This window comes from Phragmites australis, chromosome 22, assembly GCF_958298935.1.
Source record: "Phragmites australis chromosome 22, lpPhrAust1.1, whole genome shotgun sequence".
Classification (NCBI taxonomy): Eukaryota; Viridiplantae; Streptophyta; class Magnoliopsida; order Poales; family Poaceae; genus Phragmites; species Phragmites australis.
This window is the reverse complement of record NC_084942.1, coordinates 498,811-559,758: the sequence shown is the minus strand read 5'-3', so window position 1 is coordinate 559,758 and position 60,948 is coordinate 498,811. Positions and strand designations below refer to the sequence as shown.

At 43.4% G+C, this 60,948-nt stretch overlaps 5 protein-coding genes, 1 non-coding gene and 2 pseudogenes across 13 annotated transcripts; 5 read left to right on the top strand and 3 right to left on the bottom strand.

The window, feature by feature from the left end:
* Nucleotides 1-3,498: 3,498 nt before the first annotated feature.
* On the bottom strand, nucleotides 3,499-8,260 carry LOC133905333 (LOB domain-containing protein 12-like). Its single transcript, XM_062347102.1, has 2 exons — nucleotides 7,868-8,260; nucleotides 3,499-3,957 (listed from the first exon to the last, which is right to left on the bottom strand). Exons 1-2 carry the CDS (start codon nucleotides 8,036-8,038, stop codon nucleotides 3,499-3,501), a joined length of 630 nt encoding a protein of 209 aa, XP_062203086.1. The 5' UTR covers nucleotides 8,039-8,260.
* Nucleotides 8,261-12,872: 4,612 nt separating this feature from the next.
* LOC133905332 (protein DOUBLE-STRAND BREAK FORMATION-like) lies at nucleotides 12,873-16,741 on the bottom strand. Its single transcript, XM_062347101.1, has 3 exons — nucleotides 16,564-16,741; nucleotides 16,241-16,480; nucleotides 12,873-12,885 (listed from the first exon to the last, which is right to left on the bottom strand). Exons 1-3 carry the CDS (start codon nucleotides 16,635-16,637, stop codon nucleotides 12,873-12,875), a joined length of 327 nt encoding a protein of 108 aa, XP_062203085.1. The 5' UTR covers nucleotides 16,638-16,741.
* Nucleotides 16,742-18,139: 1,398 nt separating this feature from the next.
* LOC133905134 (ferritin-1, chloroplastic-like) lies at nucleotides 18,140-22,114 on the top strand (annotated as a pseudogene).
* Nucleotides 22,115-23,746: 1,632 nt separating this feature from the next.
* On the top strand, nucleotides 23,747-30,020 carry LOC133904370 (ubiquitin-activating enzyme E1 2-like). The gene is made up of 6 exons (XM_062345837.1): nucleotides 23,747-24,209; nucleotides 25,454-25,671; nucleotides 26,631-27,425; nucleotides 27,515-28,383; nucleotides 28,636-29,068; nucleotides 29,202-30,020. The coding sequence occupies exons 1-6, from the start codon at nucleotides 23,972-23,974 to the stop codon at nucleotides 29,796-29,798; spliced, it is 3,150 nt and encodes a 1,049-aa protein (XP_062201821.1). The 5' UTR covers nucleotides 23,747-23,971; the 3' UTR covers nucleotides 29,799-30,020.
* A 427-nt stretch (nucleotides 30,021-30,447) lies between these two features.
* Nucleotides 30,448-30,519, bottom strand: TRNAP-CGG (transfer RNA proline (anticodon CGG)). The gene has a single exon. It is a non-coding gene; the product is annotated as a tRNA-Pro (tRNA).
* Nucleotides 30,520-32,674: 2,155 nt separating this feature from the next.
* On the top strand, nucleotides 32,675-36,580 carry LOC133905437 (protein MALE DISCOVERER 2-like). 6 transcript variants are annotated; one of them, XM_062347211.1, is made up of 9 exons: nucleotides 32,675-32,757; nucleotides 33,166-33,322; nucleotides 33,408-33,545; nucleotides 33,775-33,826; nucleotides 34,618-34,734; nucleotides 34,836-35,143; nucleotides 35,271-35,461; nucleotides 35,559-35,691; nucleotides 35,902-36,580. In XM_062347211.1, exons 3-9 carry the CDS (start codon nucleotides 33,452-33,454, stop codon nucleotides 36,477-36,479), a joined length of 1,473 nt encoding a protein of 490 aa, XP_062203195.1. In that variant the 5' UTR covers nucleotides 32,675-32,757; nucleotides 33,166-33,322; nucleotides 33,408-33,451; the 3' UTR covers nucleotides 36,480-36,580. The 6 variants fall into 6 exon arrangements, with proteins under 6 accessions (XP_062203195.1, XP_062203193.1, XP_062203196.1 ...); XM_062347209.1 differs by lacking the exon at nucleotides 32,675-32,757 and adding an exon at nucleotides 32,793-32,985; XM_062347212.1 differs by lacking the exon at nucleotides 32,675-32,757 and adding an exon at nucleotides 32,793-32,985 and having other exon boundaries at nucleotides 33,132-33,322.
* Nucleotides 36,581-37,404: 824 nt separating this feature from the next.
* On the top strand, nucleotides 37,405-41,407 carry LOC133904981 (SAM50-like protein SPAC17C9.06). 3 transcript variants are annotated; one of them, XM_062346658.1, is made up of 6 exons: nucleotides 37,405-37,527; nucleotides 37,614-38,205; nucleotides 39,100-39,582; nucleotides 40,100-40,609; nucleotides 40,711-40,829; nucleotides 40,959-41,407. In XM_062346658.1, the coding sequence occupies exons 2-5, from the start codon at nucleotides 37,714-37,716 to the stop codon at nucleotides 40,789-40,791; spliced, it is 1,566 nt and encodes a 521-aa protein (XP_062202642.1). In that variant the 5' UTR covers nucleotides 37,405-37,527; nucleotides 37,614-37,713; the 3' UTR covers nucleotides 40,792-40,829; nucleotides 40,959-41,407. The 3 variants fall into 3 exon arrangements, with proteins under 3 accessions (XP_062202642.1, XP_062202640.1, XP_062202641.1); XM_062346656.1 differs by having other exon boundaries at nucleotides 40,711-41,407; XM_062346657.1 differs by lacking the exon at nucleotides 37,405-37,527 and having other exon boundaries at nucleotides 37,600-38,205; nucleotides 40,711-41,407.
* Nucleotides 41,408-48,287: 6,880 nt separating this feature from the next.
* Nucleotides 48,288-50,193, top strand: LOC133904928 (transcription factor LUX-like; annotated as a pseudogene).
* Nucleotides 50,194-60,948: the final 10,755 nt, after the last annotated feature.

The following is a 60,948-nucleotide window of genomic DNA, read 5'->3' as shown; positions in this document are numbered from 1 at the left end:
TTGGACACAAGGCCATGTAAAGGTGTAAGATTGACCAACTAATGAAGTCCCGAATAACAACAGGGAGGCCATGTAAAGGTGTAAGATTGAAGCATGGTTGAGCTAGCATTTTAAGGCACGTATTAGGTGGACGGTTTGCGTTACAATTGCCATGTTACCGACAAATGCACTGAATGCTAGCATAAACAGAAAGAGACCTTGATTTTGATCCTCTACCAAAGTAATTAGCCTGGCACAGCATAGTGGTAATGTAGCTAGCGTACCGGTAGGATCATAGCTAGGTTGGTGACTGATGGGTCTTTGCCTATTAATTCTCTCTGTAGTCACTCCCAGATACAAGCCCGTTACTGCTTGCTACAAATTACAATCACCACTTCTTTGTGAATCTTGCATCGTACTGAAGGTTCTGGAATGACATTGCCTGCATCATTATTCACATGGAATAAAGCTACATATTATTGATGTGTCAAATGATGATGCAGAACAGAGTTGGGAGACGGGTAACCTGTAGTTTTGGACAGTGTGATGAACATTCACTGCAATTGACATGGCACACAAATATACTTTCAGGGTTAACCTGTGTGGAACTCTGCATGAGTTGAGGTGCGCAAAATTGGCATCAGATGAGATGCACCATGCATGCATATTCCTTTCCACGCTTGAGCTTGACTGGGCAGTCGGCAGTGTACAAGGATAGAAACACTAGCAATTGGCTGGTGCAAAAAAGGAACTCAGTTCATCAGCAAGCTGGAAGAGCAACGTCTAGCTACAGTGAGCATGTTGCAGAACACTGTTTCTGTCGCCTAACTACATACTCCATTCTAGGGTACTGCACCCAAGTCCACCGCCAAGAGCCTACCACCCTACTACCTACTAACTCCGTTTCCGTTTCCGTTTAATTGCCAAAAATGATTTACTGTAGTAATTTTAATCTTATATTTTTTTTCAACGCAAAGTTTATATATATCTAAAACCTTCATATGATTAGTTTCGTCGTGAAATGTATTTTATTAGTATTGTATACTTTTAAATATTTATAAATTTTTTTGTAAAAATATTCGCATGATCAAAAAAGGTACTCCCATCCCCTGTCTGCCTCAACCACCTCACCAACCATGTTATTCAGTCCTAATAGCAAACTAAATTGTCAGACTAAGAAACATTATGTAGCATCGAATGTTTTTAATCCCACGATATGTGCTTCAAACATTGATCGATGGATGTTTTTCCCACTCGTTACATTCTGAGCATTTGTTCACTGTTTGAGATTACACATATGATTAGGGGTACTTTTCTGCTATGCTTCTTTTTAAGGAAAACAGTAGGAAAACCCTCACTGTAGTAAATATATTATTTAACGAAAGAAAAAAGAGATCAAGGAATGTACAGGTAGACCTAGACTATGCAGAAGAGGAACTATGCAAGCGAGAAGAGCCAAGAGGAGACAAAGGCTCATCGACCCTATTCAACTGTAAGTAAGCTTCAAAAATAAAACAATCTTTCTAGCCACGGATGGTAGGTCTGATGTTTTTTTTAAACAAAAATTGTTTTGCTTATTCAGTTCAGTTGCTTCTAATCTTGTAAATTCTAATTGGGTCACCCTGCTCTGTATTCTTAGCCTTTATAAGGTCGTTGTGTAATCGTTTACGCTTTATCCCTTAATTCAAATATACGTAGGTCTCCTGTGTATTTTTTAAAAAAAAGTCCAAGGATGCTAATTTTGCCAGGAAGCCATGGGTTAATGGATACCGACCAATCCAGAACAACCAGGCGTTAATTGCAGTATTAGATCGCATGGCTTCAAAGTCCAGTGTAGCGATTAATTGGCTTAAATCGTGGTCCATTAGCTAGTGATGATCCCATTCGCTGGGTTTCTTTTCTGCAGGGGAATGCAAGAAAGGAACGGCAAGTGCAGCTGGGGGTCAAGTAACTGCTGGACTAAAAGAAGAATACCAGGGACCTGAATCCAGGACCATTTCTGGAGGATCAGCTAGTCAGAGGAGAGGAGAGGAGAGGAGCATTTTGCAGGGTTGCAGTTTGATGCCTCCCATCCAATTCGTACGCACCCTGGTTTCTTCAGAATAACAAGGGGCGCTTCAGCTCAGATGCCATTTTCAGTTGGTCTCAAGTCTCAACCCTTGGAGATGATGGCACTTGCACTTGGAGAACAAGAGTGTAAGGTTGGGGCCTGATTTGATTGAGGGAGGGCCGGGGTTGTTGCTTGATCTATTTATTCTTAACCATTCATCGATTGATCTTGCAGGCTAAAGATTACTATACTGGAACGGTTGGCTCTTGGTTGGAGCAAATGCTATCTGTCACATTCTATACTTAAGTACTGTAGTATGAGACACGTCGTCACAGTGCAGACAAGTGTTCAAAGGGCCCAACAAATCCACTGACTGCAGAGGCTTAACAGCTATACTTCCTTCAGTGAAAGACACAAAGAAAGAGAAAGAAAAGCCTAACAACTGCAGGCTTATCTGATTCTAATTGTACATGGTACCAAACAAATTATGATTGATCCTTCATTCATCTTCTGTTGCCTATATAAGACTGCACATCACTAAGTGCTTATTTATTCACAATATTATTCTTGTTAATATGTGGTCAACACAACTAGTACTAAAAGCTTTGGTAACGAAAAAAAAAGAGGCAACAACTCTACCCAAGGCAAAGGTGTATTCATTTATAGGCAGCATACTTTTTAAAAAAAAGAGAGAGATAGGCAACACACGTGTGGGGGCCACAAGTGATACTTTTTTGTTTGTCCTAGATTTACCTCCTCATGCATGCCATGCACCTTGACAATATCATAAGTTCACAACCAAGCCAATCATTACGAAATATGTACAAATAGTGAAAGAGCTTAGTCTCCACTGATCATTTCTAACAGATCTATCAGAGCAGTGTCCTTATAACTCATTCTTTTTTGAACAAAGAAAGAAATTAGGTTTGTCTTTGTTGGTTTATTGATGACACGAAGCGCTCAAGTATATATATTTTAAGATGAAGATATTCTACTGCCTTGGCATTTATCAAGTGCCTATAGTAGGTAGAAGAATATTAGTGAAGCCAGGTAAGCCCTGGTTGAACAACACCCAGGTAGCACATCAAGGACACACGTCTTGTGCAGAGAGATTAGGAATCGAATCTAGTAGGTCGGGTCTTCAATTTGGAATCGACCTGTCCATGAACAAACTATAAGGATCCTGCTATGCTGTGCACACCATGTGAATCCAAATGTTCACATCGCTGGCTCTCGCCAATAGCTAGCAAACGTCTGGACTTGCCATGCAACCTTGGACAACAAACTTGTCCTTCTGAGTCTCCATCAGTTTCGTCTTCACTCTTAGTGTTAATTTCAGTATAATTTTAAATGGAGAGGATATGGATTTATGGTGCTCATGTGACCCAACTATAATCAGCTCTTCTCTTAATTACCTATCTTTTCGGAAAATTATTACAGAAGCTGGCAGAAATATATAGAGACAATTCTTATCGACAAATGGAAGTACAAATTTCATGCCCATAGGGACTCTTTGTCTCTTTCTTGAAGCACGCCTCCTGCAGCATCATTGCAGTTGCAGTGCTTCCCCCGGCACCCAACAACTGCTGCTGCTGCTGATGATGATGATGATGAGCGGCAGTGCTGTTCATGAGGCCATTTTGCATGAGCAGGCTACCATAAGCCTCGGCATCCATCTGTTGCTGCTGCTCAAGTTGTTGCTTCGCCGATGCTGGCGCGGCAGCAGGTGACTGTGCATGGCTGTCGTGGTGCATCTGGACGCAGAGGATCTCGGCCTGCGCGAGGGCGAGCTGCACCTGGAGCTGGGAGACCTGCTGCTGGAGGTAGGAGATGGCGCCGACGCAGCCATAGACGGGGTCCCTCATGCGCGCGTTGGCCTCGTACACCAGGCTGCTCACCGCGTCCGCTCTCTGCTGGGCAGGCAGCTCCTGTAATCGATCGATGATCCATGCATGCATGAAGGGATGGGTACGAACTTTTCAGTTGAATATCTATCTATCTATCTATCTATATATATGTATAGCAAGTCTATTATGCGTACGAGCAGAACAGACTTGTGTTATGCCATTGCGGCCGATCAAGCCAGTTGAGTCTACCGTAAGAGAGTCAATCCGCTGATATCACATATACATCAAACTTCACCTAACAGAGATTCTTTTTATTGATTTGAATCGTTAAAATACAATATCTTTAGAACTACATATCTGATTTTGATCCGTTTGAAGCATATTGTTAAAAAAAATATTTAACAAAATAAGATCCATAAAGACTATGTTTTGATGAAATTTTAGGATTGCTGTATAGTTACAACATGGTACTGCTTTGGTAGTAATTAACATATTTTATAGATCGCAACTATGGTGCTTTTGACGTAACTATACTGTTTTTGATCGTAATTGACACCAAAAGCAGTATAGTTATGATTATATATATTTATAGTAACTGATATATCTTGTAGATCGTAACTATACTGTTTTTAGAATCATAACTGAGAGTGGACGCAGAGATGAATAAGTTATAATCACATGACAAAAATCATATAATTATGACTATAGAAGATACTAAGTTACGAACATATATATTTATAGTAACTGATATATCTTGTAGATCACAACTATATTATTTTTAAAATCATAACTAAAAGATAACACAACAGTAAAATATCTATTCTGCACCCAGCTCAATCCGCCTCTAACCCAACTCGCCCCCACCAGTGCGTGCTCCCCGCCTGGGCCACGCTCACGACGCCAGTCCCACGTGGGCAAGCCGTGGGCCTGTCTCTGCCTCTGAGCCAAGCCGTGCGTCTGTCCCTGCCTCTGAGCCAAGCCACTGCATACTGCACCAACAGTACCCAGGGTCGGACTCCCAACAGCTGCTGGGCCACACCAACAGCACAGTTCATCACAAGACCGAGTTTTCAAAATCAGCACAATACACACACATGCTTAAAAAAGCAAAAAATATTGAATATTGATACTAGTATTATCGGTGACATAGAAATCAGGGATCCCTGAGTCCCGAGAATCGAGAAGAGCCAATTCCGGAAGGGGTGCTCGAGGCCATGTACAGTGGTCCCCGAGTACCCAGAGTTCCCCGAGGACCCGAGAAGAGCCAGTTCCGGGAGAGGGCGCTCGGGGCTATGAACAGTGGTCCCTGAGTACCCAGAGTTCCCCGAGGACCCGAGAAGAGTCAGTTCCAGGAGAGGGCGCTTGAGGCCATGAACAGTGCCCTCCGAGTACCCGAGTTCCCCGAGGATCCGAGAAGAGACATATCCGGGAGAGGGCGCTCGGGGCTATGAACAGTAGTCCCCGAGCACCCAGAGTTCCTCGAGGACCTGAGAAGCCCCTTGCCGATGGACCCCACAAGGGCTCAGCGGTGAGGTGTCAATTAGTGAGAGGCTCGATGCTGCATTTAAGAGGGAGCGTGACCTGTCACTTCTAACTACTCCCCCCCACGCCTGTCGTACTGAGCACGTCAGTCCCTGCCACCGCCTGACAGGAAGGCGTGAGAACATTTAATACGATGGGTCCCATCGCACGTCACCCTGCAGGGCCCATAAGGAAACGGTTTGGAGATATCGTCGCTGGGCTCGAGGCGTATCGCCTGCCCCCCTGCTGTGTCAGACCTGCTCTGACCGAGCGGGCATGCGGGGTTGTTCGGTGACTGCCCGGTGGGCCCCCTGCACCTGCTAAAGTTGGCGTAATGAGCGACAGGACCTGCCGAGGGCGCATTTTCAACCCCTGTAACATCAAACTGTAGCCCCATAATAGTTGTTTTTCATTTATAGCTCATGGGAACTCGTGCCCTTCTTTCTGGGCACGCCAAGCCTCCCCCAACAGGATAAAAGGGGGGTGCACTTTGGAGAAGAACAAATTTTGAGGAGTCGAAAAGGCCAGGACAAGTCTGAAGCCCGACGAACAAGTCTCAGCTCACAGCTGAAGGTCGGAGAGATCGGCACTTGAAGACCGAAGCTCTAGACTTAGACAAAAAAAACTTGTAACATAAGAGATCCAGAGAGAGGCATTCCAAGAGCATTAATAGTATACACACAGGAGTAGGGTATTACGCTCCGTGCGTCCCGAACCTATCTAAAATCCCTTGAGCATTTACTCCCATTAGCCGACGATCATCCGTCCCGCCTACATCTCACATATTCGCATTAAATACACGTACGAGATAGATCCAGAATCAGCCCCCCGGCCGAATCTCAAAGGGGGTCCCTCAGGATCCCCACTTACGGTGTTCACCCACCGACAAGCATGATACTACTAAATACTGACACTATCATCACGCTACTTAACAAACCTACTAATCAATAACTACTAGCGCTACTGAACAACTACTGATATTACTGACAACTACTAATCACTGAAGACATGAAACAGCTACTGACAATTGTTGAAACAAACTAGTGAATAAAAACTACTAATACTACTAAACAACTACTGATACTACTAATAAATATTGACACTACTAACACAAACTACTGAATAATTTTACTAATAATACTATTGACAACAATTGACAACTTACTAACACTACTGAACAATTTTTACGAATTGAGCTACTGAATACTAAACTACTGATGACTATTGGAACATTACTGAATGATAACTACTGGATAACTACTGAATACTAAACTATTGACGACTACTGACAACTATTTAGCTACTGAATACTACACTACTGACGACTATTGAAGAATTATTGGATTAGAACTACTAGATAACTACTAAGAAAGTATTGGACGAGAGGTACTAAACAACTACTGAAGCGGGTGTCACACGATGAGCGACGCGTGTCGGGCGTGTGGGCACGTGCAGGCTATTGACACTACTAAACAATTTTTTTATGATTTGAAACTACTGGACAGCTGATGATATAACTGCTAAACAAAACTACTGTAACCGGTGAGAAGGGGTTGGCCCTGTTGCTACAGTACCCCCGGCGCGTGCTGTGGTGGGCTGCTGCTACAGTACCAGTGGAATGTTTTTTGGGCTTGCTGCTACAGTGTCAAACGAGTGGTTCAGCCTAATGCTACAGTACCAGAGGGAGTGGGTTGGATTGGTTTGTTGGGTTAGACTAGATTGTTAGTTGAGTTGAGTGTTGGGCTCTAGGGTGTAGAACTATTCTACATCATATGTGTAGTATTTTTTCGAAATAATAGCAAAAGCATTACCGATTTTCTTAAAGAAGAAGAGAATTAATCTAGTTTATAAGAAAAATCGGACCTAAAAACCTCATAACTGCATGGTTCAACGGAACCGGTAGACAACCTGAGATGATAATATGATATCGAAACAGAACGGCGCCTATACCAAAGACGCAAACCCGGTAACAGACATCTCCAACCCAACTCAACTCGCGCGCTAAACCAACCCAACGACTGTCTCATCCAACTCGGTCGACGAAGCCCTGCTCCCAACGTCACCAACCACCTAGCTGACAGAACCCTGCTCTCACACCGCACCTCTCTATCACCACAAGTCAATAGATGCCGCCAACCACCCGGCTGACGGAACCCTGCTCCCATGCCGTACCTCTCTATCACCACAAGTCGATAGACGTCGCTTCGGAGGAGCACGTATTGGAAGAAATCTTTGTCACAAAGCGCCAATCCAGAATGGAGAACTACCGAGAAATGAGGATGTAAGGATTAATCTACAGAAGAAGCCGACGGTTCACACTAAACCCGACAAAGCCGACGACCACCTTCATCTCCATCTCCACAAAGACGTAGGGGACTAGGGGTTAACCCCTCTCTCTCTATATATACACACACACTTCATCTCTATCTCCATCTCCATGGATGCGCAGGCAGGGAATTGATGAGTGTACCTGCAGCATCTTGCTGACATTACTGGCGCCGAAGACCTTGTGGACGATGGCGAACTTATGGGGGTCCTCAGGAGGGAAGTAGGGCGCGAACACGCACTCCTGCGTGCACCGCCGCCGCAGCAGCTTGCACGACGCGCACGGCGAGCTCCCGCCACTCCCGCTTCCGGCCATAGCTAGTGAGCAATCAAGATATTGATCCAGGTTGCAAAGGGAAGGGGGAGACTGCCGGGTGCAGAACCTCCTCTTTTATAGAGCCAGAGCCAGAGCCAGAAGAACAAGGCGAGCCTGCTAGGCCTGGAGACGGTAGAGATATACAGTTCAAGCTCTGCTAGCCGGTCACGACAAACTTGATAGATTATAGATTTGTCTTGTAGTATTCCATTGTCATGCTAATTAGTGAGCTTACTTAACTTGGTGCTGGATGGCAACATCTTAATCATGGTGCTACTGCTAGCAGACTGTGTACTCCACTGGGTTCATTGTTTGTTTATCTGTACGTATTTAGCAGCAATGAGAAGGAAGCTATAAGATTGGTTGGTCTGGTCGCAATATAATACAACTGAAAAAAAGAGAAAGTCTTAATTATTAGCTAGAACCATCACAGCTAAACATGGTGCAAGCTGGTCTGCGCGTTCATGGCATATTCTTCCAATTAATGTGCCCTGGAAATTCTGCCACCTAATTAAGCTCTAGCTTACTAGATCTGCTTCTAATTAGACAGAAATGTGAAGTGCATGTAATTAAGCATGGATCGTTGCAAACTAGATCTGACAAACCACGACTACAGTTAATGTTTTACATTTTTCAACCGGCCTTAGATTCTTCTTACGGCGGTAATTAAATCATATCTGTTGACAAATGAGTTGACCACCGGCAATGGCATTGGCAGCTGATCAAACACGCATATAAAGGTAGGCTCTAGAGCAGGTTTATTTGACCATTTGTGTAGGACTTTTAGCCCTCTTGCACGATCGGAGTTCGTTGACCTTCGGGATGAAAATTTTAAAATGGATAAATGTAAATTTGTCACTGTTTTGAACTGTTATTGTAAACTTATTATTAAAAAATTACAAAAATACCATCAGAACTGTCATTCGAGTGACATTCTTAAAAAAAATAAAAAAACAGTGGCAAATTTGCAAAAGCCCCAAATTAAAACTACTCAGATCACTCTCTTACATATGTATGCTACGTACGTACTGTAGAAACTTAATTTGCTTGGTTAGCACTGCGTTTTTGAGATCACAATTGCTGGGTTACATATGTATGTATTTTTGAGATCGCAATTGCTTCTCATTTCATTTCTTTTGTTTTGTTTTGAGAGGAAACGATGAGACAAGTTAAGCATCTATCAGTCATGTCCTAGGAGAGTGGGCGTCCACTTGTTGTGGGCTACAAGTATGGGGGTGACACATGTAGCATGGTCGATCTGGCACGCACCAACCAGCGGATGCAATTGCGTTCGATGCAGACTCTTCAACAACCTAGTATATATTTTACCCAGATTTGTATCCGGTTAGGACGACAGAATAAACTTGCGTTGGAGCTGAGCAACACTAGAAAATGAGACCATATCAATCCAGGAGCTGAGCATGACAATTATGTTGATCTTCTAACAAGACGTCTTTTCCCAAGATTTGTCTGCTATGGATCAGTTTTCTCGCCGCCTGAGAAAACAGCAAAAAGTCCAAAAGAGGCAGGATTTCTAAAGCCATCTCTAATAGACATTCTAAAAATTTGTTCATTCTTATAATATTATTATAGTATTTTTTATTTTTTTAATCTTCAGCAACTATTTTATTTTTTAACTTTCATTACTTGCTATCTCTCGTCGAGCTCACAACCTTATATGAACAATGGTGCAGACAGTAGAGAAAAGACCTTAAATATGGAGTACCTAGCCACCAGCCGTATCACTGTAGCAGTGGATATGGAGTCCGTTGAAGACCTTTTGCAGGACAAAATAGAATGGCATTTGCACTATAGCAGTGGATATGGAGTCAGCTAGACGCCTAATGAAAGTTGCTGCGATGCGTGGGTGCACATGCGATTGCTATCAAAAGGCTTCCCAAGCAATGCATGTTAATTTGAAGCCTAGTATGCCAGTCAAGCACAACGGCGGCGGCCAGGCCCTCACCGTCGATAAGCTGCCGACAGTGTTTGTTTCACCGGGAACTCCATACACAAAACTAGGCGAAGTGAGGTGATTCTTTTAGGAGGGGATAGTGAGATTGCTTCTTCTTATGCTGATCTTTTTCATTACCAAATTGGCCCTTTTCTAATCAAATATTTGGTTGTTCCAGTGAAGACTTCTTATCTCTGATTGGGTTCATGTGAAGGAAATAATTTTAAAAAATGGATAACTGGCAGAGTAGTCTGTTATCTGATGGGGAGCAGACTCACTTTGATTAATGCTACTTTATCCAATGTTTCTATTTTACCAGATGCCGTGCCCAAATCTGTTTTTAAAAAAATGACCTTGCCAGAAGAACTGGAAGGGAGGGGGCACTAAAAAGAAGCACCATCTTGTTAAATGGGCCAAGATTTGTAAACCCAAGAAAAAAAAAAGGGAGTTTGAGTATTAAAGATTTAGAAAAGAAGAATGTTGCCTTGTTATGTAAATGGTGGTAGAAAATTGAAAAGGAGAAGGTATGTGACAATCTATTGTCCGGAAAAATTCAGAATGCTTCTATTGCGTCTGTCCAACACAAATTCAATGATTCGTCCAGTTGGTCTGATCTTCTAAAAGTCGGATCCGTTTACCTTCCAGGTAAATAACTTAATGTGGGTAATGGCGAATCAACCAGATTCTAAGAAGATACATAGGTGTCTTATAATCCTTTTCTTACTTGTTTCCTGTCCTTTTTGCTATTTGCAATCAAAAAGGGATTTTAGTTCCTGCTGGTCATGCTCTTAACTGGAAGTTATCTTTTATGAGATGGTTAACTCCTGAGCTACATGCTCAATGGGATATAATTTGTGGTTTGGCTCTGAATATTCATCTTGTTGATCAGATGATGTGGTTACTTGGTTCTTTGGCAAATCTGGTATTTACACTGTAAAATCCCTTTTACAATTGGTTAATGAGAGACTCTCCTAACCAATCTTATGCCCATATTTGGAAAGCCAACACTACCAGAATGAATATTTACAGACAGATTTTAAACCCTATTATAAATGATTATAGATTCCATCTATACAAAGGCGTCTATGTTATCAAACTTGTTACAAATGATTTCTAAACCGTCTATAATACACTTAAACACGGACGGATTTTCTATAGGACCGTTTGTGCATAGTAAGAGTCACAGACGATGTTTATTTAAACTACCGTTTGTGCATAGTAAGAGTCACAAAAGGTGTTTATTTAAACTCGTCTGTGATTACTTAAGAGTCACAGACGGATTTTTTATAAAAAAAAGTCTATATCTCCAACCAAGAAACAAATTTGCTTATAGGAGAAAATGGTCACACATATACACATTTTATAATTTTCAAACTAAACACATTCACACATTATTCAGAACATCGATCACACATTATTCAGAACATCGATCACACATTATTTAAAACATAAAACACATACATTTACATATATATCATAAAGGTTAAGAATATTACACAGATGTAAATAACACATTGTTCAGAATAGACCTAGCTAGCTATACATCATTGGTCCATCGACGCCGTATTCCAAAAGGATAAAATGATTGACATCATGACGATGTTATCTTCCAAAAAGACAAAAAAATGATCGACAAACTTGGGTCGATCGACGCCTCCTGCATTTCAGCACAAGATCAACCCAAGCATCATCTTCAATTAGCAGCTCGCAATCATCCGAATTTGGCTACACTTTGACTATCTCACACATCAACTAAAACCAGACTATGTTGCTGCCAAACCACCAACCATGGTTCAGCAAGAAATGGACATTCAAACATGCCTTACAGTTGACGAAAATATCTTTATTTTTAGATGAACAATAATAGAGAAATTTTGATCCGGTAGAACAGAATAGAGAACACGCTTGATCACAATTAGTAGCATGTGATCGATGCAGACTCTACAACGACCTACTGTAGTATATATTTTACCCAGATTTGTTTCCAGTTGGGATGACAGAGTAAACTCGTGTTGGAGCTGAACAACACTAGAAAATTAAACCATATCAATCTAGGAGCTGAGCAAGACAACTGATCTTCTAACAAGACGTCTTCCCAAGATTTGTCAGTTATGGATCAGTTTTCTCACCGCCTGAGAAAACAGCAAGTCCCAGGAGGAGGCAGGATTTCTATTTCTAATGAAAGTTGCTGCGATGCGTGCGTGCACATGCGATTGCTATCAAAAGGCTTTCCCACGCAATGCATGCCAGTCAAGTACAACGGCGGCCAGGCCCTCACCGTCAATAAGCTGCCGACAGTGTTAGTTTCACCGGGAACTCCATAAAGAAAACTAGGCAAAGCTAGTTTTGATAGGGCAGTACTGATGCTTCCTAGGGCAGTACTGCTAGATAGAACAGACATGTCATTTCGTCCACACGATGACTTGTTTCCGGCCGTTTAACAAAAACACGCCCAATTGGATGGATATACAGGATTAACTCTTTCAGGATTAACTCGTATTTTTCTGAACTGCAATCGAGATCTGCACTCACATCTCGTGTGCTCTGGGATCAGAGTTCGGTCTATTTGTCTATGACACTGGCACATGTTAGGTGCCTGGCATTGCAAGGTAACTCACATGCTTCCCCCTAAAAACCTTCTAGATTTCCAGGTGTTTCCAAGAGATTTTTTTTATTCATATACCAAAAAAGAAAAAGGTCTGATTGTCCATTGAAATGTGGCTAATGCCTTGTGTAATGATATTTTTATATTGTGCATTTGTGCCTGAACTAACCTTCCACGAAAAAGCGGAGCTCCTGCCCGCTTCTTTAAAGAAGAAAAGAATAAACAGTGCAACATTTCCCAAGCAGCAGCCTCAAAAGAAAAGAAAGTCTATACGCTCAGCTGTCAGCACTAGAATTTTAATTTCACATGATTAAAATGCAAACGTGTAAAGCATGAAAAAACAAGTTGCGGAGGATGAACTCCTGTCGCAGGGATCCCGAGAGACCCCTTTTTAGATATTCGATCGGAGATGATCCTGAATGAGTTCGTCGGAGAAATAAATAGAAGTGGAAATAAATGCAACGGCCGGTGGTGGGGGATGATCGACCTAGTGCAAAGAGAAATAAATGCACCGGAGTTTAGACAGGTTCGGACCGCACGGGGGCGTAATACCCTACTCCTGTGTGGATGCAATATCCTTCCCCGAAGGGGATCCCTCAGGGATATGTTTGGTTACAAGAATATATTGTCTAACTGAGAGCTTGAGGCTCCCTTGTTCTAGCTCTGCTCAAGCTTGCTTGTAGTGTTCTTCGGATGATATCTTCGATCGTCTCGATCTACCTTTCTGGTGTGTTCGATCCTCTCGATCTACCTTGTCGATGTCTCTGGATGTGTCTGGTGTGTGTTCGGATGTGTTCGATCGTCTCGATCTACCTTGGATGATTTTTCTTCTTTCTGTACGCCCATCCTTTTATGCACTCGCCGGCCACGACATACCTCAAACAGGAAAGAAGGGGCACATGTTCCAAGACGCCACGATTGAGAATAGGGTCATCATTTTCTCTGAGCGAAGTGACAGGGGCGGTGGAAAAACGCGGCGCACGCCCGACCATCCATCACTGTGGACACCCTGGCGCCGGGCGCCGTTGAGAGGGCCCACCGGGCAGCCACAGAGGCACCCGGTGCGCCCACCCTGTCTTGTTCCTCTGCCAGGGCAGGGTGGCAGGCGGAACGCTTTGATCCTGGCAACGTTATCACAAGATACACCGGATGATACGGGACGGGACCCGTGCAATTAATGGCCCCACGCCCCTCTGCCAAAGCATGGCAGGGACTGACACTGCGGCGGGAGCAGTTGGGGATGTCAGGATGTCAGGTTGTCAGGCCGCGCATGCCCATTAAATGCGGCCTTGGACCTCTGACTGGTTGACATCTCGTCGGCGGGCCCCTCGGGGGCCCTTCTGGGTCGTCGGGGCATCGGGTGCTCTTGCGCGAACCTTCGGGGAACCGAGTGCTCGGGGGCTGCCACGTGCAACCCCGAGCACCCTCTCCCGAGCGCCTTTGCACGAACCTTCGGGGAACCGAGTGCTCGGGGGCTGCCACGTGCAGCCCCGAGCACTCTCTCCCGAGCACTTCTGTAGAACCTTCGGGGAATCGAGCGCTTGGGGGCTGCCACGTGCAGCCCCGAGCACTCTCTCCCGAGCACTTCTGTAGAACCTTCGGGGAACCGAGCGCTCGGGGGTTGCCACGTGCGGCCCCGAGCACTCTCTCCCGGTACTTAGCTCTTCTGCCCATCGGGGGACTAGGGTACTCGGGGGCGAGCGGGCACCTCCCCGAGCACTTTCTTCCCGGTACTTGGGCTCTGCAGGTCATCGGGGAACTGGGGTGCTCGGGGACCAGAGGCTGTGGCCCCGAGCACCTTCTCCCGGAACTTAGATTTTCCTTATCCCGCAGGAGGGACCTCGCAGGATGGTGACGCTTGGCGGACGGCTGGCCTGGCCTCGGGACTCAGGGACCCCCGGTTCCTGATACACCGACAGTAGCCCCCGGGCCCATTGGTAGGTGATGGCACGGAGACTGCGGATGGGCCCTTCGTCGCGGACGAGGCCGAGGCTGGCGTGGACGCCACATGGCAGGCTTTCAAGAGGTGGCCCTTTAGACCCGGGCCTCGGGTTCGGCCCAGCGGGGAGACGAGTAGACGCGTGTCCACACAACTCCCGAAGGGCATGACAACGGTACGGGCGGCACGCGCGGCTGCCGCGCAGATCGAGGAAAATACGCCTGGCAGCCGCTGACGCCGCACGATCGGCGGGAGATTCGCCTGGCAGTTGCGCCGACCGAGGAGGCCGTCCCACCGAGCGAACCGTTGGTCGGCAACGTTTGAACCCTGAGATATAAAAGGGGGAGGGGATCGATCCGCCCCTCTCTTTACGCCTTCTTGCAATCTTGCTCTTGCCTCCTTCGTGCTCCGAAGCCCTTAGAGACCTTTCAGGCGATCGGAGCGCTTCTCCTCCTTTCTCTCCACCACCAGAACACCTCCGCTCCCGTCGAGATGCCGAGAGCCGGAGGAGGCCGTCGCGACAGGACTCCGGACAGCATTCTGCCGGAGTCTCGTCTGAAGAATGAAGAAGCGGCGGCCAAAATTAGGAAGCTGCTGGTGCCCGAGGGGCAGGAGGGAGCCGTGGTGGTGACGCTGGCGGACTTTCCGCCGGCGACAACCGTTCCTGGGAGGATTGTTTTATTCACTTCTTTCGTGGCAGCGGGGTTGGTGCCGCCGTTCTCAACCTTCTTCCTCCAAGTTCTTGATACCTATGGCATCCAGTTGGTGCACTTGAGCCCCAACTCCGTCGTGGTGCTGGCAGTCTTCGCGCACCTCTGCGAGATGTTCGTGGGGGTGGTGCCTTCGGCGACGCTTCTCCGACACTTCTTCGTCTTGCGGCCGGCCGGGAAGAAGAGGGGGTACTCCACGGCGGACGTCGCGGGGTGCTGCAACCTTCGGCTTCGAGACGGCCTGGGGGAGCACTACATCCCCAGGTACTGCGCAGCAAGTGGGAGGAATGGCGACGGGACTGGTTCTTCGTCGACGTCGACCCCCACGATCGTCTTGCTCTACTGGAAGCGGCGGCGGAGCCCCGGAGGTTGACGTGGGAGGTGCCGCCGCCGGAGGACGCGAGGATGGAGCCGGTGCTCGAGCGCATCAGATTTCTGCCCGACTCCGGGCTGACCTCGGTCATGGTGGTGGCGGACTTCTTGCGCCGTCGCCTGGCGCCCCTGCGGAACGCTTTGATCCTGGCAACGTTATCCCGAGATACACCGGATGATACGGGACGGGACCCGTACAATTAATGGCCCCACGCCCCTCTGCCAAAGCATGGCAGGGACTGACACTGCGGCGGGAGCAGTTGGGGATGTCAGGATGTCAGGATGTCAGGCCGCGCATATCCATTAAATGCGGCCTTGGACCTCTGACTAGTTGACACCTCGTCGGCGGGCCCCTCGGGGGCCCTTCTGGGTCGTCGGGGCATCGGGTGCTCTTGCGCGAACCTTCGGAGAACCGAGTGCTCGGGGGCTGCCACGTGCAACCCCGAGCACCCTCTCCCGAGCGCATTTGCACGAACCTTCGGGGAACCGAGTGCTCGGGGGCTGCCACGTGCAGCCCCGAGCACTCTCTCCCGAGTACTTTTGTAGAACCTTCGGGGAACCGAGCGCTCGGGGGCTGCCACGTGCAACCCCGAACACTCTCTCCCGAGCACTTCTGTAGAACCTTCGGGGAACAGGCGCGGTGCTGACCTCGACATCGCCGACGAGGGCGAAGGCGCGGGCGAAGAAGTTGGCAATGGCGATCCTCCTCCCATCGTCCTCCACCGGACCGGCCGCCACGAGCGCCTCCGCCGCGCGCGCTCGCAGCAGGCGCCGGGCCGCCGACCGTGTGGCGAGCAGCGCGGGGACGTCGGCTCCGACGGAAAGCGCGGCCTCCAGCACCCGGAGCTCCTCATCCCCAGACCTGCGGTGCGGAGACGGAGAACGAAGCTGGAGTGGAAAGTTCCAGAAGGTTGTGGGAGGTCAGCGGGGCGGGGCGAGGCGTACCTGTGGTGGGAGAGGCGGGAGGCGAAGAGGGAGAGGGGCTTTGGGATAGCGGCATGGCGCTCCACCGCCGCCATCCCCTGGCGGCTGCGGCGGCGGCCAAGGTTTGGTCCGATTTCAAATCGTGGCGATCGAATTTCAATGGTGGGATTTGAAATCGATTTGCTGGAACCTCGCTTCTTCAGATACGAGGTCCCTTTGCAACGTAAGATAAGATTAGAAAACCACATAAATAGAAAAAATACAAGAATATAATAAGAATACATGTGGAAAACAGAAGATTGAAAAACACAGAAATTTTATAGAAATAATCTTTTGAATGAACCGTAGGAAAAACACAGGAATTAACCTTATTCTTATATAAACAATGCAAATAAAATGAGGTCTGAATGGATTGTAGAATCCTGTGTTTTTCCTCTGAAAATGAACAAAGGAAAATTTCTTGCGCAAATCCTATGGCTCAAATCCTTTGTTCCGAGCACTGCTACAGTGATCTAATCTAGAGGAATTGGAATCCTGCGTTTTTTCTTTGGTTCACCTGCGTTCCAAACGGGGTCTAAATTGGTTCTCTTCGTGAAAGTTGTGGATTTGCTTTTTTTTTTAGTTGAACCATTTAACTTGTATCATGTGCACATCTCTGATATGAATTGTTTACATGAAGTAAGCAATGGTTGTTACATACTTTATAAATTTTGGGACTCACAAATTTTTTGAAAATTTATAGTATATAAATTATCAACTATTTACATGTTCCAATAATACTAGATAGATGTACATGCACCTTATATATTTTTCCCAAATATTAACAACAATGACTAAATAATTTAAAAAACAAATATATTAACTCAAAACAACCAACAGCATTACAAACATTGCACACTTCATTTAACTCAAAAGCCATCAGCTAGACCATCTAAAAGCAGAGTTGCCAAACGAACAACTTTACAAAATTAGCTTTTGGAAAAACAACTTCTCCAGACCACCAACCACAAGTAACTTTTAGAAAAACCACAACCCAAACTCCGTTGCGATAGCAATGCCATGCAGGGTAATAGGAAAATTTCAAATAGTGACACATAAGAGATGATAATTTTTTCAATGGTAGCTAAATATTCTAATAACTTTCGATGGCATACACGGAAATGCCCCGAATATAAATGATCCTGATACTTATCATTATATGACGCAACAATGCTAACTATAATTTAAATTTCACAAAATGTATAAAATACTAATAATGGGGTGGAGTAGCTACTCATCATATTTTATCATAATATAAAATTTGGCAAGAAGAAAGATGGCCCAAAAGCTAGGCCAGCAATTCCCCTGATTGACCGGGTTGACCCAGGTCACCACCACACACGAACAGCCAAGAAAATATTCTTCGTCCTGATCCGCGCCACGAGCCCTCCACACGCACCCCAACCTCCTTGGAATTTGCACCGTCCACGTGGCACCGATCCATGAGGCCCACGCGCCCATATCTATCAGTTTTCGTTCATCTCCACCGCTCCCACTGCACAATCCATTCCTCCTCCTCCGCCATCCAGCCCAAAAATTCTTCCAGACTCAGTTCGAGATGATGCTTAGGGTTTCACCGTCTCCGCCCGCCGCTGCCGCAGCCAGCCAGCTCGTTGGTGCAGACCCGACATCTGCTTCCGTGAAGGTGGTGGCACCGCGCTTCTCCACGCTCGTTGCTGTGTGCAAGGGTGGCGGGGAAGGGGAAGGAGGTGCTCAACGGAGTGGTCTTCCAGCCCTTCGAGGAGATCAAGGGGGAGCTCTCCCTCGTGCCCCAGAGCACCGACCAGTCGCTCGCGCGCCACAAGTTCATTGGCGACTATGAGGCCGCAATCAACGAGCAGATCAAGTCAGTGCACGCTCTACTCTGCTCGCTCATCCTCCTTCTTAAGCTTTTGGATTTAGGTTTTGGGTTGTTTGGATATCGGAGAATACCTAGCCATCCTATTATTTTGGTATTTGTGAATTTCTACTTCTTTCTTTGACCAATGTGTTGGTCCGGTAATTTGGCTTCTAATCCAGTGTGCGTGTATGCTAAATAATTCAAAAGTTTCTCAGTATTTGACTGTTTTCAATCGAATGGGATGCAATTGGTAGAAAAAAGATTTAGTATTTGTCTATTCTTGGTATCATTAGTCAACTACTCCAGTCATGTCTGGAATTTAATTTGGATGTGAACCCTTATATCTGAAACGAATACAACATATATGAGATCGTGGATGTTCAAACATTATCATTGCAATGTGGAGTTCAATGCCTCCTACGCGTACCACTCCTGCTTCGCCTACTTCGACCTCGACAACCTTGCTCTCAAGGACTTTGCCAAGTAAGTCATCGTTCACATGCCTCTGTTAGCTCATGGCATAGCTATCTTCTCTGTGATAAATGATGATGTTCATATGCATATTTTCTTCTCTAGATTCTTCAAGGAATCGAGCGACGAGGAGAGGGAGCACGCTGAAAAGCTCATGAAGTACCAGGTATTTTTTTAATTGCCACCTAATTGATGTGGTCATTTGGTCTGTAGTAGACACAAAGTTATTGATGCAATGTATGTTTTTGTGCCTTCGGAACAAACGTGGAGGGAGGATGAGGCTCCAGTTGATTGTGACGCCTTTAACAGAGTTTGACCACCCTGAGAAAGGGGATGCTTTGTATGGTAAGTTGCTTCCTACTTCTTGGTGTTTTCATAATGTGTTTGCATGAAGAGGTGCATCTGGGCATGCGCTTGTGCTAATTGTGTGATTACGGCGGTGTCTGGTTTGGCATGTGAAAGAATTGTTTGGTGGATATGCATGCTGTGGTTGATTAGGGTAAGTAACAAAAGTTCACTGTTGTCACCAATAAGAATTTATTGTACAATGAGTTTAGTTGTATAAGTTAGAGCTTTCAACGTATAGATTGAATGACTGATAGTGATTAGCATGCCTCGTAGAATATAAGTTAGCTTTTTTAAGTAACTATTCAGTTGAGTATCAGTTATGTGGTTGGTCTCTAGTCTCCACCGTATATTACTAGAAAATAGGATTGGGACCTTCTGTTCATGTGTGATGTTCTTGGAAGGTGTATCAAAGAGACTAAGATAGACTAATCTGATAGCTATGTTTCAACATGTTCTTTTGTCTTATTTCAGCTATGGAGCTATCTCTGGTTCTTGAAAAGCTTGTTAATGAGAAGCTACACAACCTGCACAGTGTATAAGTCTCCCTAACTATCTTACATGATTAATTACAGAGAAATACTGTGTGCTTAAGGAGTTCTTAAAATTCGTTAAATGAATAGATTTTGATTAATTTATTAGGAGTATATGTTATATACCTGTACTACATACAACTTATAACTTTTTAAACAAACAGGCAGTAGAACTGCCTATTATATTAAAAATGAGTTAAGTCCAGAAGGACAGTACACAACCCCCAAGAGAAAAAGGACCACCCACACTCCCGAATAACCACTAGACCACCAAAGGACCGGAAACACAAAATAGCTTATAACGAGTTCTCATCCATAATCAACGGGTGTCGACAAGGTGTGATGATCCTCAACTGACAGACTTCATCAAGCGTAAATTTCTTCAGGAGAAGGTGAATCCACCAAACATTTCTTCACAGTAGAAGAACGACTACACCATTTTTTTAAACAATTGTTTTTTTGCTTTACCTAAAACCTGAAGTAATTCTTGGCTGAAAATTTGTATTGCCTTGTGTTGTAAGGTTGATGCCATCAAGAAGATAACTGAGTATGCCGCTGTCGGTGTATTTAGAACCAGGGGTCCCTAAGTCCCGAGGCCAGACCGGCCATCCACCACATGTCACCACCCTGCAAGGTAGGTAGAAGCTAAGTCCCGGGAGAAGGTGCTCGGGGCCGCCGCTTCTGGTTCCCGAGCACCCTAGTTCCCCGATGATCCGCAGAGCCCAAATACCAAAAAGGAAGTACTCGGGAGAGAGTGCTCGGGGCTGCACGTGGCAGCCCCCGAGGACTCGGTGCCCCGAAGGTCCCACCGAAGTGCTCGGGAGAGAGTGCTCGGGGCTGCACGTGGCAGCCCCCGAGGACTCGGTGCCCCGAAGGTCCCACCGAAGTGCTCGGGAGAGAGTGCTCGGGGCTGCACGTGGCAGCCCCCGAGGACTCGGTGCCCCGAAGGTCCCACCGAAGTGCTCGGGAGAGAGTGCTCGGGGCTGCACGTGGCAGCCCCCGAGGACTCGGTGCCCCGAAGGTCCCAGCAAAGTGCTCGGGAGAGTGTGCTCGGGGCTGCACGTGGCAGCCCCCGAGGACTCGGTGCCCCGAAGGTCCCACCGAAGTGCTCGGGAGAGAGTGCTCGGGGCTGCACGTGGCAGCCCCCGAGGACTCGGTGCCCCGAAGGTCCCACCGAAGTGCTCGGGAGAGAGTGCTCGGGGCTGCACGTGGCAGCCCCCGAGGACTCGGTGCCCCGAAGGTTCGCGCAAGATCATTCAACGACCCGAAGGGTCCCGTCGTCAGGGTGTCATCCAGTCAAAGGCCCAATGCCGCATTTAATAGGCACGCGCGGTCTGACATCCTGACATCCTGACATTCTCAGCTGCCCACGCCCCAGTGTCAGACCCTGCCATGCACTAGCAGGGGGCCGTGGGTCCATTAAATGCACGGGTCCCGTCCCGTTTCATCCAGGTGCCTCGGGATAACGTTGCCAGAATCGAAGCGCTCCGCCTGCCACCCTGCCCTGGCAGAAGAACAAGACAGGGTGGGCGCACTGGGCACCTCTGAGGCTGACCGGTGGGCCCCTTTTAGGGCGCCCCGAGGCTTCCGCAGCGGCTGGTGGTCGAATGCGCGCCGCATTTCTCCACCGCCCCTGTCACTTCGCCAAGATGAAATGATTACGCCTTTCTCCGTGGCACCTTGGCATTCGCGTCCCCTCTTTCCCATTCAGGATATGTTGAGGTCGGCGCGCCTATAAAAGGAAAGGATGGAGAACACTAAAAGGGGAGAGAAAGAGCCCCCGACCACCAGACAACCAACAATCTCCGACGAACCAGGCCAAAGATAGATCGACGGACACTCGAACCAGCTCAAGTTAAGTTAGAACATAAGAGCCTCAAGCTCTTTGTAAACAGTTCTCCCTTTAGAACCAGATACCTCCTTGAAGAATCTCCTTCAAGGATAAATATAGCACTCATACAGGAGTAGGGTGTTACGCCTCCGTGCGGCCCGAACCTGTCTAACACCCGGCGTACCCCTTTTTTTCTTGCATTAGGGTGATCGTCTCCCACTAGCCATCGCATTTATTTCCGTTCCTGCTTATTTCCCAAACAAGCTTTCCCAGGATCATCCCCCCGGCCGAATCTCTAAAAAGGGGTCTCTCGGGATCCCTGCGATAGGAGTTCACTCTCCGACAGCCGCCTAGTTGAGAAGAGTGGACAAGGGGCATGGTTAGTTTGTCGCCTAAGGCACTTTGGCCGGCTGAATCTTTTGTCTGCCGTTACTGTGGTTTTTTTACTGTTGACATGATTTGCGCGCAGGGGTGTGGCACTTTGATCAGATGCTGCTTGAGGAAGAGGCCTGATGGAAGGAGGGATAGTGCAGCTCAAGGAAATGAAATCGGCGAATAGCAAACAAAGCACTGTGTGCTGATTTCCTTTCAAATCGGTTTAGGGTAGTGGTAGTAGGGTGTTTTTACCGAGGTACATGGGACACTGGAAGCAGCAGATCATCTGATGTTATTGTTGCTAGACTAGATTGTGATGTGGGGTGCTTGACGTTGCTACCCTGTTGGGATTATTATTCAAAATAAAACATCCTTGTTTAGATGCCAAACGTAACTGGTCTCATTGTCTCGCATGTGTCGGCAATCTTACTGTTGAGATGATCATTGTCACTGCTGCTGATGATTGTTTCTCAAAATCTGAAGCTAACAGTCCGTCAAGTTAGGTGCCTCATTCAAAAATCACACGCAATAGTATCTTAAAGAATGCCCGAAATTGAAGCATCCTTTTTAAGTTCTGAGGATGATGTTTGCAAAATCAAAACATGCACGCTTGAATGAATCAGCTCCAAATGCTTTCCCTTGTTACTCCAAATTCTTGAATTATACACTATGTTATTGATGTTTTTTTTGCAAAGGGGAGGAGTTATATTAAAAGGTTAGCACAGTACATCCCTGTTTTACAAAGACAATCCCGAGAAAAAGGAAAAATACATAACAAATATCAAGGTCATCTCCTTTGTTGTTATCATCTCCGACAGATGTCGCATTTAGAACTTTGAAAGAAAATCGACCATCGCCTTGCCAGAGTAGATGAGGGGTAGAAGTGGCACCATCCACTTCAGATCCCGAAGCCACAAGCCCAGAAAAGCTATCCACCCTCGTCGACAACAATGTCGATGAGCCGAAAACAGAACCCACAAAAGGGGATAACAAAATCTCCCACCGATTCACAAAAAGGTGGAGATAAACAAAACTCATACGTGTTGTAATAGAAATCTTGTTAGTACCATCGTCATCGCCACCGAAGACCACGCTGACACCGTCACCGTCCCTAGATCTCAAGAAGCCGTAGATGGTACCTTCATCGAGGCCAACACGGAGGAGCGAAAGCCCACATTGCGTCGTTGTCGACGACTCCACCGGGAAGACCTACAAGCCAAACCAGAAACTACAAACCTAAACTACTACCTAACCTATGCGTTGCCTATGCATCAATCTGCTAGATCCCCCACCTCCTCCGATGTCGAAGAGGCAGTCGGAGGAGGGGAGACGATAAAATCGACATCGGACCTGAAGATCGTCTTACAATCGGGAGCGTTCTTCTTGTACTAAGTGATGATTTTGCTAGTGTATACTGTTGTTGTTTATGCAAACAAGAGATTTTGCTTGCGTAATGTTTGTATGCTACGACTACGAGCCCTGCTGTTGTTTATGCTTGTACGTGTACATGTTTTCTAGGGAAATGCAACTCTCTAATAGGATGTGGAGGTATATATTATCTCGTCTATCTATCCCTTTAGATATATTCATACATACGTTAATTCTCTTATTTACTATATAATTTTTTCACATATCACTCAGGTACAAATTTCAATACAAATAAATAGTCACAATAGCACTTGTTCTCTATGACCCACCTGTCATCCTCCTCGTTCACGTCTGTTTTGCAATTGAGCCCTCCATCTCTCTCTCTTATTCCTCACCGCCCTCGAAACCCTAGAGAGGCTCGACTCGAATCCAAGGTGAGTTGAGAGAATTGTTCCCCAAATCCTCGCTCGCCTCGCCTCACCTCGCACAGCCACAGCCCGATCCCCTTCGCACGAGCTGGATCTGACGCGCCTCCCCTCGCCGCCCGCCTCCTCCTCCTCCTCCTCCTACCACCTCCTCCTCGCGGCGGCGGCCGTGCTAGTCCTCCTCGGCGGCCTCCTACGCTATATGCTTCCCCGGAAGCGGGAGGTCGTCGACGGCGAGGTCCAGGACTTGCACAACAAGGCCCCCCGCGCCGCCCCCGCCCACGACCGGGAGGAGCAAACCGAGATGGCCGGGAGGGCGCCCGAGATCGACGAGGACCTCCACAGCCGCCAGCTCGCCGTCTATGGCCGCGAGACCATGAAGCGACTCTTCGCCTCCAACGTCCTTGTCTCTGGCCTCCACGGACTCGGCGCTGAGATCGGTAGGTGTCGTTCAAGCGCTCATCTAGTCCTATTACGATTAATTAGCCTTGTTTAATTCTTTCTGTAAATTCCGAGCTTATATACTGCTAATCTGTGAGATAGGAGCTGGCTGGTTACCTTAATTGTGCTCTTTTTATTCCATGCCCGATCTGATCTAGCCAAGTCGCACTTTTTTTGTGTTACTATCCATGAAAAAGTTGATCATTTCCTTCCCCGGTTAGGTGTTGCCACCTGCTGATATGCTGTTGTGCTCCACGATTTCATAAGCTCAGTTACTGCCTCAATTCTAAATTCCCCTAGTTCATATCCACCAGACAGGACATACCTCAACTGCTCCTCTCATTTTTTTTCCATGTTCGTTTAAGCACTTCAATCACCTTTGTACTTATAGAATTGTAAGCTTCAAGAAAAGGGGCAGTTATCCTAAATTCTTCAATTCTCCTACATGCGCTCTTATGATTAGCGCTTTTCATTAGTAGATATGAATATGATGCAGCAAAGTTATTTTTCACAGATTAGCTGCAATCTTTATTCTTGTGAAGGAGAATCTAACCTTGTTTGGCACAGCTTGTGCTTCTGCACAATCCGCTTCCTGGAGAATCCTGTGAAAAGCAGATTACGCTTCTCCGGATTGTGCAGTTCATTCTCAGAATCTGCTTATTGATAATCTGTTGCAAAATCCTATCGTTTGGCACAGCTTCTGCGGAATCCTCCAGAATCCACAAGCAGAAGCTGTGCCCAAACAGGGCCTCTGTATTGGTGTACCAGTGCCCCTTATTTTCAGAATGTTGGCCTCTACACACCTTATGACGGGAACGATTTATGCATTGCACATGAATTATGACACATGCATGAAGCCCGCCCTTAGTTTTGGTCCACATTTCCAATTGCCATCTTGAAGCTGCACTGTAGTGCTGGTCAATTAGATTATGACCAATTGTGCTTGTTTTATCACCAAATGGTAGCTGACCTTGTTGCTTTTTATATTGGATTTATGATGTAATGCTGTTAGTCACTGTCACAATCTGGGAGCTTTAGTCGTAAAAGCGAATTTATGTTTGCTCTAGTCTGTCGTTTCTTTTAATGTATCGATCCTTAGAATTCAATATATCATGTTTAACATGTGAATTTTGGAGTGGTTTTGTGGAATTCGACAACTCAATTTTGTAAGGCTTTTGCTTTATCTTTTCTTCTTTCCATTTTGGATACACTCTATTTACTTAATGCCCATGTATTCCTGCAGCAAAGAACCTTGTCCTTGCGGGTGTCAAGTCCGTGACCTTGCATGATGATGGCAAAGTGGAGCTTTGGGACTTATCAAGCAACTTCTTCCTCTCAGAGAAGGATGTTGGGCTAAACCGTGCTCAAGCTTGTGTTCCAAAGCTACAAGAGCTTAACAATGCTGTTATTATCTCTACCTTAATTGGTGATTTGACCAAGGAGCAGCTTTCTATCTTTCAGGTACATGTGCATGAAATTGTTCTAGTCTTCTTTGCTCTTTTTCTGCGAATCTTCCATTTGAAATTGGTGCATTGCTTGTATTTTTGTCCATGTGAGCTGTAGCAACAGGTGGTCCATCCTTTATTTGGTTTTGGAATAGAAAATTTGTACAAGTTTTGATAGAAGATTGGGATGTTAAAAAGAAGGGAGACAATCCAATTTTAGCATTTGTAAAATTGCTTCATTTGAGTGTGGTAATGAAAGCAATGATAAAATCTTTGGTCAGGATCTGCATAAGTAATGTACTGATATTTCTATGTTCTGTCAAAATGTGCTAAATTTAGTAGGAACCGTGCATATGGATTGCTGCTATGTTCTAAGTATGCTTCATCTGAATGACTATTCGAAATAGCTTAAAGCCGAATTGCATTCATAGGCCTCTAATTATTACCTTGTCAGTTATTCCTTGCCTGATTTTCGTCAGAAAATAGCACCTTGTCTTTTCATTATTTAACTGTGTTTTTGTATTTGGCAATGCTTACTGTATAAACCGGTATTTGGCAATGTTTACTGTATAAACCAAGGGAATGTTGGTCTTAGTACTATCGTCGCCAGAGTCATAAAGTTCTGTTGTATTGTGCTGCTGAGAAAAAAAAAATGTAGTTGAAAAACTGCAAAAATGCTTTCTCAGCATCTTTACAGACTCATTATCGATTCACTTCAATTTCTGACATGTCCCATCATGCCAGCATGTTCTGCAAAAGATGTTTATTGTCAGGATAATTGAAATTTTGAAGCCGTATTCCTGATTTGAGCGATGGAAGTGCATTTTGCATTGTATAGTTAGTTTGCATTTTTTTTTTGCTTGTCAAGAGTAGATGATTTTTTGTATTGTGCATTATGAAATCTGTTAACATATGCATCTTGATTCAGACTGGATAAAAATTTCTCACAGTAATAATTTTCTGATCAACTTATAGGCTGTGGTCTTTACCGACATCAGCTTAGACAAAGCAGTTGAGTTTGACGATTACTGCCACAGCCATCAGCCGCCAATTGCTTTCATTAAGTCTGAAGTTCGTGGTCTTTTCGGCAGTGTCTTTTGTGACTTTGGTCCTGAGTTCACTGTTTTGGATGTCGATGGAGAGGAGCCACATACAGGAATCGTGGCATCGATCAGCAATGACAACCCAGCACTTGTTTCTTGCGTGGATGATGAGCGTCTAGAGTTCCAGGATGGTGATCTAGTTGTTTTCTCTGAAGTCCATGGAATGTCTGAGCTAAATGATGGAAAGCCAAGAAAGATTAAGAGTGCTAGGCCTTATTCTTTTACTCTAGAAGAAGACACCAGCTCATATGGCACATATATTAGAGGTGGTATTGTCACACAGGTGAAGCCACCAAAGGTTCTTAAATTCAAACCCTTGAAGGAGGCAATTAAGGAACCAGGAGAATTTCTCATGAGTGATTTCTCCAAGTTTGACCGCCCACCTCTTTTGCATTTGGCCTTCCAAGCTTTGGACAAGTTTAGGAATGAGTTGATGCGATTCCCTTTTGCTGGGTCGGCTGAAGATGCACAAAAGCTGATTGATTTTGCTATTAGTATTAATGAAACTCTTGGTGATAGCAAGCTCGAAGAAATTGACAAAAAGCTTCTGCACCATTTTGCAAGTGGTTCGAGGGCTGTTTTGAATCCTATGGCTGCAATGTTTGGAGGTATTGTAGGTCAGGAGATTGTTAAAGCATGCTCGGGGAAATTCCATCCACTTTACCAGGTTATAACCTGTTTCCCCTTTCTTGAATTTAATATTCTATTTGTTTGCAGAAAAAATTGTAATATTAATGTACCATCTTGATGTTGCAGTTCTTCTACTTCGATTCTGTTGAATCTCTTCCAGTTGAACCCTTGGAGCCTAGTGATTTGAAGCCAGAGAACAGTAGATATGATGCACAAATTAGCGTATTTGGGGCTAAGCTTCAAAATAAACTGGAGCAGGCAAAAATCTTCATGGTTGGTTCTGGGGCGCTTGGATGTGAATTCTTGAAGAACCTTGCACTAATGGGCATTTCTTGCAGTGATAATGGTAAGCTGACTGTGACAGATGATGATGTTATAGAAAAGAGCAATCTCAGTCGCCAGTTTCTCTTCCGTGACTGGAACATTGGACAGCCCAAGTCCACAGTTGCTGCCACTGCTGCTATGGCAATTAATCCTAACCTTCATGTTGAGGCCCTTCAGAACAGAGCAAGTCCTGAGACTGAAAATGTGTTTAATGATGCCTTTTGGGAGAGCTTGGATGCTGTTGTCAATGCCTTGGACAATGTGACTGCAAGAATGTACATCGACTCCAGATGTGTATATTTCCAGAAGCCACTTCTTGAATCAGGGACTCTGGGTGCTAAATGCAACACACAGATGGTCATACCTCACCTAACAGAAAACTATGGGGCATCCAGAGATCCACCTGAAAAGCAAGCACCTATGTGCACTGTGCATTCATTTCCACATAATATTGATCACTGCCTAACTTGGGCAAGGTCTGAGTTTGAGGGTCTTCTTGAGAAGACTCCCACTGAAGTAAATGCTTTCCTGTCGAATCCTAGTGGATATGCAACTGCAGCAAGAACTGCCGGTGATGCACAGGCTAGGGATCAGCTTGAGCGAGTTATCGAATGCCTTGACAGAGAGAAGTGTGAGACATTCCAAGATTGTATTACCTGGGCCCGGCTTAAGTAAGTTATGCCTTCTCTATCTCTCGTGCAGTTGTTACTTAATTGGTGTAGTCCATCTCGGTGCTGTGCGCACCTGCTTAGGTTCACATTTTTTTCACGTGTATTACAATGCGTGTCGAAGTTCTGAAATGTTGAACTACTGCAGCAGAAGCCTTTGCCTTTTGATCATGCTATCTATTTCACAGCACTCCCCGAGGAACTATAAATCTAATGTTACTTGCTCTTCTGTTTTCTGCTGATGGCTTGTATTAGGTTTGAGGATTATTTCTCCAACCGTGTAAAGCAGCTGACGTTCACTTTCCCTGAAGACGCAATGACTAGCTCTGGCGCTCCTTTCTGGTCTGCTCCTAAGCGGTTCCCACGACCTCTGGAGTTCTCGTCTGCTGACCCAAGCCAGCTTAACTTTTTGCTCGCTGCCTCGATATTAAGGGCGGAGACATTTGGAATACCCATACCTGATTGGGCGAAAAACCCAAAGGAACTGTCTGAAGCTGTCGACAAGGTCATTATATCTGATTTCCAACCAAAACAAGGGGTTAAGATTGAGACAGATGAGAAGGCTACTAACCTATCCTCTGCATCTGTTGATGATGCTGCTGTCATTGAAGAACTTATTGCAAAGTTGGAAGCAGTTTCTAAAACATTGCCACCAAGATTCCACATGAACCCAATACAGTTTGAGAAGGTCAGTATGTTCAATTAATCACTTGTAAAACTTCCATGCTTTTCTCTGAAGAGTCTTCCTACACTCATGTACCTTAGCTTGAACTAGGAATCATCTTAAGATTGAGAATCGCTGAGCTGTTTTTTGTATGCAGGATGATGATACCAATTTCCATATGGACTTGATTGCTGGCTTTGCTAACATGCGGGCGAGGAACTACAGCATCCCTGAAGTTGACAAGCTGAAGGCAAAGTTTATAGCGGGCAGGATCATCCCAGCCATTGCCACCTCAACTGCTATGGCCACTGGGCTTGTCTGCCTAGAGCTTTACAAAGTCCTTGCTGGTGGGCACAAGGTTGAAGACTACCGGAACACATTTGCAAACCTTGCAATCCCCCTCTTCTCTATGGCGGAGCCTGTCCCACCCAAGACCATCGAGCACCAAGACATGGCCTGGACGGTCTGGGACCGATGGACCATAACCGGCAACATCACGCTAAGGGAGCTCCTGGAATGGCTCAAGGAGAAGGGCTTGAACGCGTACAGCATATCCTGCGGCACCTCGCTGCTGTACAACTCCATGTTCCCCAGGCACAAGGAACGTATGGACAAGAAGGTGGTGGATGTTGCCAGGGAGGTGGCCAAGGTGGAAGTGCCCTCGTATCGGCGCCATCTAGATGTTGTGGTGGCCTGTGAGGATGACGATGACAATGATGTTGACGTCCCACTGGTGTCGATTTACGTCCGGTGAAGAGTTTACATGATCTTGTGTTTGATCTGATCTTGTCAGGACACCAGCGGCTGTGAGCTAGGCGGGCATAGTACTGATTTCCGAGCTACCCTGACATCTGGGTAGAGAATCCTTACGGAAATTTGTTGGAATTTCAAGCATCCTATCTTGATAATTGACGCATCACCAAATATTGTTGCCTTAACTAGTACTTGTTGAATGCTTGTACCGGTGTGTTTCTAACTGTGTGCTTGCGATCCCTGTGATGTGAATCGTAAGGGAATTTAGCTGCTCCTAGCTAAATTCATACAAGAAAGAAACTAATAATGCTCAGCTGAGTAGCATATATACGATATAGCTGCGTTGTGTGAACCCCATCAACGTCAGTCCAAGCGGTCGGTCATTAGATAAGGTGCACATGCATATGCTCCTAGTAGCTACAGGTTGCTACAACAAATAAATATTAGCTTGCAGCTAACAAATATTGGCTCGCAAAAAGAAAGAGAAAATGCTGCTGCAACAGACTGGTCAAATGAAATGCATCAAATCCTATGAGGTTCCAACTTCCAAGGGGGGAAAAAATGGAGGGAGAAGAGCTTGTTGCATGCATGTCAATCAATATGACAGTTCAACAACTCAAGGACCTGAATGTAAAAAGGTAAAAGGCATAGGGGTGTTGCGAGAATCGAACTCGCGACCTCTCGCACCCGAAGCGAGAATCATACCACTAGACCAAACACCCGATTGATAAAGACGACGAGTTTAGCACTCAAAAAACTAGTTTTGCATCCAGTTTGATGTGACTTTTTCTAGGACACAGTTTGATGTGACTTGGAACATGCATGCATGCATGACCCGACCCACCCGCCAACATGACGAATTTAATTTTGCATGTTCTAACATGTTAGTATGTTGTGCAGTCCAAACGTACGTCCTTGTATGATATCAACAGCCTACGGTACGTACGTCTAAGGATTCGGGGCACGAAGAAGCTAAGCTTCCTATCAACATACTCCAAATAAATTAATAATGTACGTATGTATATATGTATTGGATACTATACTTCAAGTGGGAAATAACTAGGCACTGTCTAAAGTTCATTTGACTAGCTAAAAACAATTTAAATACTAAATCCTAATGAACTCATCGATCCCTTCCTTCTCCGGTAGCGCCTCCTCCCAAAACCTTACCGGTGCCGGCGAGCACGTCTACGATCGATATGCATGGTCCAGTTCACGTGCTATGTCTCAATCTGCACTAGGAAGTAGTTGCGTCGGTGGTCGAGGCAGTATTTACGGATCTATTCTACGGACACATAATATGAAAATAGGAAGTTTGTGTTATCTGTAGAACTTCAGTTGGAGCTGAGTTGTGTGCCTGAGCTAAGGTGGTTTCTGTGAAACCATAAGTATTAGTAAGCATGTAGATATACATTGGTTCTTTTTTCTAATTTAGTAATGTATATATTCTTCAAGTATGGAGGGAAAGAGAAAATATCAGTAGTTTCTCTGGCTTTTCAAAGAGCATTCGTATCTTAGCATGTATCTGGTACTTGTCTTGTTGTAGGTAGTGCAATAATAATTGGGCCACTTGCATTTATTATGAACTTAACTTGAAATGATATATCTGCTCGCTGCATGGATGAAAAATGGACATTAATCTTCAGAGTGTACTTGTGGTCATATAAACGTATAATTTCTGAAGGTATTAGCTTTGAATTTATCGTTGAAGATGCTGCGAGTGTTGAAGTTGGAACACCCATGAGTTCTTCTCCAGTGGCACCAAAGAAAACAACCTTTATGCTTTTTGGGTCCTCTTCATGGAAATTGGCTAGGTCAATTGCAACCATAGTGATATGGTACCTAAATAATACGCAAGGTATTTGCCAACTTGGTAAATTTGTTAAACTTACTATTTTTTTACAGGAGAATTTATCTGTCCTTACATTGGATCAGCAGTAGTTACGTCACATTTTGAGCACTTATAGCCATCACCTTCCTACATGACTCTTTTGTGGCACGAAGTATCTTGTGATGTCCCGTGAAAAATAGTGGTCACTTTAACATGGAAAAATCAAATGGATCAATTGCTTAAACCAGTATAGAAATTGCATTACTCTGAAACACACATATATATATATATATTTATTATATGCTAAAGAGTTATAGAACCAAAAAAAGCAATACAAAATTTTGTAGTGTCAGCATTCTGATTTTTTAAATTGTGGTACACATCCAATGATTTTTAATTCCATCTTTCGTAAGATGTGAACTATGTTTACGAGAAATTAAATAAAACTCAATACAAATGTGAACTCAACTGTAGATATGCATGGCACCCACAGAAACAAGTACACATCAACTAATCTATAACCAAAAAACAAGTCATTGAAACCAACTCAGCTTGTGTATTAATTTGGAGCGACCACGGCAAGTACCACACAATTTCTTGCAAACATCACCATCATACTGCGTGGTTAATTTGGACTATTCACTCATATAACCAATTGACACCCATAGTTAGTGACGTGCAAAATTGGCACGAAACCACAACATTGGTCGTCCATGAGAAGGAAAATGACTCTTGATGCCGACATATATTCATGCATAAGTCCACAAAATACAAATAATTTCTCTATGAAAAATACAAAAATCTGGAGCTCTCATCTCACCCATGAATAAGTCCACTGGGAATTGAAACCTAGACTCAGCTTGTGTATGCAGGATTATTGAAGTAATTTTAGCGCAACAATTTAAGGATGGAGCTAATTAAGTGCCCTATTTTTTTAAAGAATAATTTGGTCATTAAAATAAATCATATGTTTTTGGAAAAAGGAAAAAAAAGAAAGGATTTTTTTGAGTTTTCCTTGAGTTGGGGCTATCACAATTCACCAATCAGCCACCTACCTTCTACATCTCATCATCTGCATACCTGGCTGACCACAAATGGATAGACATTCTCCAAGTTGGAAGCTTTACAGGTACTCCCTCCCCCCCCCCCCCCCCCCAACCCTCATTTTCTTTTTTTCTTCTGAAAGTTGGAAGCTTTTCGAAGATCCTAGCTTTTCGCATTCGTTAGCTTTTCGAATTTGTTTGGTTCCCAAGAAGACAAGACTTGTGTCCCAGTTCTGCTTGCTCTCTCTGTCCTCTTTTCCTAACGGTAACAGTAACAGCACAGGGAAAAAGGCAGGGTGGAGGCTCTAGATCAGGTGATCCTAGCTTTTCTTCGCAGCCGGTTTGATTTTTGTTAGTCCTTGTGCCTGTTCGACTTTTGAGTCTTCAAATAGATACGAGTGTGGATTCTTTACTTGAACAGTTGTATTCATACTCTTTTTTTTTTGGGTTTCATTTTCAGTTGTTTGACATTCTGAAAACATTTTGGCTTGCAGTGGAGGGGAGAAACAAATGGAGGTATTATTATACTCGATCGATTCGTTTCTTGAGGTGGTATGCAATGCAATGGTGTGTGCTCCCCTTTCACCGCGCAAAAGATGTGAGCTTTCCGACATCTAGCTAGCTAGTACCATCAGTCACCACGGGTCGCAGGTAAACATTGGAATATATGCTCCTCTTTTCTTCTGTTTCCCAAGCTTCCCGTCCATTGTTTTTACTCTCTTGTGACATCCTGCAGAAGAAACAAGAGGTTTGAGCTGTTTCTTTGGACCTGCGACAGAAATGGAGATATTGAGAGTTAGAGCGGCCTACTTCTTATTCTTCTCCTTGCTTGTGTCTGAGGTACTTGGGTCTTGTGCTTCCATCAGTGAAGAAGGTGAGGAAAAATTTGATGGGCAATGAAAAAATCGAGATCACAAATTGGTTGCTTCAAATGGATTCTTGGCTTTATTTTATTTTCTTCCCTCCCTAATCTCTCCTTTATGTAAACTCTTTTACTTAAAATTAATATAATCTGTAGGGACCTGGTCCCTCCAGTTTTCCTAAAAAAGAAAAGAAAAGAAAAGAAAAGGATTCCTGCCTAAACATTTCGGTTGGTGTTTCAGGGAGAGCTCTTTTGAGATTTAGAGATAGCATAGCAGATGATGGCAAGACCTTGTAAGTGCTTTTTTTGTTCAGTCTTCAGTTTTTCTTCTGCTAATCCCAGTCCTTACTGCTTAGTAGTTTCAGAATTCGTGGTAAATTGTTTCTTTAAAAAAAAACGAATTCATGTAATTAGTTACTGTTGATGACACATATAGCTCCTTTTACAAGGGGAGGAAAAAGATTCCAAGCTGTCTCTTAATTCCAAATCGTTTATAAATTATAAGTAGCGTCTAGCCAAGCATGTCTAGTTAGCCATGATCTGAACCACTCATGGAACATGTCCTTATTTGAGTTCAGGAGATATTTGCTATCGCCCGCCATTGACATTTTAGCTTGTAACACCAGGGATTAGTCAAATACTTCTAGAGGCAGCTATGAGCTATGCTTGTTTAAGAAGAATTTTAATTTTTGAGCATTTCTTGATGCCCTTTTTTTTTCCAGCTTTATCAATCTGTATATAAATACTTGGTGGAATTCAAGGTACACAAATAAATTGAGAAGAAAAGTCTTAAAAGTTCTGTCATTAACGGAAAGAAAGAAAGAACGGTCTACATCGTAAATTTTTGTGGAGCCGGATTATAACTGGACAAATTCTCATTGCTTTTATAGGCCCATACCTAGATAAATGGGTAACTTGAAAACCTGCAGCTGCTAAGTTAAACTGTCTCATTTAACAATCCGTCAGATCTAGGAAAATAGTGCCTTTGAAACTTCCATGAGTAAAGATTGCATACCAAACATCAAATCCTATTATTTCAGCAGTTGTTGATACATAATCTAGAACCACGTGATGATCTCTGCAGCTTACTCAAGGATAACAAGCTGTCTGGGGAGATGTCACCTGACTTGCAAAAACTTACAGCGATCTCAGATGCTCTTTCAGATGGAGGGCTACAACCATGCAGAAAATGCTTAACAAAGTCGGTTTCCCTTTTTATTATATGTATTTTCCAAGCTGTACATTATAACTTCACCGGCCAAGTATATTCCTTCACTTATATTCATTTGTAACACTACACAGAACGATTCAGGGTGTTATACAAAGGCGACTCCTAAGGGAACAGCAAGGCCCGGCATCTTCGACCCAAACATCAGGAGAAAAACCACATGTTGATCCTCCGTTCAATTCTACTGTTCATGAGCTTGAAACTAGGAAGTTTGCGATGTTACCTCACTGGGCAATCTACACATTGGCCATCAGTGGAGCAGTTCTCCTTGTGGTTGTAGCTACTATCATATATCTACTCTTCTGTCGTCGAAAGAAGGATACTACTGTCATGCCATGGTCTACTGGACTGAGTGGACCACTCACGAAAGCCTTTGTGGCAGGTCAGTTTCTCATCATCTGAAGCTTATGGGTAAACTAAAATGGCACATTTCATCAGACAAGCATAGAGGTTACTTACAGGGTGTGATAGAACTGACCTTGAAGATGTTTGTGTTACCTTGTGGGAAGGTGTGCCTTCTCTAGGAAGGGCAGAGCTTCAGGCAGCATGCGAGGACTTTATCAACGTGATTGGCACTACATCCGACTGCACATTGTATAAGGGAACTCTGTCAAGTGGAGTTGAAATAGCTGTTGTCTCCTCTTCAGTCAACTCTGCCGAAGATTGGTCAGATCGGTCGGAGGAGCAATTTAGGAACAAGGTAATGTGCAATGCGCAAAACTACAAAGCTACTCGTTTTGTGAAGTCAACTGTATGTTCACTCTTGTGTATTAGCTTACTCACTGGTCTTCTTTCAGATCTCTGTGTTGTCCGGAGTGAACCATAAGAACTTCATGAACCTACTCGGTTACTGCGCGTGCGACGAGCCATTCACCAGGATGATGGTGTTCGAATATGCGCCGTGTGGTTCCCTCTTTGAGCATTTGCATAGTGAGTGCCCTGGCTATATACCTCAGTATCCGGATGCCTGCCAAATGTTGTTCATGTTTTTTTTTGGCTAACAATTCTTCTTTTTTAGAAACGATGATGCTAATTTGGTTCTTATTTTCTGAATTCTATTCACCTGTTAGATCTACCTTGATTCTGAAGAACAATTTAACTACAACTATTGCTAAATGAATCTATTTTCATCTATTGTAGTTAGAGAAGCAGAAGATTTGGACTGGCCTACACGGTTGCGCATCATCATGGGAGTAGCATATTGCTTGGAGCACATGAGCCAGCTAGACCCTCCTGTCATGCCAACAACCCTGAGCTCCTCATCCATCTACCTCACTGAGGACTACGCAGCCAAGATCTCCGACATCGAGTTCTGCAAGGACAACAAAGACGCAGCACAGCGAAACAATAGTACTGATCAACAGAACATCGTGTACAAGTTCGGCATCCTGTTGCTTGAGGTGATCTCCGGTCGGCTGCCGTTCTCTGAAGACCATAGCCTGCTCGTCCTGTGGGCTTCGAGCTACCTCGACGGCAAGAGGCCGCTCGGTGGCATGGCTGACCCGACGCTGCGGTCGTCCGCGCCTAACAAGGATGTAGCTGCGTTGTGCGATGTCGTGAGAGTGTGCATAAGCCCGGAGAGGGAGAAGAGACCGGCAATGGCCGAGGTCGCGAGGCTGATGAGAGGTGTCACCGCGATGTCGCCGGAGCAGGCGACCCCGCGGGACAACCCCCTCTGGTGGGCCGAGCTTGAGATTGCCTCGTCGGAGGCCGGGTGAAATTCAGGACCAAAGGAGCAAGGATAACTATACTGAATTTTCCTTTATTCCGTTTTCAGTTGTTTTGATGTATATTATACTATTCTCTCCTTTTCTTTTTCTTTTTTGCTGTGGATCACTGTGAATCTGCAAGTTTTCAAGTGGAGAGAAAGAAAAGAAAATTCCCACTGTATCTAGCATGTATATTCCTGTATTTTTTTTCCCGAAGAGATGGTATGAGGTCTGCTGATTTTATTATATTAAGAGGAGGAAACGAAAGAAAAAAAGTTTTATAGGTTGCAATACATTCTGGTATGGGGAACCATCATGTCACCCCCGCATAGCCAGGAATTAGAAACAACATCAACACGGAAGCAACGGCATATGCTTAAAAGCGACCAGCTAAGAAAGACCATCAACATGCTACTCCATTTGCAGTTCTCCAAAAGCTGTCCTCCTTTGGTCTATGCCCTCTTTGATTTAGTATATGATTTCTGTTGGTGGGAGGGCTTCATTCTGCAAGGTTCTCCGATTACGTTCCTTCTAAATATTCCACTTGCAATGCCACTGAATCCGTTCCTCATCCGCGTCATGCCAACAGCCTTTGACTGTGTGGTGATCACTAAGGTTTGGTAAACCAGAGAGGTCATGCCATCTTGCGATGCATGCCCAAAAGTCTTTCGTGTATGCACAGTCTACGTGCTAAATCATCTGCCGTCGTAATCTTGTTCTGTAAGAGCACCCAAGCGAAAAACTTACATTTCTGTTCAGTTTTTGCTTTCCACACAGGCTTTGCTTCATGTTGTGGTTCCTAGGAACTGAATGTTCTATGCACTCTTGGTGGTGTATTCCTTGTAAAAAATACCACTGAAGCCATCGGGGCCTATTCCTGTATAATATTACTACTCTTTGAAGGGTTCAGCTAGACATGCATGGTTTCTCTGCTAAGTCCAATTCCATTAGTCATTTACGGAGTATCTACTGTCAGAATGATAGGCAGTATGCGGCATGAGTTTTGCCTCAATCAAAATTTTGAGTTTTTGATGTAAAGATGCAAATCTCATATAAGGTTTGAGTTTTTGCATTTGAAATTATGCTAGGTTGCAACTAATACGATGCAATCATTTGCCAAATCTTGTTTTGTTTGTTCTGCAGCGTGGCAGTATCCTTGTGAAGGCGTTGTGTTCACTTCAGTAGCGCCTCTCAACCGGCAGACTCGTTTCAGCTGTTCCTCCACTTCCACTCCGAATCTCCGATGGCAACCGCATCCAACAACAACCACCCATACGCATCCCGCACCCAAGACTACCAAGACCACGACGACGGCGATGAAGACTTCGATGATGAAGCCGAGGAGGAGGATGACGATGACAGCGAACCCTCCGCGTCCCCGTCTGAGGAGGCTCGCCTCGAGGCCGTGCTGCGGCGGCTCACTGCGGATGAGGTTCGGATCCGGGTGCACGAGGTCGCGATCCGGGGCTGCGCTCGCACGCGCCGCGCCGCAGTGGAGGAGGCGGTGGGTCCGGACCTCGCGCACGCCGCCACCGTGCGAGACCTCGTCCGCGCTGCCGCCGCGGCCGGCGACCGGCTCCGTCGCCTCGGCGCCTTCGACGCCGTCTGCATCACCCTCGACGCGGCGCCTCCAGGGCTCCCCGGAAGCGGGGGAAGCGCCGTCGTCGTCAACGTTGATGTCGCCGAGGCACGCGGACGTGCTGCCGGCGAATTTGGCGTTTTCGCCAACACCCAGGTCCCCATCCACCTAAAAATGTCTTCTTTTTAGAGAGAATCGAGTTGCCGTACATGATCTGTTGTAAGACCATCCCCAATCGTATTTCTTTCATTTTATTCCGTTTCCGATTTTCTTTCCTGTTTCTATTCTCTTTATTTCCTCTTTATCTTCAACAGTTTTCCTTCGAGGGGAATCGTGAAAAGAAAGGAGAGAATCCCGTTCTGAAGGGAATGACTCTGAAAATCCCATCGTGAAAGAAACCATGAAGATAAACCGTTGAAGTGCTGAAGGGAACGAGAATACTTTCACGACGGGAATCTTCCCGCGAAGGAAAATCCTTGGGAATGGCCTAATATGAGTAAAGTAGATTCAGTTTACTGCTTTGCTTGAGCTATTCAGATTAGGGCGCGCAGTCTTTGGCTCTTGCTTTGATCAGAGACCTCAGACCAGAATCTAAACTAATTTGAACATAAAGGAGGGTGCTTTCATTGGACTGTGCAGTCCTATGTTCTTGACTCCCACTGCTCTGGTTCCTGGAGCAAAATCGATTAGTTTCCTGCACTTTCTGGTTCAGCATTGCACTATTTCTAACATTCTGCACTATATTTTTGTGTGCCCTGTTATATCCCTCTAAGCCAAAGTCATATATGCTCCACGACATATCTTGGATGAAATCGTTCAGGGATATAACTCATGCCTTCTCCATCACTCAACTCGTGCATTTAGCTTTGGATTTGTGCATGCTATTAAATAGACCTCAAATGATCAATCTTTAGAACTAGTCTCTGTATGTAGAGGATGCCATGATGTTTGATGATATATTATATTACAATATCATATGCATTGCCTCAATTGGTTTCCGTATTTACTTGTCTCAGTCTCACCTATTTTCCTCGTGTAAACTTTTTGCAGACTAGATCATGTTCACTGGAAGGTTCACTGAAGTTGAAGAACCTTTTTGGATACTGTGAGACCTGGGATGCATCAGGTGCTCTTGAATTAGATCAGACAGCAGAACTAAGTGCTGGAGTGGAAATGCCAAGAATCAGAGCAATACCGACTCCGCTGGTGGCCCGGATATCATTTCTGTCTGAGGACTGGTTGAAGTCCTCACTCAAAGAACACCTGATGGGTGTTTCTATTGGCTTGCTCTCCACCATGAACCATAACCTTGCTTACAATCTGACATGGCGAACTTTAACTGATCCAGCATGCATGGCATCCAATTCCATGCAAGAGCAGTTAGGACATAGCCTTTTGTCCTCTATTAAGTATTTGTACAAGGTTGACCAGAGGGATTCAACCATAAAACCTACACGTGGATACGCTTTTCTGTCATCTTCTCAAGTTGGAGGCCTTGCACCAGGGAGCAAATACTCGCGGTTTCTTAGACAGGTATATATCGATTTCCTTTGTACTCCATCCTTTGCCTTCCTTGAAAACCAGGGTGTACACCTTTTAAAATCCTTTTTATGTGCCTTTTTATTCAATAGCGTTATGAATCTTTGGACATTTATACTTATCTTATGTATTGTATTTGTACCTCTTGCTTTATTTTCCAACTGCACGATCAAATACCAACAATGCAGACTATGGTAACAGCCCACATTTTCTCCCTTTAAATGTACCTTTTCGTTGTTTGTATGTTTAGAGGCCAAGGACCTAAAACTTTCAAAGTTCTATGCTCTGTTAAAAAGCATCCTAATGGCAGTTCCCTTTGTTATCAGTCCTTGCTCCTAGCACAAAAACTGGCAATTTTAAATTTCAATGAAATGAATTTCACCCTTTTATTTTCTATAATCTAATGCACTGCACATCATGATTTTTTTTATTAAACAACTGAACTGATTCAAACAGAAACATATTTATCGAGTCCTTCTTAGCATAATTCATTTTCTTGATTACCTATCAGGAATTTGATCTTCGGGTAGCTCTGCCGCTGAGTGTGCTGAATGGTGCTCTCAATGCCGGAGTGGCTGCTGGAGTCATCCATCCGCTGGAAAGGGGTTCGACAGGATCTGTCTCACCACTGTTAGAAAGGTTTTATTTGGGTGGTAACAGGTCTCTTGTTTGCCGCTTGGGTGGACCATCGTCACTTGTAGGCTTCAAAGCAAGAGGGCTGGGGCCGACAGACTTCAGAACCTGTGGCCCCGATGATTCTGAAAATGGTGCTTCCACTTCTGAGCTAAATGGATTGGGAGGTGACATAGCAGTGACAGCCTTTGCTGACCTGTCATTTGATATACCTCTGAAGCCTCTCAGGGATCTAGGAATTCATGGCCATGCATTTGTCTCTGCTGGAAATCTTGCTAAATTAACTGAGTGTGATATTCGGAAATTTCCACTTACTGACTTTCTACAGACATTCAGGTGTTCTGCAGGATTTGGTGTAGTTGTGCCAACCAGATTGTTTCGCATAGAGGTTTGCCCTTGACATTCTTCAGCTGCGCCACTGAAGTTATCAATGAAATTACATTATTTTTTGTTTTATTTTTACTAAATAAGTGTTTCTCATCTGCCCAGATGAATTACTGCCACATCCTGAAACAGTTTGATCATGACAAAGGAAAGACAGGCATACAGTTTAACTTCTCTTCGCCCTAATTTCTTTGGCAATATGTTCTCATCAAGATGAATACTTGGTACTTTTTTCCCTCGCTGTTCTGTTTTCTTTTTCTTTCTGGCAAGAACTTATCTACCAAATCTCTCGCTCTCTCTCTAGAAAAAGGACTTGCAAACTGTAAGTGATAAATTGTTTGTCCTGGCTGTAGATTTAATATCGTGACTTGTAAAGCCTCAAAGCAAAGGAAGGCAAAGGAGGTAGGGATGCTTCAGTTTTCAACTCTGATTTACTTGTTCTAGACTGGAATTGATGAGATAGTACTGTGCAAAGATCTGTCAATGAGACGAACAGTGGTGGGGAACGGAAAATTTGTGGTCAAGCTACATTTTGTTTTCCATTTATGGGACTCAGTTTCTGTAGAAAAGTAGGAGTGGCAATGCAGATGCTGAAATACCAACCTGTAGATTATGTTATGCAGTACAGTGTATTACTTAATATCTCAGTTTAGGTTGTGAGAATGGCTGGTTCTGGCCAAGGTGGATATGAATTGGCATGCTGAGGAAAGATTGCACCATTGTCATGATAAATCTGCTGCATATTGGACATGTAGTCTGTCTTATGTGAATACATGAGCAGAAAGGATCTACTTCAGTCGTATCTTCGAGTCTTGTCATACACATTGTCGGCCAAGAACTTTTGTTTGGGATATGATATACATAGAGAAAACATCAGTCGTTTTCAGGCATGCTGGAACACTGCATAATACTAGTGTTGTTGATCTCGAACTCATGTGTGACATTTCTAGCATATATGCTGGATCTGACTGAGTGAACAATGCCGTGACACCATACATCCAGTACAGCTCGGGAGAAGAGTATCATTTTTCTGCAGGTGCAGGTGAAGGTGAGGCAGCGTGTTTGACACAGCCAACACACACACACAGGTCAGGTTGGTGAAGTTGCTGGACACGTGAATGAATGTATCAACCCTCTGACAGAGATGTTTCCTGTTTCTCACATGCTTCACAGAAGTGATGATACAGAGCGAAATTATCCCTTTACAGGATCGACAACACTACATAGCGCCTGTTTGTTACTTTAGTTGTGCCACGGTTTTTAGCATGTGCTTGGTTTAACGACACAACCATAGTTCATTACACTTTCTTAGCACAATGTCCCAGATGTCATAGGCACAATGTCTAGCCAAATTTTGGCTTAGCTGACGTCCAATTTGTTCGTCACATTTTCTTTGGCACACCACATTATCTAACTTGGATGTGACAAGCTAAGGTAACAATCAAGCATGATCGTCTACAGAACTTGAAAAAGTAAGCATACTCATAATACAATTGAAAATCATTTTATTTTTTGCAATTATAAAGATGACGCAACCCTATCACACACATCTACATGTAAAACAACCGATAACACTCCACCGTGTGATGGATGATTTGATTCGGCAGCTAGCCGTACACATATGTAGTCCCAATCGACGAATTCTATGGATGGAAGGTGGTTTAATTAGGCCAGCAATAGAATAGATTGATGGGTGAACCTACAATGAGATGATCGATGGAGATGGCAGCTAGGTTGGTGCATGTGCAGTACCACAGCCTTGCCATGTGTGCTATGCTCTTTATAGGTTATACACCTTATTATTACTAGAGTGGCCAGTGAGCTTCTTCAAATTCTTTCTTTTTCCTACTTCCTTTCTTCTTTTTATTTATAATTGTTGATTTTTTTTAGTCTTCTAGGCAGAGTATTGTTGTGGCTAGGAGCCGTGGCTCTTTTGACCTAACAAATTTTCTATATTTTGTAGTATATTTTTCTGCATTCTGTAGTGTATTTTAAATTAATTCTTTAATATTTTATTGATTTGGCCTCCTATAACCTAGTTGAAACTCATTTAACTTCACCGACCCCTTCTGATTTTCGGTTCAAGCTCCGCCACTGCTTCTAGTGCACATTTGATTACTACTTCACACAACTTTATATTAATTTAAGCTAATATATTTATATTTTTATTAAAGAAACTCAAACGATGAATCTAATAGTATCTGATTTGAACATATTAGTGATAAAAAATACGAAAATTATATGGCACGGATCCAGGACTACCAACTAAAAAGAATCTAGGGATTAATTGTTATAGACTTGAGCCTTGCGTATAGGTCGGATACAGAAACATTTTTTCTTGGTTCCTTCCACTCTAATGTTTGAGTAGTTCAATTTATTTGCCACTGATAAGTCGAAAAACCAAATCTTCCTCACATAGCGTTGGATAACTAGAATTCTACTATGTGCCATCACCAATATTTGTGCCGACCCACTGTTCAGACTTGAGTCCTCTTTAGCTAGAATTTTTTTTTTTCGAAAAGGAACGGCAAGAGGCTTGCCGATCATATATTAGGAAGGAAAAAACCCAAAAGGAATAAAAAGGTCTCAGGACAACACACACGGCATGGAAGAAACAAACAAAGCCAGAGAGGCCCACACTCGCCCCCCCCCCCCCACACACAGCTAGAAGGGAGGCTAGGAACGCTTCAAACAGCGAAACCGCTCATCCACGACCGAGCGCCTATAAAAGAAGCACAAATAACCACCTACACTAAGAGGAAGAGGCGAGAGCTATCCGATGTTGATCAATCTGTTCCTTGAGCCTGATCAATCTCTTTAGCTAGAATTTTAGGTGTCCATTTTCTTCTTAATTAAAATCTCGTAGTTCATCCTAGATGATCTAGTTTTTTTTATTAGTATAGATAAATCAGACAAGATAGGTAGACTTAATTTGGTGACTACTTAAGGTGATAAGCAGGTCAAGTTAAGTGTTTTGAATGGGACAAGCAAAAAGAGGATGCTATGATGAATGCTGCTTTGATTTGCTTTTAAACGAATTGAACAAGGAATTGTACGAGGTGGCAATAATGGAAAAAAGAAAATGTGTGTTGGGGATAATCATAGTTCTTTCATCCAATATGCCTTTTTTTTCTTTTTTTTTTAAAAAATCAGTGCTATCAATATTGGGTATAAAATGCATGAAATAAATAAAAGAACGAATATAAATGGAATGTCTAGTGAAAATTCCAAAAAGAATTAAAATGCAGAAGTTATCACTACTACATAAAGGGTCATCCACATCCACTCTTCACTGTTGATCCAAAAATAACTGGCAATGATAAGTATCAAGTATCACTGTCGGTTCACAAGGTCTAACGACCGATCAATCATTAAGTGAGAACCGATAGTGATACGCATTATCACTGACGATTTTTATGAATATGCTGTTGTCGACAATAGTTAGGGGGGGATTATCACTACCGGTTCATGTAATGGATTGGCATTAATAATCCAACTATTATGGATTATTACTGTCATTTAATTATTGCCGGTTTAAAAACCGATAGTAATGATGTTTTTAACTGATAGTGATGATTTTTTCTGTAGTAGTATATTCAAGAGGAGTGTGTGAATTCTCTCTCTATATCTAGAGTTTCAGTCTAAAAACAAATAGATAATGGGGTGACAAAGGATGTCATGATGTCTAAAATATGTAAGTAGAAAAAGTAAAATCAAAATCATGAGATGAGCAACAGGCAGAAATTAATATTTGCACAGGTACTATCTCTGGAGTAAATGCCACTTTCTTAAAAATTTCGAAATAGAAAATGCAAGAGTCAAAAGAAGAATTAATTGTATACGAAAGGTACCTAAAAGATAAAGTGACATGAGTTAATTTTCTTCCATCTTTCAACCAAACTTTTGTTAAGGTATCTTGTGTGCCATAAGTGCTATATATGTGAATTTGATTGACCACTAACATCTTCGAAGTACTTCTGTATTATCTGGCCATATATACCCAATTAATATATCCAGTTACGTCTATAGTATTGAAAATAAAGAGTGACTTACAATGGTTTGAGACAGCTCGCGATCCTATTCCATCATTTGACGAGGTAATGGAAATATTTTGTTTCGCCCAAAGGTAACAAATCACCATCTGAAACAAAGTTTGAAAAACAATATATCAAAACACATGTAACTCGAGACTATATAGCTTGGTAAACCGACTGATAAGAGATATAAATCCTCCATGCGTGAACCACCCATGTTTAAGAGTTGCTTATGTATTTGTTATATGTTTATCACGGAAACCTTGTTGTTGTATGTCACTACTACAGAACTGGTCAAAAGTAGCGGTATATTAGTGCCGGTTGTATAAGAACCGTCATTGAAGATGTATCAGTGCCGGTTCTTAACGTCGCGCGTCCGAACAGTGATGGAGACGTAAAAATCAGCACAGATAGTCCGTATCAATACCGTTCGTATTACAAACCGACACTAATACATCAATGTCGGTTTGTAACATGAACCGACACTGATACGAACTATCAGTGCCGGTTCTAGTCACAACCGACACTGATAGTTCATTCGGACCTGAAATTTGATCCATTCTAATTTTAGCTCCACCAAACGTCCAGCTCCAACTATCTGTGTCGGTTTTAGTTACAACCGGCACTGATAGTCTCTGTGGACTCGAAATTTTGTTCCAATATGATTTTTCACTCGATGAAGTCTGGCTCATCCCGATATTTTTATTGGCTCGAGTCCGGCAGTCTCTCTCTCTCTCTCTCTCTCTCTCTCTCTCTCTCTCTCTCTCTCTCTCTCTCTCTCTCATTCCCCACCGGCCCCTCACCACCGGCCTCCTCCCCTCCCACCACCGGCCTCTCTCCCTCATCCGATTCGTCCAAGATCCCCCATAGCGCAGCCGCCGCCCAAGATCCCCCATGGCGCCGGCCTATCTAGAGTTTGAGGCTGACTGGAGCATGCTTCAGAGGAGGACAAAAAGTCCAGGTCGTTGGCCGTTGGCGTTGCATCGGGCTTGGGCTTGGCTTGGCGGCGCAGATGTGGATGTGGATCCGGCTGCTTGGGCTTGGCGGCTCGACGACGTTGTGGGCATGGGCGTGCTGGGGCTCGAGCTCGACGCTGCATACCAACACAAGCTACCGCTCAGCGGCGTGGGCATGGGCGTGCTGGGGCTTGGGCTCAGTGGTGGCGTGGGCATGGGCTTTGTGTTCGTGCGTGTGTGTGCTGTAAACGATCTTGTCCATGTGCATGTGTGTGCTGCAGGGGTTGTGTTCGTGCGCTTGTATATGGATGAGAGATGAGTCGATTTGATTGTGTTGTGTTTGAGATGTGTTATGGTGTCTGAGATGAGTCGATTTGATTGTGTTCGAGATGTGTCGAGCGCAGCGGTGGAGAGCGTCAGAGGAGAGCGCTGCCGGCTGTGTGGCTAGAGCTAGCACTGCGGTGGAGAGCGCCGGAGGTACCGGTAGCCGAGCCGGCTCGTTTCGAGCTGACTCATTTCTTTTTTTTTTTTGCTCCCGAACCACTTATCACTGACAGTTCGTGGTTTGAACCGGCAGTGATATTGCGTTACTGTGTTGGGTGGTCAACCGACACTTATATTCTCTAATATCAGTGCCAAGTAAAGAGTGCCAGTTGAAAAACCGACACTGAAGCTATTTTTCAACCGGCACTCTTACGTCTTTTTGCAGTAGTGTGTGTGTTTTTTCTCTCTTCTTTTTAAGATGCTTTGTTGTGTGCTTGTGAAAAAAGGATACAAGTAGTACGTGTGGTATACTGGTATATACGCAGCAGAGATACTATCATATATAATCCAATCATCAGTTATGTTATGTAAAAGGTGTGATGTTAACGTGGCATATATGAAGGTCAGATCAGTGGGACCTGCCCATGGAAAGACGCCGATCGGTCTCGGTATGAATGTGGGGAATGAAAAGGCACAACTTTTCTCTGCAACCACCGTGAGCTGAGCTGAGCTGAGCTTTCCTGTCATGCACCCTTCAATTCCTCCTCATGTACTCCACTATATATTGCAGGCATTTGCAGAATTATATTAATTATTGGTCCCTCTTACACTTATTAGTATTATGTTTGCGCGCAGCTGATCACAACGTAACACTAGAATAGTATAGGATTCGCCAAAAAGTAAGAAGAAGAAGGAGGAGGAGGAGGAGGTATTGACACTAGTATATTAGTAGTAAGATCATAGCTAGCCCGGCCGTCTCACAAACAGTACACAATCATAATTCATCACGCCGAATCGAGGGCAAAGTCATCCGATTTATCAATTTAAGAAAAGTCGTTTATTGTGTATTTTCAATCCGGATGTGTGTTTACTATACACATATATAATTCATTTCATATTCTTGCATTGTTGTAATCTGCGAGTCTTACTTAAAGCTAATTTAATTGGGTGTGCGTGCATGAGCCGTTCTACGTAATTATCGTACTATAGTCGCGCGCATTTCAGTTCGTTCTTTCTTTTGTTTGTTTGAATTGAATGGTTTCTCCTGCCACGCTGGTACGTCGTAACGTACACAAGCAAACAATTAATCACATCGTAATTCTTTTCTTTTCGGTAGACAATGCATACATATAATATGTAAGACAGATATAATATATAGCTGGCTATATATATAGGACATCTATATATAGAGAGAGAGTACTTGTCCTCCTTGATTTCAAAAAGGATTACGATTATTCATCGAGGAGAGTGCATGCATTGCATACTACGAACGTTCGGATCGATGTAGCCTGCCGCGGCGATCGAGTTGCGACGGAATTCGAAGCTTTCTGCAAGACGTTCGGATGGCGCCGGCGACGACAAGACTATAGCTACCGGGCCAGGGAGTACGTTCTTCTGCTTAATTTAATTTGGTGGGCAGTCAACAAGTTGATAGGATTAATTGGGTGTTTCTTTTGTTTGGTGCATGCTCTCTGTGCTACCATTTTGTAATCAACACGTTGATAGTATTTAGGATAAATTATGTCGAACATTCCTGTTTACTTACTCAAGGTTGTACGTGTTTTGGTTCTTGTAATGCTGTACGACCTTGGTTTCGTACCTTAATGAAGCTAGAAGCTATATATGCTTCTTTTCTAAAAAAAATATATATGCATGCATGGAGCGTACGTACGCACGCACGCACGTTGTGATCGATGCTGATATATATGCAGGCATGAACGCATACTACTGTAATAACTTAACTGTGTACATGCCTACATTGCATCCTCGTGTACGTATATAACCGTACATCTGGATATAACACGTACGACAGTTCGTAGACGCGAGAGATATATCGAGTGACTCCTACTAGCATATATGACATGGCAGATGCATGCATGTGCAAATTGCAATGGACCCTCTCGCTCGGCCTTAGATTGGTCTCCACTGCTCTTTCAATTCACACCTTTTAGTCGTCTACACTGCTCCCTTCTACTGTACTAGCTAGATCGAGACAGGAAGCTACAGACCAAAATATATATTAGTTACTCCACTACTAGGACCAATATCACCACAAACAAACCATAGACTTTATTAGGGTAACGGATTACTCCACTATATATAGTACTATATATTCAGTAAGGTTATTAGTTAGGTTTAATTATGGTTTAACCTTTCCCCAATCTTGCCTTTATATATGCTTCCTTCTGAAAGAGTCATCTATTTTGCATGAATATATATGTGAGATCACTTGCTATCTCATACATCCATATGAAGATATATGTATATAGGCAGTTAGATAGATAGAATTATCCTTGGCCTCACCTTTATTTTGGCCCTCTCTTTCTTCTCCTGAGACTTGGATCGGTGACGGCCGGTACAAGAAGATGTAAGAAGCTAGAGAGAGTTGGCCGGACCTCACCCATCAACGTCTACTAGTAGCTTGATAGAATTCGATCCATCGATCGCGAGAGCATGGAGGAAAGTAACAAAGGCCTTGAGAGCTCTACAAATCAGCTGCCGACCGGCGGCGAGGCACCGCAGGGGCACGACGGGAGCTCAAGCAACAGCAGCACGGTGGAGCTGGAGGAAGCCGGCGGGGACAGCAGCAGGAAGACCGGTGCCTCTTCGTCGTTGGTGCGCCCCTACGTCCGCTCCAAGAACCCCCGCCTCCGCTGGACGCCGGAGCTCCACCTCTGCTTCCTCCGTGCCGTCGAGAGGCTCGGCGGACAAGATCGTAAGCAACCACCAGCTGATTAGTTTCATATCCATTCCGCTAATCATTTATATATCTTACAGATATATCTCGTGATTTCAATTAATTTCATGCTTGTGTATATAGGTGCAACTCCCAAGCTCGTTCTTCAATTGATGAATGCTGAAGGGCTTAGCATAGGCCATGTCAAAAGCCATCTCCAGGTACATGCATATCTAGCTTCACCTTTCTTTATGTACTTCAAGCCGATCGATTTGCTCCTAATTTTACTACTTCTGTCATGTTCCCTTGGTTAAATTCCCCTTTAATCATGTACCTTAATTCGGTTCTCTCTTTTATGTGATTTTCGATCAGATGTACAGAAGCAAGAAGATCGATGACTCGGGCCAGGGTAAGGCTAATTCATGAATAAAGTTCTTCATATATATAGAGGAGTATTAATTGTTGTTTGTATAGACTCGGTTAATATAACTTTTCCCTGACCTGGTAGTTTACTCTTTTGATTTACAGTGATAGGTGGTTCATGGAGAGATCAGTTGCAAGATGGGGGACAAGTGTACAATCTCGGCCATCTTTCCTTTCATTACGGCCAGACTGGTGCGGGTACCATATTGTCAGCAAGGTAGTTGGATTTGGATCATATCCATGGTCACGGAACACTTGCAAACAAAACCCATTGAATTTCTACGCCACATGGTTTGAGTCCTTGTTCTGACTAATCTCATTGATAATAATCAACTGCTAGGTTTGGTGCATGGCCTCACCGGAACAATTTCCATGAACCATGCTGGCTTCATGGCCACCATTTTCTTGGATCAAAACCCTGCCACTCAACAGCTGAAGCCGATGCGTTCCTTAGAACTCGTGCTCAATATGCTGCTAGACCTTCTAGCACTACTCCAGCTTCGATTCCTCAAGGGTGTTCATCTCAAAATGATCAGATCATAGACCATCAAAGAAGAATGCTGCGCAATGACGATGGCCATCTTGATCTCGAACTCACACTCAATATCGGGCCGCGGCGGGATAAGAGAAATAGATCAGCTTCCAGCTGGGTCAAAGAAGCCGATAATGCCGGAGATCAACAAGTGGAGAGTGCTACTGATACTGGGCTCTCTCTGTCTCTATTCTCTTTTCCTCATCCTCCAAGGAAGAGTGCTAATTACCAGTAGCGGTTGTGATCATACATTCCTAGGTGTCAACGTGGATAAAGGGAAAGCGCATGCAACAAGGACGAGTACTCTTGATCTCACCATATGATCTATTGCAGTATTGATATCTTGTGGTACTTGCCTATAGAGGAAGACACATATACTATTTCTCCATATAGCTAGAGCTATTGATTATATGTACACGTACATAACCTTGATCTTTTGATTCTATCCATGGTTTGTGCGTAATTAATTTCTTATTATGTACTTCTTAAGAATTATTTTGATATGTGCGATCTAGATTGAACGTCGTCCTTTAAAAAATAGATGCATATAGAGCAGATTCCAATTTCCCGCATGTCATATATGCTTTTAACAAACAGAGATAGTTTACGGGACATTCTATTGAGATATGGATATGATCAGTTAATCTGGGTTATATACATATGTTTGGCAATGCAAACTAAGAAAGCTGAGAAAATTCTTGAGAGAGTGGAATAGGAATGTGGGGAGGGGTGGTACAAGAAACGAAAGAAATAGATTTTGCAACAAATTGACAAAAATAGTGAGGTTTTTGGGATTTCTGCTCAAGAGAGAGCAGAAAAAGGAGAGCTTGAAGCACAATTGGCAAGACTCTTAAAGAAAGAGGAAATAAAATGGTTACAGAGGTGCAAAGAAAGGGAGGTGATGGAGAGGAATAATAACACTAAATACTTTCAAGCCAAAGCTAATGGTAGAAGAAGGAAAATTAGAATCTTATTTTTTATGAATGGAGAGGAAAAAGTGGAAGGGTAAGAACATCTTATGAACATATTACAGAATACTATAAAGGCCTTTTTGGGCATGCTGAGGTATTGTAGGACCGAGATACGACTAGCGGGAGGGTGAATAGGCGCCTTATAAATTTCTTGCGAAATAGATGACCTACTTTTTATTCATCTAACGCACCACAAGAAGGAATCACCACAAAGAGCAATGCAACAGAAATTCAGGTTCAACTCGGAAGTTCCGATTCAAAAATCGAACAAAAGGTGGGTCTCTTGGTTGGAATTGAACCTTAGGTTCTGCAGCAAACCAATCCATTACTCAACCCCACACAAACATTAGATCTTTAGGAGGAACACCAAAAACTCAAAGAGATGATTACCGGGTGAAGAAAACTTCCAAGTTGATGGATTAGAGGCAAAGAAATTCAATACCCAATTGTGTACGTTTGTACACAAATTTTATGCCTTTAGCAACTAGAAGATTAAATCCAACAAGGTGGAAACATTCAGCTCAAGCACAAAAACAAAAATCGCAATCGAGATCGAAAACTAGCAAAAACAAAACAAGGGAACCAATACAGGAAAACTAGAAGGAGGAGAATTCAAGCATATATAAAAATATAAACTTCATTACTCAAAGAGGTTAGCTCTATTTTAGGTAAATTACAAATATTTTTCTCTCAAAACTCACACTTATTACATAGGCTAAACACTCATCATTCATCTTCTCTAAAACACTAGCACCAGGCTCTCAAATAGGCGCACAAAGGGCTCAAGTGGCTGATTTAAAGTCTCCCATAACTCTATCCCTCTATTTATAGGTATAGAAAATTTGACCTCTAAGTTTCCTATCTTGTTACCAAAATACTCATCTCTTATAGTACACTCCTACCTACCATCGAGAGTATTTTGGTATATTTCTTGCTCCGTTCATCAAACGACCGCGGTGTCTTCACGACTTAGCTTAGCCTCGACGCAAACTTCGTGATGATATCACATACTTCTCCAATCCTCCTACAATTTTGAGACCCAATCGTGAAACCATCTACACGAATCTTAAAGCGTGACTCGCCACTTACTTACACCTTAAGCAAGCTCTCTGACGTTGACATGTGTACTCTGGCTTGCGATTCTTACCACTAGCAAGTCTCTCCAGCTCCTGATCCCTCGGACCACCTTGTCACTTGCAACGACATCCCTTTCACTTGACTTTATCAACACGCCATCTTCATCCTCCATTTCATACTTTGCTTGACTTTCACGTGTACAGCTAGGATCACCCTTGACTCTGTCCGGTTTCCTTGATCGTCCGACACCAAGCACTCACTTAGCCCCGATCATCCGACGTCGATCGTCAAGTTGCATCTGTCACCTGCACACCATAAGACAAGCAAACATATTTCTGCAACCACAACTCCAGTTAGTCCATAATTAAAATGCTCAAACCAAGCTCAAGCAATCCAAAACTTGACAAACCAAATTGACAACCTTATCAATCACTCATCACATATAAATTAAGACACATTTTAACTTGGTTTCTCGGGTATCTAGCATTTCTCTAGGGGGAGAGGGTGTTAGGAAAATAAGTGAACATGATGCTGATATGTTAAAAAAGGAATTCACAATGGAAGAGTTAAAAGCTGCAGTATTTGAAATGGAAGCTAATAAGACCCAAGCCCTAATGGTTTTCCAGTAGAATTTTATCAAAATTTGGGATTTGGTGAAATGGGATTCAAAAAGTATGCTAGATGATTTTCATAAGGGCAAGATGAATATACATAGACTAAACTATGGGATCCTTACTTTGCTACCAAAAACTAAAGATGCCAATTAAATTAAAAAATGTAGGCCCATTTGTCTCTTAAATGTCAGTTATAAGATTCTTACTAAGGTCTTGATGAACAGGCTAATCAAGGTGGTTTGTCATGTGGTGTCTAGGGTGCAAACTGCATTCATTAAAGAGAGGTATATAATGGAAGGGGTTTTGATGTTGCATGAAACGCTAAACATTATGCACAAAGAAAAAAGATCTGGGATTTTGTTTAAAGTGGATTTTGAAAAGGTGTATGACAAAGTCAAATGACCCTTCTTGTATCAGATCTTGAAAATTAAAGGTTTCCCCAATGTTTTGTGTGGCTGGATCATGAGAGTTGTGTCTATAGGTTATGTAGGGGTGAAAGTGAATAATAGGATTCGGTTTTATTCTAAATCCTTCAAGGGGTTGCGACAAGGAGATCCCCTGTCTCTGCTGCTTTTTGATATTGTAGCTGACGCTTTTGCCATTTTGATAGAGAGAGGCAATGATGCGGGCTTAGTGAGGGGGTTGATTCCTGATTTGGTTGATAAAAGGCTGGCGATTCTATAGTATGCAGATGACACTATCTTTCTTCTAGAAGATGACCTTGAGAGTGCAAAAAATATCAAATTTTATTTTTGGCCTCTTCGAGCAAATGTCTAGGCTTAAAATAAACTTTCATAAAAATGAAGTGTACAGCTTATGAGAGGCGACAAAAAGGTAGAGTGTATATAATCAAATCTTTACATGTGCTAATGGCAATTTACCTCTCGAGTACTTGGGAGTGCCAGTGCACAAGAAAAGATTGAAAAATAATGAATGGGTAGGGGCAGAAGGGAAGATGGCGAATAAGCTGGGGGATGGCAAGGGAGGTTGTTATCTATTGGAGGCAGGTTGATACTATTGAACTCATCTCTTAGCAATGTATCCTTATACATGTTATCCTTTTATAGACTTCCCAAAGAGATCAAGTATAGAATGGATAGACATAGGAAGAGACCATTGTGGCAAGAAGACCAAGGTTGTGGGAAATACCACCTGGTGAGATGGCCTATAGTGCGTTGTTCTAAAGATCAGGATGGAATTGGTGTGCTGGACCTGGACATAATGAATATAGCTTTGCTAGGGAAATGATTGTGGAATCTAGAAAATGTGGAGGGCATATGCGGCAGGAGTTATTGTATAACAAATATTTGAAATCTAAGATTTAGACTCAGGTGAGTTTTAAGCTAGGAGATTCATATTTTTGGGCCGGTTTGATGGAGGTTAAAAAATATTTTATCCCATTTTGCAAAACCAAAGCTGGGAATAGGGAACGAACAAGGTTCTGGGAAGATATTTGGATAGGAAATTTGCCATTGGCGCAAAAGTATCCTAAACTTTACAGCATTGACTATGACAAGAATGTATCGGTGGTCATGGTTTTTGAGAAAGGAGTAGAAAATATGGGTTTTAGGACTCTGGTTGGTGATAAGATGGCTGAGTGGTGTAGATTCAAAACTGGATGTGGGGGTGTCTCACAATAATGAGAGGATGAGTTAATATGGACTTCGATCAAAGATGGGAGATTTACAGTGAAGTCTTTCTATATGGCTTTGAAATCTCATACCATAGGGTATCCATATAAATATATGTGGAAGATGAAGATACCGCTAAAAACTAAAGTGTTCTTGTGGTTCGTGCTTCGGAAGAGCATCCTAACTAAAGATATGTAACATCCTGAGTTTTAAGCATGTTAATGAATTGCAAATTTCACTCCAATTTAAAAAAATTTGAGGTTAATTAGGCTAACTAAAGTCAAGGGGATATGTATATGAATTCTATATATACCAGTATGTATACATTCATATGTAATAAATGTATCAAGTTAACTAAGTATTCCAAAATGCACTAGAGTCATTTTCTAAAATGGCCTCTGCATTGAATTGATTCATGTATGTTGGTTTGAGGTTTTTATGGTTCTTGTATGGAGATTTGATATTGAATGTCTCTCACTTTCAAATCTACTCATAGTCTCCATTTGGCTCAAATCAAATTGGATTCAAATCCTCTCCCCAAAAATAAAGATCCAAGTCCAAATCAAAATTCAAATATGTTTAATTGAGTTGATCTTAATCCAAAGTCAAAATTCAAATTCAAATCTCCCATTTGAATTTAATCCCAAAACCCTTCTATCCTTTCCCCTTCTATCCTTTCTTTTCTTTTTACCCTGGGCCAAAATCCCCCTCGCATCTCTTGTTCAGCCCACATGCAACCATGTCCGGCCTTCCTTCCTTCTCCTCTCTCTTCTCTCTGGCATGGTCCAACCGTCCATTCCTCCCGCCCATGCGTGATCATGTGTGATCTTGCGTGCATTATCTTGATAGATCAATAGCTTTCATGCAATTTATTTCTAACAGTGTCAATGTGTTTTCAATGCATAATAGGACTCCTAGCGATTGGTAGTGGGACCAGAAGGGGAAGATGGTGATGGCTTATTAGCAAAAAAAAGAGGGGAAAAGATGAACAATTTTCAATGCGCATTAGGACTCCTAGCTAGTTGGTAGTGGGGTAAGAAGGGGAAGAAGATGATGGCTTAATAGTAACAAAGGAGGGGAAAAGATGAACACGAGGATATATATGAGAGGTGGAGATGCAAGTGGATATATAATCGGTAGTAACTTAATTGAGTGAGACAAATTTTAATTTATTTTTAGTTTAGGGTTAATGTAATGATAAAAAATACAAAACTTATATTTCTAATGAGAAAAGATAAGAAGGGGAGAGTGTCTCATGGATTATCCCACTTCTCTATCCATCCAAGGAATACGCAGGGTGGAAGGTGAATGCGAAACGCTGAGAAGTCAAAGAGCGAAAATACAAGTGAAGAACATCCTCTCTGATGCATGCCTCAGATCTAACTGCTTTTACCTCCCGTTTGCATGCATAATCGTTGGCTTCAAGCTAGCCACTAGCTAGTTAGCCCAGTCAGGCACTATTGTTATTTTATCAAGTCGAAAATTAATAGTACAATCACTTCTCGTCATGGAGCTCACTGCACATTAGTGTGTGTTGCATGGGCTTGGTATTTAAGGGCGTCTCTGACAAACAATCCTTATCAGCTAACTATAGAAGTGTCGATGTCATATTTTTGTTTTGGTGGAGAGAGTGAATAAAGAGATTGAAAAATTATATACTGACGAGTAGTTAGTATATAGACGTATGCGGATTTTATTATTCCATTATATACCATATATTAAATTTATAGATTATACTATAACTGTTATATTAAACGAGTTATCTATTATAGTATATATAGATGATATGAATAAATCTTGTAGCCAGTAGTTAGCTATATAGCATACCGAAATACATAGCCCACACAGATTAAAGCATCTCCATCAATCTTCGCTGACTTTTTTTAACATTGAAAAGATTAATTGGCAACCGTCAATCGAAAGATGGGAGGCCAAATTACTAAACAATAAGAGTCTTTCTGCGCAAGTAGGCTGAAAAAAAAAGAAAACGAAAATTAGTTGCAAAGAAAGCACTCAGCCCAGCTCAGCAAGCACGGATTAAACTAGTAATATAATTCAACGTGATCAGCGTTCATATATAAAATAATTAAAGAGACATTGAGAAGAGGTTGTGAAGGACCATTGCAAGTTGCAACCTCCTCCACTCATCAATCAGGTAAATAAAATTGCAAGAGTCTTCCTGCACTGCAGGCGGGAAACAGACAAGTAGCTCTAGTGCTATTCGTTCTCCCTGCAGGCTTAGAACTCGGTCTATCCATATCATGTGGACGGACAGCCGGCTGCTCCGGGACGCCGGCTGTAATACTGAATTTTTGAAAACGAAAAAAGAGAGAGATTTGACCGAATTTTGACTTTTTGATCCGTGGCTTGTATGGCCGATCGGAGACCGTGGTTGCGTTCATCTCATCGAGACGAACCCGTTTTGCTATTCATATGTCCGTTCCGAGCATTTTATGACCCATAGCAAGTCTAATCAATCTAGACCGTTCGTTGTTTTGAAATAAAAAAATAAAAAAGGGGATAAGTACTGGATGGATCGGTCCTCAACCCGATCCATCCAGACTCTTCACGCGTTTGCATTCTCTCTCTCTCTGTGTGTCGCGCGCCGAGCCCGTCGCTGCTGTGGGCTGCTCGCCGTCCGCCGGGCTAGCCCAGCCTGCGTCGCCGGCCTGCGCGCCGTCACGCCGTGCGCTGCCGTCCGCCACGCTGACCGCTTGCTGCCGCCGGGTGCTGCGCCGCCGGCCGCCGTCGCTCCCGCCAGCACGACGCCGTAGCGCCGCTGACGATCGTCGCGCGCCTGCACCGCCGTCGTGTTCACTCTGTGCCAGCCACTGAGAAGAAGCAAGCACCAGTCCGCCGGCTGAAGAAGCCAGCGCAGGAAGAAGGAAGCCAGGAAGAAAAGAAAAGAGAAGAGAAAAGAAAAAGAGAAAAGAAAAAAAAGGGAAAAAGGGGAAAAGTTGGAAATTTCGGATTTTCGTCGGATTCGTCGTCAATCCTTCGAAGGTGATTCCTCAGTAATTCTTAGATGTTTGTGGTTGGACTAAATCAAATCAATCAATTCCTGTCGTATTATTTCATGTGATACAATTGTCTGTTCAGTTTTTCGGAATGTAGGCGTATACGCGACGTTTTCAGACGTAGAATTGACGCTTCATATTTTATGTATTTTAAATGTATATTAGTTCTAATATATGCCTGTACAGGTGGTACTATTTTCGGACGTTCTTGATCGAATTTTCTTTATCGTCGGTAAAGGCAAGTGAATGTATTGTATGACTATGCTTTAACCTAATATTAGGTTGCCTACATTCTTTAATTACAGTGCATTCATCTAATCTGAATGACTGATTCTGAGTTGGGTACTATGTTGTTTACGTTTCCAGAAGTTTACTCGATGATTGATTTATGAAATGCAGTAGGCACGATATGCCATTCTGCAGTTGTTCATTAGTGTTGTATGCAATGTTTTTTTGAAGTCTCAAGCATATTCCGGAAGTTATGTTGGTTATGCTTGAAGCACGTCATACATATACATCTCATGCATTGGAAGTTTGTCGTCGTCTTCTGGCCGCGACCGTACCGGTACAGTACCGTATGTCACCCGAGGAGGGATACGGTGCACACCCTTACGTTACCCGAGGAGGGGTAAGGGTGAGGAGAGCATATCATGTGCACACCCTTACGTTACCCGAGGAGGGGTAAGGGTGAGGAGAGCATATCATATACATGACCCTTACGTTACCCGTGGAGGGGTAAAGGTGAGGAGAGCATATCATATGCATGGTTATGTCTTCTTGTGAAATTCAATGAATTATTCACATCAAATCTTATTTCCTTTAGTTAGCTTGTATATAGATATATATGCAGCTCTGAAGGCTTATACCAACCGAATATTAAAATGTTTAATGTTATCGTTGGACTTGCTTAGTCATAACTGTTTTTCCTAGTGTTGGCCGTCTGTTTCATTACTAGTTTTTATTTAGAATTGTTAGCACATTCAACTGTGGCTAAATAGCTTTTTGTTAAAGTACCTTTCACTTGTTGAGATTTTTGAATCTCACCCGTGTTTTCTTTACAGGTATGTTTGGATGTTGACGTGCATTTTGGGGATGGATCTCGGTAGCTGCACACACTAACTTATCACGATGTCGATAGCTCAACCGGTGTATACAAGTGGTGTGTCTGATGGTCCGTCATTTATTTTTGTTTATGTTGTGGTATGACGCTGGTAGCGTCGTGGCGGACTCTATATATATGCTGGTTATATCTGTTTCTGCCTGCCTGTGATATTTTCTTTTGGTCAGTTATACCTCTCTATAGAGGAAATACTGCCAAAATTTCCTATTTTTTTCAAATAAATAGGCTTGGTTGTAAAGTAGGGTGTTACAGCTTGGTATCAGAGCCTAGGCTTTAGGTCCTAGGTAATTGAATGATGAACCTGACACACTTGCACAAATAGAATGGGTATGGGATGCATTGCATTGCATACGTCTTGTTTATCTTTGTTCGCTTATGTTCACTATCTCAAATAAATATTATTGAAGTTACTTGTTTGATTGTCCACGTATTCTTTAGTGTTTTATCATTGATCTATATTGTTAAGTTGTTGGAGTCAGTTCCGTTGGAATGGTGAATTTGTCAGGGCGTTAAAATGGTTACCTTGGTCATTAGAACCTGAGAAGCTTCAGAGGATCAATAGCATAATTGTTGTATGGCACTGCAGATGGGTTAAGTGGAGGGCCCCCATGATGCCTTTTCTGCATTGCCAGGTGAGGTTGACCAAGAGTTAGGTTTGCGATCCAATTATCCACATACAGAGCGAATATTTTGGGTATGAGATGGACTGGCCCCCATGTCGTTGACTCTAACTATTCGTTCTCGGAATGTCGGAGAAATGGATCGATGTATGCCTTACCATAGAAGATAAGGTGATAATGTTTTCAACCTAACCATTAGAATGGTGTAGGATTTCTTTTTCCCATGGAGTCGGGGCGTTCTTTTTACCGATTGTGTGAAGATGTGTTGATAGTGAGATCCTAATAGGGTTCTGGGAGTTTTTTCTAATCTTTTGCTAGACTTGTACCCTAGTTGTTGATGTTTTGAGGGTTAGTTAACACCTCGTGTTTAAGTTGAGATGTTTACATATCTTACGTGTCAGTTTCTTAAATATCTGAGAATAATCTTTTGTAATTGGAATATCCATGCATGTTGTGAAATGATTATTTGAGGTAGTTATTTTGTTAAGTTAGCCTTTGTGGAAGAGTCCACTGGCTATGGGAATTGGAGTCATCGATTGCGATGCAGTGACTGATTCGCGTCGTAGTGACGCTAGTGGAGTGACGCCTAGGGCGTTGGTGTTGTTTAGAGGTTGTCGGAAAAATTGTGGCCTATAACATCATTATGAGGTGCTATGTTGGTGTGTCGTTATGGGAGTTGGTAGTTGAGTCTGATAAATTCTACTCGCCGAGTAGATTCCGAAGATAAGGGTTATTTGAATCTTTCCTGGCTAAGTAACCGGAGGTATCACTAGAGCCTGTTGTAGCAATTCTTCGAGTGGTTCTTGGTATGTGGTTTGCTTTGAGACTTTCTTTCTTAGATTTCATGATTTGAGTGGATCTGAAGAAGTGGCTAGATCCTGGCTTAAGATTTTCCCGCAATGGAGCAGGTTTGTGTTTGTTGCTCCAGTTTATTCTCTAAGCTGAAGTTTTAGCCAGGAAGTGTCTGGGTAGGTTTGCATACTGGAAGTTTGTTCCTATTGGGAGTAAATACCTGCTGTTACATAAAGCGATACTCTACGTACTTGGTCGCTAAGATGTCAATACGTGTTTTGAGAATAGCTTAAAATTGGTTTTATCTAAACTCTGGTTTGAGGGAAGAGCATTGTAAATAGTGGAGTTTATTCCAGAATTTAAGTGCTGAGATTAAAGTTATGTTTGGGAGCTAAGGGTTGCTCTCCTGTTTAAAGGAGTGTTGTGAAAGAGGATGAACCATTGGGGTGTATCTTTGTAGTTTTGTTGCTGTTTAGGAGAGGGTATGCCTTCTAAGGACCCGGAGAGAAGCATTATATGCTAACGCTCAACCCGTTGACGGTAAACCTGGTGTTGCAAATGATGCTTGCTAAACTAAATTCGCAAAATAATTAAATTGGAGTTGGATTAACAGGGTTGAGTTTTCAGAAGTTATATTTTCAACCCTCTCCATGAGCCTTCCGCAGTGATCATCTCGTCGGTTAGATTAACCGATGTCTTTTCAACTTTTGAGGAGGATGTTTTTGCATGCAATTTTACTTTGAAGAAGTTGTGGTGTAGCTTACCGATAGTATGACTGGCATGGGAATGTGAGCAAGATGTGAAGTTCCTTAGTATGCCAGTTTGGCATGTTTCTGAACGTACCGGTCAACACAATTTATCTATTGGTCCAACTGCCTCTGGATGGAAGTGTTCTAGTATTCAAGTTGGAAAGTGCAAGTCTAAACTTGTACCATGAAGGATAAGTCGTTAGATGTTTAGAAGGATTGAATTAGGCAAGTGGTTGTAATCTCTTGATCACCCCTTCTAGACTTGGTGATACATCGGGATGAGAATGACCAACTAGAGGTTTATATCTTAACGTGGTGATTGTCTCTTGTGTAGATCTACCCGCACTTGTATTTTTTTGGAGTTAGTGATGTAGGTAGAAGAGGTGAAGTGTTGATGTTTCTTTAATTCTGAACCATAAAGATTTTAAATTGATCCTCCCTGTGAAAGAGTTGAAGTTGAAGCGAAGAAGGTTTATATTCCTATTGGGGTTTTGACCCGAGTTTGTGGAGTTAGCCAAATAATATTTTTGGTGTGATTGCATCCACCAAAAAGGATGTTTCTGGGCAACTAATGTCTTGGTTTTAGAACTAGTCGAAGAGAGTGTCTCATAATTGGCTTGTATAGTATTAACAGAAATGTTGTGTGT

Bases quoted from the DNA above. Each gene is read 5' to 3' on its own strand.
- LOC133904981 (XM_062346658.1), top strand. From the start codon at position 37,714: ATGGCAACCGCATCCAACAACAACCACCCATACGCATCCCGCACCCAA. The intron at 38,206-39,099 runs GTCCCCATCCAC...AACTTTTTGCAG, and splicing joins GCGTTTTCGCCAACACCCAG to ACTAGATCATGTTCACTGGA. The intron at 40,610-40,710 runs GTTTGCCCTTGA...TCATCTGCCCAG, and splicing joins CCAGATTGTTTCGCATAGAG to ATGAATTACTGCCACATCCT.
- LOC133905333 (XM_062347102.1), bottom strand. From the start codon at position 8,038: ATGGCCGGAAGCGGGAGTGGCGGGAGCTCGCCGTGCGCGTCGTGCAAG. The intron at 3,958-7,867 runs GTACACTCATCA...GATCGATTACAG, and splicing joins ATGTCAGCAAGATGCTGCAG to GAGCTGCCTGCCCAGCAGAG.
- LOC133905437 (XM_062347211.1), top strand. From the start codon at position 33,452: ATGGAGATATTGAGAGTTAGAGCGGCCTACTTCTTATTCTTCTCCTTG. The intron at 33,546-33,774 runs GTGAGGAAAAAT...TTGGTGTTTCAG, and splicing joins TGCTTCCATCAGTGAAGAAG to GGAGAGCTCTTTTGAGATTT. The intron at 35,692-35,901 runs GTGAGTGCCCTG...CATCTATTGTAG, and splicing joins CCTCTTTGAGCATTTGCATA to TTAGAGAAGCAGAAGATTTG.
- LOC133905332 (XM_062347101.1), bottom strand. From the start codon at position 16,637: ATGGCGGCGGTGGAGCGCCATGCCGCTATCCCAAAGCCCCTCTCCCTC. The intron at 16,481-16,563 runs GTACGCCTCGCC...TCCGCACCGCAG, and splicing joins TCCCGCCTCTCCCACCACAG to GTCTGGGGATGAGGAGCTCC.
- LOC133904370 (XM_062345837.1), top strand. From the start codon at position 23,972: ATGCTTCCCCGGAAGCGGGAGGTCGTCGACGGCGAGGTCCAGGACTTG. The intron at 27,426-27,514 runs GTTATAACCTGT...TTGATGTTGCAG, and splicing joins AATTCCATCCACTTTACCAG to TTCTTCTACTTCGATTCTGT. The intron at 29,069-29,201 runs GTCAGTATGTTC...TTTTGTATGCAG, and splicing joins ACCCAATACAGTTTGAGAAG to GATGATGATACCAATTTCCA.